Source organism: Eubalaena glacialis, chromosome 1 (assembly GCF_028564815.1).
Source record: "Eubalaena glacialis isolate mEubGla1 chromosome 1, mEubGla1.1.hap2.+ XY, whole genome shotgun sequence".
Classification (NCBI taxonomy): domain Eukaryota; kingdom Metazoa; phylum Chordata; class Mammalia; order Artiodactyla; family Balaenidae; genus Eubalaena; species Eubalaena glacialis.
In genome coordinates this window covers 126,918,906-126,985,427 of record NC_083716.1, presented here as the reverse complement: position 1 = coordinate 126,985,427, position 66,522 = coordinate 126,918,906, and the positions used below count along the sequence as shown (strand labels likewise).

Genomic DNA, 66,522 nt, shown 5'->3' with positions numbered 1-66,522 from the left:
TGTCTCTCTATCAAATTTCTCTAGACTATTATGCCCCTTGGACCTCAGTGATCTCCTTTGTCTCTCTTCTCCATCCACCAAGATGCCCAATTTATCTTCCTTCCTTTCCTTTACCAACCCCCCAACCCTCCACTCCCTCCACCACCTTTTAAGTGGAAAAGAAGAGATTTGGGAGAAAGTGTTCTTAGGAAAAGTGTGTTCCTTAGAAGCAGCAGCCCCCTTCATGGGCTTCCTGAAGAGGCTTCCACCTATTTCTACAACTGTGCTGCAGGGGACAAAGAGGTCGTGCTTAACATGCAGAAGAGGTAGCTCACATCCAAACCACTGCTGCCTCAGCAGAAAAGCTCTTTTTAGAACTTTAAAATCCTTTAATCCTTTCCTACTCAATACATTGGGGTTGCCCAGATTTTTTAAATTATTCATTAATGTATTCTTATAGGTAACATTGGATTCAGAACTTTAACTGTTGTCCTTTTCAAGTCCCCCCCACCTTACAGCATCTCATTTGCTATGATTGCTCACTGAGATTCTTTCTCCTCCTCTCTACCTAGCCAGAATGTAATAAAAACAAGCAAACAAACAAACAAAAAACATAGCTCCACTGAGAACTTGAGTTCTTCCTATAGTAAGCAAAGTGCCACTGCATAAAATTCTTCAGTTCTTTCGCTCTCCTGGGCATATATTCAGTTCGAGAAATAGTCACCAAGAACTTGCTATGGGTAAAACACATAAACACAACAGGAGAGGGCTTCCCTGGTGGCGCAGTGGTTAAGAATCCGCCTGCCAGTGCAGGGGACATGGGTTCGAGCCCTGGTCTGGGAAGATCCCACATGCCGCGGAGCAGCTGGGCCCGTGAGCCACAACTACTGAGCCTGCGCGTCTGGAGCCTGTGCTCCGCAACAAGAGAGGCCGCGACAGTGAGAGGCCCGCGCACCGCGATGAAGAGTGGCCCCCGCTTGCCACAACTAGAGAAAGCCCTCGCACAAAAAAAAAAAAACGAAATCCCAACACAGCCAAAAATAAATAAATATATAAATTAATTAATAAAAATAAATTAATTAATTAATTTAAAAAAAAACAAAGATAATTAAAACACATTCCTTGTCCTATAGAAACTAGAATCTAATGGAGAGATAAAAATAACTCTAAAACAAGGCTGCCTCTGTCATAATAGAAGTACAAAATGACAGGAGAATAAAGTGGATTGGAGGGGTACATATTGGATCTGAGAGGCAAGGAGAACCTGGGAATACAAAGGCCCTGAGGATATGGCTGAATGAGGGTAGGCTTTTGAACACGGTGACCACCAGAGGGACGCTTGATCCCAGTGTTATTTCTCATTTCTTGGTTGTTTTTTGTTTTTATTAATTAATTAATTTATTTATTTATTTTTGGCTGCGTTGGGTCTTCGTTGCTGTGCATGGGCTTTCTCTAGTTGCGGCGAGCGGGGGTTACTCTTCATTGCAGTACACGGGCTTCTCATTGCAGTGGCTTCTCTTGCTGTGGAGCACAGGCCCTAGGGGCGTGGGCTTCAGTAGTTGTGGCTCGCAGGCTCAGTAGTTGTGGCTTGCAGACTCAGTAGTTGTGGCACAGGGGCTTAGTTGCTCCACAGCATGTGGGATCTTCCCAGACCAGGGCTCAAACCCCAGTCCCCTGCATTGGCAGACGGATTCTTAACCACTGAGCCACCAGGGAAGTCCCTCATCTCTTGGTTTTTCTCATACAATGAAATTGTTTTTCTTACTTTCTGTTTTGGATTCCCAAATTTTTAGAACCAGAGGTGGTTTCTGAAATCATATTATACAACCCTTTCAATTTATAAATAGGAAAACAAAGCCCAAGTCACACAGCTAGATAACATTAAAGATGAGAGCTCAGTAATCCTGACGCCTCTTCTAGGGCTCCTTGCTGCCCCCAGAATCTTTGCTTATTGTTTTAACTTTTCTGCTCTTCTGTCTCAAAATATCAGTGTTTGATGTCACCTACAGGTGGGAGCTCAAAAGGCATGTTTCAAAGATAACTGCATCCAGTAGCTGAATATGTGTGTGTGTGTGTGTGTGTGTGTGTAACACAAAGGATCATATTGTCAAATCAGACTCATGCAAATCTAAGATCTCATCCAGTATCAAGCTTTATGAATAATTTCAGGAATATAATCAATCAACAGGAACAGGCAAAGCAGGGGGAGGTCTGAGAAACTGAGGGGAGCTCCCAGGTCCTTTCTTCCCATGTAAGACATAAGGTCTCTGTAATGAAACATTTCCATTTTATGGGCATATAGCTGAATGGTTTTGTAACATTTTTCAGGAAGCCATGTTCCTTAAATTCATAGATTCACCATAAGCAATCTTAAAGTAGTAGGGATATTGTGCAAAGAACATTCCATGAACATGGACGCTCCTCTTAGCAAATAACCATGTATCTTCCAAGAGGTTCAGTTATTGTCATGTTTACAATACTGGGTCATCTACTTTCTTTCTTTGTCTGAGAGTATGTTGATCTCTCCACGCCCAGCAATAGGAGAGAAATTGATGACAGGCCAGGTGTCTTAACTTCTTCCTGCTTAATACTTAAATATTCAATAAATAGTAAATAGGCCTGGACTTACCTGGCAGTGCAGTGGTTGAGAATCCACCTGCCAATGCAGGGGACACGGGTTTGAGCCCTGGTCCGGGAAGATCCCACATGTTGCAGAGCAACTAAGCCCGTGCGCTACAACTACTGAGTCTGTGCTCTAGAGCCACAACTACCGAGCCCACATGCCACAGCTCCTGAAGCCCACGCGCCTAGAGCCCATGCTCCGCAACAGAGAAGCCACCGCAGTGAGAAGCCCGCGCACGACAATGAAGAGTAGCCCCCACTCACCGCAACTAGAGAAAGACCCTGCACAGCAACAAAGACCCAACACAGCCAAAAATAAATAAATTTATTTATTAAAAAAGTAAATAGGCCCCATACGTGTACATCTTCCCAAACACTACCAGATTCTCCATAGTGGGAAAGAGAAAAAAATGAGCCTGTAGTTTTTCCATATTTAACTATGATCAGAGGTGGCCAGTGGTGAGGAAATAGAAGTATTAGAAGTTTGGTTCTGAGCATCTTTAATCATAGCCTATAAAAATGTTATTCCAAATTGGTTTCTTTGTGCCAAAGAAGTAATAGAAACCTCAGGTAAGCAGTCATTTCCCAAGGCCTTTTATTTCACTCTGCCTTAGTTTTTACAAAAATATACTCATAAGAATGTCCTTCAACCAAGATCACTCTTATATTTTTTGCCTTCAAAGCTTCCACTCCCTGGGTTTACTTGTGGTAAACCAAGCACCAGCTGTTTTTACATTCACCTCTGACTTCCACTGCTGCACCCTACAATCTTTTCTCTGTAGAACTATTGATACGATTTTTTAAAAAACCAAATCAGACCTTGTCACTCCCTTGAGGAAAATGCTCTGATGGTTTTATATTTCACTTGGAATAAATCAAACTCCTTACTATGCCTATGAGGTCCTTCAAGATCTGGCCCCTACATACCTCTCCAATCTCAATTCTAATACCTTCACCATCTTCCTTCTTTCTGTAACTTTAACATGTTGTATTTATATATACATTAGGACCTTTGTACCAGCTATTCGCACTGCCTAGAATGCTCTGCCACCCACTCTACAATGGGCTGGCTGCTTCTTTTCATTCAGGTAATAGATCAAATGTTTACCTGTAAGGGAGACCTTCCATGAGCATACAATCTAATAAAACACTCTCTTATCCACAACTATCAGTCTCTATCACTTTAATTTTCTTCATGGCATTTATAACCATTTGATGGTATAATACCTTGATTATTTATTTATTTATCCTACTATCTTGTTTATCTGGTATTTCTCCAGTGCTTAGAATAAAGCTTTGCACAAAAAAAGACATTCAAGATATGATGTTGAATGAATGAATGAGTGGGCCCTCCTTTTCTTTCAGGTACACTTTCAGGTAATTTAACCTTACATCCATGTGTAGATGACTCTCAACTATTTGGAAATTATACAACACACTTATAAGAAAGCCAGGTATCAAAGAAGAAATCATCATCAGAGAAATTTAAACATATTTTGAAGTGAATGACAATAAAAATACAGCATATCAAAATTTGTGGGATACAGCAAAAGCAGTGTCTAGAGGGAAATGTATAGCCTTTTTTTTTTCTTTTTTTTGTGAAAGCACCAAGTCCTAACCACTAGACCACTAGGGAGTTCCCAAAATGTACAGCCTTTATGATTACATTAGAAAAGAATAAAGGGTCCAAACCATTGACCTTCAAAGGTGATCTTATGTCATCTATATGTAGATGACCCTGAAATTTTTATCTCCTACCCAAAAAGCAGCCCCTGAACTGCAGACTTCTGCATCCAGCTGCCTTACTTATATCAATTTTTGGAAGATTAACAAACATCTCAAACTTAAGTAGGTCTAAAAAATAATTCTTGATTTTTTTGCCCCAAATGTTCCTCTCCCACTATCTGCATCTTGATAAATGAGATCCCATTTTTACATCTGCTTAAGCCCCAAATTTAAGAGTCTTTCTTGATCCCTTCCTATCCCAACAGGAGCTATTTTACCATTTCTAGAAGTGGATCCATCCTCCAATTCGTTTTCCATACGTCAACCAGAATGACCTTCTGAAAAAAAGGAAAGCAGACCATGTCAATTTCCTGTTTAAAACCCATCAATGGGAGCTTCCCTGGTGGCACAGTGGTTAAGAATCCACCTGCCAATGCAGGGGACACGGATTCAAGCCCTGGTTCGGGAAGATCCCACATGCCTCAGAGCAACTAAGCCCGGGCACCACAACTACTGAGCCTGCGCTCTAGAGCCTGTGAGCCACAACTACTGAAGCCCGCACACCTAGAGCCCATGCTCCACAACAAGAGAAGCCACCGCAATGAGAAGCCTGCGCACCACAACGAAGAGTAGCCCCCCGCTTGCTGCAACTAGAGAAAGCCCGCACACAGCAACAAAGACCCAACACAGCCAAAAATAAAAATAAATTAATTAATTAATTTAAAAAAAATCAATGGCTTTATATTGCCCTTGGAATAAAATTCAGACTCCTCACTGTGACCTGCATGGTCCGGCATCACCCTGCTATGCAATCCTTGTACACTACCACTTTCTGCTTTGATCAATGTGCTTGAGTCACAACCTCCATTTAGTTTTTTGAACAGAGCTTCAAGTTCTTCCCTTTCCCTAGCCTTCTGCACTGGCAACACCCTCTCTGTGGAATGCTCTTCCACAGGCTCTTGTATGACCTGTTCTTTCTCATCTGCCAGGTCTCAGCTCCTGTGTATCTTCTGTAATTGTAAGAAAAATTTCATTCGTTTTCTTACTATTTCATAAATCAAACATCCACATATCAACCAGATGAAATAGAAATAGAATATTTCCAGCATTCAAGTGCCCCCTATCAATTATAGACCCTCCTCACTATAGACACAAGTACCATCCTGACTTTTGTGGGGTGATTTCCCTGTTAATCTTTGTGGTTTTATTACCTGTAATAAAATTCTATCCATAAACAATATATTTTAGTGTTGCCTGCCTTAAATAGAATCATTCTATTTTTCTGCGTGTATTTTACTTCTTTTGTTCAACATCGTGCTTTCGAGATTCATCTACACTGCTATGCATAGTAGTAATTCATTTATTCTATTGCTATGCGGTATTCCTTCATATGAATATAAGACAATTTTTTTAATCTCTTCAACTACTTATGGGCATTTAGATTGTTTTCAGGTTTTGGTGAGTAATACTGCTGTAAATATTCCTGTACCTGTGCCCTGGTATATATTTGTGAGAGATACTAGGAGTGGATTTGCTAGGTTATGCGATAAGAGTGTTATCAACATTACTGGATAATGCTGGTGTTTCAAAGTGGTTTAGCAAATTATATTCCCACCAGCAGTTTATGAGAATCCTCATTGCTCTTTATCCACACCAACACTTGGAATTTTCAGATTTACAACATTTTTGCAATTCCAATGGTTGTACAGAGTATTCCACTGTGATCTTAATTGGCAGTTCCCTATTGCTGTTGAGGATGAGCACTTTTTTGTTTGCGTATTGGCCATTTGGATATCCTTTATGTGTGTGTGAAAGTGGAAAACTGAGTTTTAAAATTATTTTTTATAGGGCTGTCATTTATTGACATCTAGAAGTTATTTATATATTCTATGCATGACCCCAATATTGTTTATATAGGCAGCAAATATCTTCTCCCACTCTGTGACTTGCCTGTTAACTTTGGCAAATTGGTGCTCTGAAAAGCAGACACTGAGTTGGAATTGAAAGTGAAAATGATTTTACCAAGGAGTAACACCTGTGAAGGACGAGGGAGGAGGTAAGGTTGGGCAGAGATTGCCATCAGACAAAAATTCCAACCTGAAAGAGTCTCTGCCAGCCCACGGGGAACACCAGGACAAAAATATACCATCATATGAGGACTCCATTGGGCAGAAACGACGAGCCCCTTGTACCACCGCCGTGTTCAGTTAGTCGTTGGCCAGGGACCTCCCCGAGAGGAGAGCGACCTTGACTATCACTGGTCAGTTTTTGCCTAGGGACCACCTCAAGAATAGCATGACCTTGGCTCAACAGCTAGGCAAACTTGACGAAGCTAATAGCTGGAGGCGGTCATCAAACCACACTCCTTGCAGCTGGGCAGCAAGTCATTTCTTGAAGGGGGCTCTGAGTGGCACATCTGTGCCTGTCACACTCGTTTAATGGTATCTTTTTATGAACAGAAGTTCTTAATTTTAATGTAGTCAAAATTTCAATACTTTACTTTATGGTTACTGTACTTTGTGTCTTGTTTAAGAAATCTTCTCCCCCCATCCCAAAAAAGAAATCTTTCCCTAGTTTGAGCTCATGAAGATATTCTACTATAATCTATTCTGGAAGTATTTTTTTTAATTTAATTTTATTTTATTTTATTTTGGCCATGCCACGGGACATGTAGGATGTTAGCTCTCCGACCAGGGACCAAGCCCACACTCCCTGCAGTGGAAGTGTGGAGCCTTAACCACTGGACCACTAGGGAAGTCCCTTTAAAAGCATTTTAGTATTACCTTTCACCTATAGGTCTTGAAGTAATGGAATTTATTTCTGCATATAGTATGAGGAGAAGATCTATTTTTCCCATATGGATACCTCATTGGCTCCACATTATTGAAAAGACCATGTTTTTCCCACTATTTGCAATGCTACCCCGGTTGCATACCAAGTGTGTATACCATGTATGTATGGGTGTGTTTATGGGATCTCTCTGCTATTCCATTCAAATAGCACCTTATTCCCCTTTATGAGTATCTTCATTATTTAGGGCCCTTTAAATTTTCATGTAAATTTTAAAATCAGCTTGTTAATGCTCCCCAAATAACTTTTATGATTTTGATTGTGACACTTCTAGAAGAATTTATGTCTTTACAACATCAAGCCTCCTAATTACGAACATGGTATATCTCCAAAAGTTAGACACTCCCCTCCCGTGCTTCCTTAGAGCATTTTACACAGCTCTCTAGTGGCCTTATCACCTAATACTGCCCTAGTTTTGCATGCTTGTCTCATCACTTTTCTGAAAAACTGAGTTTCTTGAAAAAACATGATTTGAATGAATGACTACTTCTCAAAACGAGACACAGGAGGAGGATTACTCTTTGGGGAACCAAGTGAAAGATTCATGGATTGCAGACCATCCTGAACCCAAGGGTAACCCTGCAGAAGTGCTAAACATCAGAAACTACAGTACTTGTAACTTTCTCTTGACATAAAAGCTAAGAGAGAGTACTATTCCTCCTGGGAGTAGAAACAAGGTAGGATGTAGGAAGTAAAACAGTAACAAACTGCTTTGTACTTGGATTCGTGTCAGTCTGCGTCAGGCTGAATTGGTTGATGAAAGAGCATACAGAAACCGAGCAATCTTTGAGTGGTTTTTACCCTGTCGTGTTCACTCACTGGAGAAGTGTGTGTGAGCGAGTGTGTGAGTACCTGAGTATGTAAATGTGTATGTGTGTGTGTGTGTGTTGCATGTTAGCTTAGTAAAAGTGGTGAATATTTCAACATGGTGGTCAGGCTGTTTAGATTTAATCCGAGGCTCTACCATTTGTTAGCTTAAAATGTCTGAGCCTCATTGTCTTCATCTGTAACATGGGAAAGATGGTGATTATAGTATCTATTCCATAGAGTTGTTGTGAGGGTTCAATGACATCATTCATGTAAAGGACGAACCCAGGAAGCCTTTAATAAATGTTAGTTGTTGTTATGATGAAATATTTAAACCCTTTTCAGTTGAGTATATATAGTGTTAAGTACATCTTTAGAAGAGAAACCCCTGCATCCTTCAGTAAGTGGTGGAAAAGAATTGGCGGCACAGGGATGCCAGGTGACCTTATGTTTTGGAGTGCCCTGAGTCTGCTTCCTCGTGAGTATGTTTTTGTAGACCACAATTTAAAGTCTCTTTCAGCTGGATTTATTACCATTTATGACTGAAACAAAAATCCAGTCCATTTACTGAAGCTTTTGCTCCGGAATAGCACAAGTCTAGACAAGAAATATGTTCTCACATAAGAATTTCCATTCACTAGTGCTTTCTCAAGCATGTCTCTAAGAATACAATGAGTTTGGGGGTAATCTATGGGATTCTCACTCTGTAACCCATATTCAGATTTGGAAAGGGGTCCTTTTGGCACATTACAGCAATTATAAAGGTACAGCTTTCCTGGAAAAAATCTCAGTGGATAAGGTGATAATGGCAATTGTGCCAACCGTGAAAGTCCATAGGGGTTGAACTCTTTTAAGCATCTAAACAGCAACTTCGAAGAGTGTACACACTTGTTTTCCTTCTTGAATGAAATTGTACTGCTTTCAAGTCTCCAAGCTAAATGCACAGTGGATGGTTGCCCAGGTGACAGGCCGTAAACTAAGCAGTCTCTGCAGCTAACTGAAGGGTTTGTGCACGCAGAACCAGCTTTAAATATCTTTTTTTTCAAGTACTGTGAGCTGTGAACCACTGGAAAATAATCAAAGAAAAAAATCTATATCTGTGCTGCTTTTAAATGGATCCCTTGTTGAAGTGTGGGTTGACAGCTGTCCCAGAAATCAGTGCCAAGATGAATTAGGATGATGTTGACTGCTGTTTGGCTTGGTGTTTCTTCAACAGTGTACTAACTTCCTCTGCAAAACATACCACAGGTAAGCCAAATCTCCACTTTTCATCACATTTTTGATAATACCAAATGTTGCAACTGTTTTTTTCTCCCCAAGGATGTCCCAAAGGAGGAACATCAGGTAAACTGATAGAGGAAACTGTGTCCTAATCTCAAATAATTATATCCTTAGAGTTGTTGTAATAAGCTATTGTTGACTTTTCAAATATTGAAACAATCCCATCCAATACTTTATATAAATGCCTCTAAACCAGTAGGCTAAACTGGTAAGGACAAGAAAAGTATATAAAAATACTTATGTCCAGGGGCTTCCCTGGTGGCGCAGTGGTTGAGAATCTGCCTGCCAATGCAGGGGACACGGGTTCGAGCCCTGGTCTGGGAATATCCCACATGCCGCGGAGCAGCTAGGCCCCTGAGCCACAATTACTGCGCGTCTGGAGCCTGTGCTCCGCAACAAGAGAGGCCGCGATAGTGAGAGGCCCGCGCACCGCGATGAAGAGTGGCCCCCGCTTGCCACAACTAGAGAAAGCCCTCGCACAGAAACGAAGACCCAACACAGCCATAAATAAATAAATAAATAAATAAAATTAAAAAAAAAAAAAAACTTATGTCCATTGAATTATACCCAGCAACAATCTTGTATTTTAGTTTAATCACCTATATATGTGTTAACTTCACATGGTATAAACCTTCTTGTGCCACTCAGTATTGTATGCGTTCTTGGCTATATTTTCTTAACATGAAAGGAGATTCCCATTGCTTTAAGTCTTAATTACATAAGATTCCAAATCATATGTAAAGTATAATAAAAAGATTTTGTTTTACAAGTATTGTAGATTAATCATACATACGATGAAAGATACAAGAATGGGGTTTCAATAGATGCTAAACCAGCAATCGCTGTGGAATGAAATGTTATTGCTTAAAAAAATCGTTGATCAAAACAATCCTAAAAGAAAAATTGAGAAAAGCTTTTTCATGAAAAAACTTAAGATGGAAATGTACAGGTTGAAGATCAGAAGAGGAAATGGAGCTCACTAATAAAAAGCAGGGTGGGTCCGTCCACTTTCATTGAAAGAGCTACCTATGTATAGGGATACTGCTGTATGTCAATTCAATCATTTTGTCCTCCTCCAGTCACTGCTGAGTGTATGAGACAGTAGATTACCAAATAAACGACCACATTGCCCAGTACTGTAGTGATTTGATTTAATAACTTCTGGGTTGCAGTTGGTTTAAATATTAATTTTATTTTGTATTTTTGAGGTAGATACTACTTTTGAAATGCTCTCACTTAAGAGTTAAGCCACAATTCCATAACATGCATTGTCATTTCATTGCTAGGGGTAATAAGCTTGGGAAAAAATACCTTTGGGGTTTTATTTCCACTTTATAGATGAGCTGGTGATATAAATATGTATTTCTAGTCTAGTTGTTATTTGATTATCCAGTTTTCATCTTTATTGAAGGACAGGTTTTAATTATCCTTTGTTTCTGAAAGCATTTCTTTTAACTGAAATGATACTGCAAATATTGTTTTCAAAAATAAGTATATAAATCCAAGTTGCAAAGCAGTTTGCTGGAATAGACATGTATATTGGTTTTAAATTTTTCTGCGGCCTGATTCTGAGTGTATCATTTGCTCCTCAGCTTTTTTTTAAAGTTCCAAATACCCTGCTTACTCAATGTTAATGATTAAGATAATGATGATTAAGTGACAGCGATCAACCAAATGTCTGCTTCATTTAGAAGAGCTTAAAGGAAAGAGACAGGCACTAGTGGTGGAAATGTAAAATGGTGCAGTCATTCTGGAGAGCAATCCCAGCAGTATTTAGTGAAATTAAATGCATTCAAACCATTCACTCCGTGAAACTTTTGCACAGTGCATAACAAGGCCTGAACAAGGATATTTATCACAGTGTTGTTTGTGGAGTGGGAAGCTGGAGGCAACTTAGATGTCCATCACCAAGGGAAGAGACATTGAATATGGCGGATACATACTATTCAGCCATTAGAAGCAAACGACCAGAGGTACATATAAGTATAAGGCTAAATCTTAAAAACAACATGTCACGTTAAAAAGTAACGAGATCTTTAGTACAATATCATTTGTGCAAACTTAAAACATGCACACACATATAACAGCACAATATGCCTTATAAAGATACATACATGTCTGAGGATACCTCTTAGGCACATTAGATGGGGTTCCTGTGAGGCAAATCCAAACTAATGGGAGGAGTGGGAGGAGGGAGAGGAGGGAGCAGAGCTGAAGGGCGAGAAACATAAAATGAAACAAGAGAAAAGTCAGACATGGTCCAATACTGCTAATGAGGAGTATGATTGACCCAACCACCTTTAAGGTCCAAACAAGGAAATGAAAATAGGCCTATTTTACAAATATTCCTTTATGTATTAGTTGCATGAAGTCTTTTGGGTCACTTGCACCTGCATCTTTCCAGCATAAGATCCCCTTTTGCCAATGCCTATGCCTCGTTTTCCTCGTCTGTAAAATATGGGTAATAATACTACTGTTCTGATGGTGTTGTTTGAAATTAAAAAATAAAATATATGTAAAGCCTTTAGAATAGTGTATGGCATATAGTGAGCATTCAATAAGTGTTGGATATTATTGCTGTTATTATATTATTGCTATTATTATGTAACATCATTTTGAGCAAAGGTAGAGAAAAACTTGAGGAATTGCTTCTCTATTTCAGTTTACTATTTATTAGAAATTTGGAGGAAAAACTAATATTTATCCTAGGAACTTTAAATCAAAAGGAATAAATGGTAATGATAAATGTCAATTAGAAATAAAGTGAATTGTTGGGACTTCCCTGGAGGTCCAGTGGTTGAGACTTCGTCTTCCAATGCAGGGGGTGCAGGTTTGATCCCTGGTCGGGGAGCTAAGATCCCACATGCCTGGGGCCAAAAAACCAAAACATAAAACAGAAGCAGTATTGTAACCAATTCAATAAAGATGTTAAAAATCGTCCATATCAAAAAAAAAAAAAAAAACTAAAAAAAAAAGGAAAGACAGTGAATTGCAAGAAAGACTGTGGACTGGATTCTAATCACTAGGTCAGTGTTTCTAGAAGTTGTCTAATGATAGGAATCACCTGAAAACTGAGCAAAAAAACAAAGTACGTCCTAGAGACAGTAAAAAGATCAGTGGTTCCCAGGGATTAGGGAGAAGTGGGGCTTGAATAGGTGAAGCACAAAGGGCAGTGAAACTACTCTATACTATAATGGTGGATACATGTCATTGTACATTCGTCCAAACTCCTAGAATGTACAACACCAAGACTGAACCCTCATGTAAATTCTGGACTTTGGATAGTAAGTGTCAATGCAGGTTCATCAGCTGTAATGAATGTAACACTCGGGTGCTGTAAGTTCATGATGGGGACACTGTGGGGAGGTGAGGGTGGAGAAGGGGTTGGGGGGTATATGGGAGCTCACTGTGCTTTCCACTCAATTTGGTTGTGACCCTAAAACTGCTTTAAAAAATAAAGTCTACTTTAAAAGAATCTATTAAAATGGTTTTTTTTGTTTTAATTTATTTTTGGCTGCGTTGGGTCTTCGTTGCTGCGCGCGGGCTTTCTCTAGTTGTGGCGAGCGGGGGTTACTCTTCGTTGCGATGCACGGGCTTCACATTGCGGTGGCTTCTCGTTGCGGAGCACGGGCTCTAGGCGCGCGGGCTTCAGTAGTTGTGGCGCACGGGCTTCAGGAGTTGTGGCTCGTGGGCTCTAGAGCACAGGCTCAGTAGTTGGGGCCCATGGGTTTAATTGCTCTGCGGCATGTGGGATCTTCCCGGACCAGGGATCGAACCCATGTCCTGTGCATTGGCAGGCGGGTTCTTAACCACTGCACCACCAAGGAAGCCCAAAATGTTTTAATTAAAAAAAATATGAAGTGAGTCCCCAGCTGCATCCCAGACCTACCAAGTCAAAAGGAACCTGGGAATGTATTTATAACAAGGGGACAGCATAATGCTCAAGCTAGTTTAGGGAACTGCACTAAGCTAAGGCCACATTTCTTTGAAATCCAAGGAGACAAGACACTCTACTTATATGCTGTCTCTGTTGCTGGCCTCATCTCTTACCATTCTGTAAAAGCAAATGCCTGCCTCCACCCTCATCAGGTCTTCCCCGGTTGCCCAACCATATCCTCTTGGACCCATCTTTCATTTTCTATGGCCAATCAGTCACAAGTCCTGTTAAGCTTTACTTTCAAAATTTTGTTTCTACCTTTCTATTCTCTGTCATAGGAATCTTACTAAAGTACCTAAAAGGCACTACCCAAAACACTCCATGGGCTTCCCAGCCCATTCAGAAGTAAAAGAGTAAATTCCCATTCCCACCTGGACCACGCTCTCCTCATTGATCCTAGGTATAGACTTTTGTTCATACCCTTCTCCCAAGTCAAAACTACCCTCTTGCTTTCGCTCTGGTTTTCCAACTATTATCAATACCTTTCTTCCCACATCGTGTTCCAGCTCACATGGCCATTCTATTTCTCTGACATCTTTAAGATTCATTATTTGTTGTTTGACACTTTTTTGTATTTTATCTTAACTATTTTATGCTATGTTCTATTGTGCAGGTCAATGAAAGTTCCTGGAGGACATATAGTATCCTGTTAAATGAATGGATGAATTTATCAAACAGTACTATTTCTGGGGTGAAGTACATATTCTCTTTAAGAAAGAAGGCTTAAGTAGTCTGGCCCATGAATGCTGAAGGCAGTTGTATATTTATTTATTTTTAAAATATTTATTTTTGGCTGCATCGGGTCTTAGTTGAGGGACGCAGGATCTTTCATGGCGGCATCTTTCGTTGCAGCGCACGGGCTTAGTTGCCCCGTGGCATGTGGAATCCTAGTTCCCTGACCAGGGATTGAACCCTCATCCCCTGCATTGGAAGGCGGATTCTTAACCACTGGACCATCAGGGAAGTCCCCAATTGTATATTTAGAACATTGAAGACCAATTCTAGACATTTTCTTGTTTGTTTTTCTTAGCTTTTCTCCATAAAGTTGTACTATGAAATGGCCTTTTGTTCTTTTGCTTTCAACCAAATGCCACTTCATTGTAAATAAATTACCCATTCAATGAAATAGCATGTGCCTACAGACAGTGACTATGGTGTCAGAAGCTGAAGCTGGAACATAGATGCTGACAAAGGATTTTGTGCTGTTTTCAACAGCAAGCAGCTCCATGGGGAGGTAGTTTGGTGACTTTAAAATTTTCAATTTAAGAGATATTTCAATGATTTGGAAAACCGAGATGGGCTACATTTTTTTAAAAATTAGGACTTTCCTGGAAAATCTAGAATGGTATCCACCATGCTCTTTGATGACTCACACTGTGCTAGAATTATGGAGGACACAAAAGTATAAGGCATGAAATGTCCCTGCTATTGAGGAGTTTACAGTATTATTGGGAAGATAGGGCTTTTATAAAGAAAATAATTATAGGGATTTTGATAAACAACACTAAAGAAAATAAAATCCTACAATAATTTTCACCAGTAGAATGTGCCAGTGCTTTGTATATAGTATTTCAGATCCTCACCAACCATATGAAGGACGATTATCATTTCCAGGATGGAGATGAGAAAATGAAGGTCAGAGAAGTTGAGTGACATGCCCAAGGTCACACAGCTGGTCACCTGAGTAGGGGGAATTTGAACCCAGGTCCTGTCAGGCTCCAAAGCCTGTAGTCTTTCCATTCTGGTGTTGAGCCATTCTTTCTTCTTCTATACCACATCAAACCTGCAAAGTGATGGTAAAATTATTATTGTTCCTAATTTAAAATGTATGCAAAGAACCAAGACTGATGGGATTATAAGGTTTTCCCCTTTTTCAAAATTGTCTTTAAATCTGTTACAATATTTTACCCATAAAAGAAGGAAACAGGTGACACTAAAGATAGAATATGTTACATTTGAACTACCCACTACTTTGTTGGGTCTCCTTTAATTAAATTGTTTCTTTCCTCTTGCAGACAATTACATGGAACTAGAAAGATGAATAAAGATAAACTGGTTCATGATTTCCTGGAAGTAGTTTCAAGAGGTGATGTGGAACTCATTTGTGACCATATTACTATTACATCCAAAGACTGGAAATACACCTCTCATTACTGCAGCAGAAGAAAATCTAATAGAGGTAGCATGTGGTGTCCTGGGGCCCATGGATAGTCTTATAAGCCAAGGATTCCACAAATGAGATGGTTAGGAATAGCATAATCACCTACCTCCATGAAAGAATTTTTGAAGGCGCAAAGGAGGGGTGGCGGGGTGGCTACTGGAGGGAGGACTGGGAGACCCTAAGTAATCTAGACATCACCATCTTTACTCATTCCTTCACTCAGTCAACAGATATTCCTGATATACCCAAGGCAATATACTAGACTTCATGATGGATACAACGGTGAGTGAATCAAACACAGATGTCACCCTTGAGGAGCTTATGGTCTAGTGGGACCACAAAATGGAGCCTGAGTTTTTTCTTCCTTTCCCACTCCCCACCTCCAGCCCCCTCAGTACCTGGAAATTTGCTCCCTGGTCTAAGAGATGCACAAAATCCTGATAGTAGGGAAAGAGGAGTAAATAAATAATAACAAGACCTAAAAGAGCAGGAGATTGTCCTCTTTGTTCTAGTTATCTATCCAGCTAGAGGGCCTGACACATCTAAGTGCTTAATAAATATTTATTAAATGGACAAACTAATGAATAAGTAATCCATTTGGGTCTTGCTGATCATTTAAACCATTGTCTATGGGAACTTAAAAGATCCTTTTAAAGTATGCAGGTGAAAAAAAAGAATGCAGGTAAAAGTGGCAGCAATATGAGACTTGGAATTGGGGAGGGGCAGCAAGGAGGAAGCGTCAAGGGGAATAGAAAAGGGCTTAAAATGGGGAAACTGGGTGAAAAAGACAAATTTCACCCAACTGCCTACCTCAGTGCCTCTACAAGTTCTTGGGAGGCTAAATGCAAGTGGACCCTCAACCCTGCTGGGCCACCTTTGCTTCCTCAATTACCCTCTCTCGACTATATTCTTAGCTCTGTTTCTATTTTGACTCCTTTCTATTAACACCTTTTAAACAAATTATAAAATATAGCATATATGCTTTTTTAAAAATATTTATTTATTTATTTATCTGGTTGCACCGGGTTTTAGTTGCAGCAGGCAGGCTCCTTAGTTGCGGCATGCATGTGGGATCTAGTTCCCTGACCAGGGATCGAACCTGGGCCCCCTGCCTTGGGAGCTTGGAGTCTTAACCACTGCGCCACCAGGGAAGTTCCAGCATATATGCTTTTTTTTAAAAAAGGATCATGTATGTACAACCTGAAGGAAAATAATGACACTTGCACCCTCATATCTACTATCCAAGCCAAAAAATTAGGACATTGCAGTGCCTCAGAAGTCCTCTAAATGCTCATCCTGAATTGTGTTCCCCACCCTTTGTAATCATTATCTTGAATTTTGGGTATACACAAAAATTACATTAATTCCCATTATACATTTAGAGATAGAAGCCACAACAATCATAGTACACTGAATGGCCCAAAGGACCAATCCCGTTAGCTTTCCTTCCTCACTGTGAATCTTACCCAAACCCCATTAGCTGAATTCAGATGACCCACTTCCCCCTGGGGACTGGGCAGAATGGTGACTGGGGAATCTGAATCCAAGTGAGCCATAAAAGTTTGAGTCTCTCCCTTCCCCAAAGTTCACCAACATACTCATGTGGGTGGCTACAAACTTCAGTCCCCTTTGAAGATAGGGCAACTGAGGTTGAGGTACAGGGGGAGAGAGGAGTTAAGAACGTGGTAAAAGAGAATGGCTCCAGGCCAATAAAAAAGATACATATACTTTTGGTTTCCAGAAGCATGTTGCTCAAGCAAATGAACTCCCAGTGTTTTTGGTTCATAACAAAGCCCTAGATCAGGGGGCAGCGTCATTATTACTGACAACCATCTATTGCACCTTTAGGATCCCTCAGTGGCTGCACCCACATTGCTTTCTGACTGAAGCTGGGGTCTGTAGCCTTTGGTTGACTCAGGCTTAACTTTCACAGCAGGACGGTTTTTTAAAGGATTCGACCTTAATCTGAATAATTTGCTGAGCCGTTGTCATGATAACATTTTGTAAATTTTCACCTGTTTTTAACATAAAGGCCAAGGGAGTTTTCTGGGGCAATGGGGCTAATCACAAGAATTTGTCTGAATTTCTCTGTGTCTGTTTCTCTTTCGTAAGGGGTGACTTTCATCAGCATTGTAACCCAATTCCTGCCAGGAAGAAACTGAACACTAGTTCATGCCTCATTTGTGGTTCACCACGAGAATTTGTCTGTCTCAAATCCCCCCAAAAGGGCCAGAGCTCCCTTTTAGTAGCTAAAACCCACTGAAAAAAATTCTGAGACTGGTTATCTGTTTTGTTCATTGTTGGAGTCTCAGTGCCAAGGTCAGTTCTTGACACACACTTGTCACTCAATCCATATTTGTTGAATAAATTATCCCTTTACCATTTTGAATAGAGTTTATTCTCTCCCTAAAAATACTTGTGGAAATACTTGCAACAGTCAAGAATCTATAAGCCTGAATTTGGGGGTTTTATGTTCTAAATTATAGATAATATTAATAGGAGGACTTCCATGTTTTATGTGGGTTTGAAATAAAATATTCACAGACCTTTAGTTAAAAAAATGGTATCTCCAAACTACCCATATCATGGAGGTTTTTTGTTTCCCAAATTAAAAAAAGGCAATAACAGTCACCTGCATCCAAATCAATCCTTCATTTTTATGCCTCTCTTATGCTCCTTTCTTATATCATGAATCAGAGCTGTGCCCCACTAAATAAGTTTTCTACCCAACCCAGAAGACACTATTGGTACTCAAAAAGGCTAAATTAGAATGCTGTGGTGTTGCAGGTTGTTGGATTTCTTCTGGAAAACGGAGTAGATATCACCCTTTGCAATTACAGAAATCAAACCGCGGTCCATGTGGCTAATTGTGATGTCCAAAGGCAACTCTTGGCCATCAATGGAATCCAGGCTCCCCAAATGCAACTTCTACAAAGTTCATGGCAAGGTGACCTTGAACAACTTCAACACTTGCTGGTCAGTTAATCTGATGTTTGCTTCTGTCTTTGGGTAGGTGGGTGGGTGAGGGGTGAGAAGGGAACAGACTACGTATGACTCCTCTTAAAGAATAATAAGTTCTTTTCAAATGCAGTCCCAGAAAGTTTCAGGCAGGAAATATGAGAAAGAAACAGAATTAAATTGGACACTTGGGGTGGAAAACAAAATAATAAAAGAACACAGCAGCAGCCTATTTACACCTTCTGCCAGCTGGAGGCGAGGAGAAGTCACGTAGCACCCCTGGGAAATGATGTGCTGCCAAGGATGCCCCTGCAGAACCACTGTCAACTTGCTCACAGGCGTTCCCTTGACATCATTGCCATTTGTACGATTGCTGTTTAGATCCCTTCGGACCATTTGCAGTTATTATCTTTATCTTGAAAAGGGAATCAGAGAGCCTATGCTTTGCATAATATTTAGTTGTGACTAAAGTGAAGAGAATACATTTTTAAATGCTGTCTTTTTAGGGTATTGATCTTCTTATTTAGATTTTCTGGCCATAGAGACTCTTTCCCAAAGTAACTTGCAAAACCACATGCATAATCAAGGACATTAATTACTGGTGAATGGCAACTGCGTACTCTTGGCATTTACCTTCAGAGGTACTGTCAGATCACATGACTTTCCAATTGAAAGAAAATCAATTGCTGCTAGGAAAGTTTCTTCTATTCCCTTATGGTAGAGACACAAACAGATAAAGAAAAAGTGAAAGATATTCTGGTCACCTAGAGTTCAAGGAAACAGACAACAAAATCCAAAGGACTCTAAATTATTCTGTTGTACTAAACGATAGTGTAAAATTGCCATACATCATAAACTGAGGTTTAGAAATATTTTTGGAAGACACTAAATTTTATTTTAATGGTATTTTCTACAGTTGTTGCTGTCATTCAATGTCTGTTTTCTTTTTTTTTAATCTGTTAGCTCCATCACCATATATATATATATATTTTAACATCTTTATTAGAGTATAATTGCTTTACAATGGTGTGTCAGTTGCTGCTTTATAACAAAGTGAATCAGTTATACATACACATATGTACCCGTATCTCTTCCCTCTTGCATCTCCCTCCCTCCCACCCTCCCTATCCCACCTCTCTAGGTGGTCACAAAGCACCGAGCTGATCTCCCTGTGCTATGCGGCTGCTTCCCACTAGCTATCTATTTTACGTTTGGTAGTGTATATATGTCCATGCCACTCTCTCACTTTGTCCCAGCTTACCCATCCCCCTCCCCGTATCCTCAAGTCCATTCTCTAGTAGGTCTGCATCTTTATTCCCGTCTTGCCCCTAGGTTCTTCTGACCTTTTTTTTTTTTTTTTTTAGATTCCATATATATGTGTTAGCATACGGTATTTGTTTTTCTCTTTCTGACTTACTTCACTCTGTATGACAGTGTCTAGGTCCATCCACCTCACTACGAATAACTCAGTTTCGTTCCTTTTTATGGCTGAGTAATATTTCATTGTATATATGTGCCACATCTTCTTTATCCATTCATCTGTTGATGGACACTTAGGTTGCTTCCATGTCCTGGCTATTGTAAATAGAGCTGCAATGAACATTTTGGTACATGACTCTTTTTGAATTATAGTTTTCTCAGGGTATATGCCCAGTAGTGGGACAATGTCTGTTTTCATAACCACATTTTTCACTCCTCAAGATAAGCCTCTAAGTTTTAAAAAACTGGTACCTGTAACTGGATCCAGAGCTTAATCAACAGGTGCTCAATTACTGTGCTATTGGAAAACTATTCTCAGCTCAAAACTTTCATGTTAGTTCTAACTAATAATAAACATTGATATAAAAAGTGGTTTCTTTTCAGAGACTAAAAAAATAATAACTGATTAATTCCCACAGCACCCCTCTGAGGTAGTATCATTATCTCCAGTCTGTTTCTGGAGAAACTGGGGTAGAGACAAAGACTGTATTGACATGGCATAAAGTGAAATAGAGATGGAAATTCATGAGTTACTTTGGTCTAGAAAATAAACAATTTGGATAATTTGGCCTTCCAGTAGCTTCTCAGTTCTGAATTATCCAAATTAAATTTTACTTTCATTAAAAAAAAATATAACATCTATATATCCACATCCATTTGACTATATAAATACTGTTAAATAAGCTACCTTGTAATTGTAAATCATTCATTCATTCCACAAGTGTTTACTGTGCATGTATCAAACACCCTGCTCAGTGCTTTTCATATTCTATGTATCTCCAATCATCAAAACAACCCTGCAGGGAAAACACTATTATTCCCACTTTGCAGCTGAAGCCCCTGAAGTTCACTGTATAGGGTTGCCAGATTTTGCAAATAAAAATACAGAACACTCAAAAAAACAACAACAAAAAAAAATACAGAACACTCATTTAAATTTGAATTTCAGATAAATACCAAATAATTTTTTAGTATGATTATGTCCCAGATGAAAAGTATTCATTATTTAACTAAGGGTCCCTTCTTTCATCAGGGTGATTTGATCAACTTTTAACAGACTGTCCTTGATATAACCCTGTCAGGGAGGTTAAATAACCAATTTAAGGAGTTCAAATTCAAACACAGATCTGTCTGTCTCTCAGGCCTGTGTTCTTTCAGTTAATCAGCTCCCTCTCAAGATACTGAGGAAGAATGTCTTAAAGTTGAGAATTTGGCCAAACAAGGAAAATGCAAAGATTAGTATTAATAGACATTCAGTAAAGACATAACAGAAATAAAGTTTCATGTTTTTAAAGGCATCTGAAGAGTTCCTGGATATAAATTTCCCAAACCAACATGGCTGGACCCCTCTGATGCTGGCTGTGAGAGATGTGGACCTGTTTGAGAGTCTTGATATGTTAACCCTCTATAGACCTGCGGAGGTTCTGTCTGAGCTCCTCAGGCATCACGCGTGAGTATAAGTGGTCAGTCAGCACCCAAGGAAGGGTGTCTCTGCCATTGTTACTTACAAAGTCATTTGCAAACCTAGACGTATAGATTGCTATATATATATAATTCTTTATATATATATAAATATACAGTGAATATATATTAAATGCTTTATATATATAAGATATATATATATAATGTATATATATATGGAACGCACATGCATGGTCACAAAAGGGACTTCGAAGTTGCAAAGTGATGTACAGATGTTAGAGGTTGCTATCTATTATTCTTATGGTATTGGCCCTTTGTTTTACTTGTTTAAATACTTACTCTTTTGGTAGTTCCTGGGAATGTCAAATAATTCTTGAGTATGCAGCTCCCTAACCCCCAAATGTTACTAATTATTGCAGAAAGCATTGTCAATTATCAAAAACAATTTATAGCAATAATTTACAGTTATCTAAAGATTACATGTCCGCCTGCTCTTTTAGGATAGGAGACATAAACAATTTCTTTTAAAAATTAGAGGGTTAATAAACAGTCTTTCATGTCAGAATTGCAGTTTCCTAATTCTGTTTGCTATCTATTTATCTTGTCATCAAATAAGAAAAGATGGCCAAAGCTCTTTCTCAGTATTTCACATGAATTTTGTTTTGGGAATAAAAAAGGAAGATGAAACTTCCAGAACAAAAGTATAGTCAAGAACATGATCTATTGTAAAAGGATCAATTAGTATAATAGGATGAAGATGGAAGTCTGAAGCTACATCAAACTTTAGCGTTAAACAACAGCTGAAGAGATTGTTAAAAATGGAGATTACTGGACATCACCCCGGAGATGGTGTTTAGTAGGCCTGGAGTGGGGTCCAGAATACTGGAGATCAAAGGACACCACATGAAGAAACACTAATCAAGGCAGATGAGCAAAACAAGGTCCTAATAAGATAAATGACTTGCTTAAGGCCACATATCAAGGTAATGGCAGTCCATGGATTCTTGGTCCCATGCTAACTCTTTTGAATCATGACTTTTGATGGAGAAAAGGTCATAAGAATATTGTTGCAGATCATAAAACATTACCCTGTCCCATAGCAATAAAGAGATTCAAATTCAAAGGTGTTAGGTTGGAAACCATGATCAATTTGCTCCTGGTCCCAGAATGTGACTAGTGAAGCAAGTTTAGTCATTGTTTCCCTCACCATAATCTATTGATAAGAGTTCCCATCATTTACCCTCTGGACCTCTCTGAGCTCATGTCTAATTCTAGGATCCAGTACAGCAGAGAGAGGAGATATGTGCCGATGCAAGGAGCCCTAAGATCAGCCAGTTGGGCTTAACAGTCACAGGGCAAGGCAAAGAGGAATGAAAAAGTCACGCAGAGAGAGATTTTATGATACGATCACTCCACTCAACCAAAAGCCTGTGAAATAAGCATAGCAGTTTAATTTCAAAGTGAGATGCTAGGCCATTCTACTATTTTGAATGATAAAAGAGCTAGCTGTTAGCATTAGGAAAGAGAAATATCGAGACTAAGCAATTAACTAAACCATTGGAAAGAAAAAAAACAATCAAGTCAGCTATGTGGCAGTGATAAGACAACAGTTAGGGCTTCCCTGGTGGCACAGTGGTTAAGAATCTGCCTGCCAACGCAGGGGACACAGGTTCGAGCCCTGGTGCGGGAAGATCCCACATGCCGCACAGCAACTAAGCCCGTGCGCCACAACTACTGAGCCTGCGCTCTAGAACCTGCGAGCCACAACTACTGAAGCCTGTGCACCTAGAGCCCATGCTCTGCAACAAGAGAAGCCACTGCAATGAGAAGCCCGCGCACTGCAACTAGAGAAAGCCTGCGCGCAGCAACGAAGACCCAACGCAGCCAAAAATAAAATAAATAAAATAAATAAATTAAAAAAAAAGACAACAGTTAATCAAGATGTTTTTTATCTTTACTTGATTTATGCATTATTAAAGAACTATGAAACTTCTTGTCCAAAGTTGGAAATTTTCTGCCTTAGAATTTTTTTTTTTTTTTTTTTTTTTTTTATTTATTTATGGCTGTGGTGGGTCTTCGTTTCTGTGTGAGGGCTTTCTCTAGTTGCGGCAAGTGGGGGCCACTCTTCATCGCGGTGCGCGGGCCTCTCATTATCGCAGCCGCTCGTTGCGGAGCACAGGCTCCAGACGCGCAGGCTCAGTAATTGTGGCTCACGGGCCTAGTTGCTCCGCGGCATGTGGGATCTTCCCAGCCCAGGGCTCGAACCCGTGTCCCCTGCATTGGCAGGCGGACTCTCAACCACTGCGCCACCAGGGAAGCCCTAGAATGTTTTTAGAATGGGAGAGGCATAAGATATACAGCATATTCTTCTCATTTAAAAATCTTGAAAATTTGTCACTCTCTCTCATACATTTTGAAGTCATTATTGTTATCCCCAAACTATATAAAATTACTTCTATTTATTTGATGTCAATGGTTTTCTTTTTCAATAGATTGAACTAAATAACCTTTGATGTTGATTCTATTCTTCCTAGAGATCCTAAACTCTGTGATTTTAGTGGAAAATCAGCAATACATTATGTGTCACAAATAGAAAGTTTCAGGAAACAGCAGTTATTGGACATTCTAATGAATTCTATGCCCAAACCAGGTAAATATTTCTATTCCACTTTCAAAATTCTCTAACTATAAAAGCCCTATTAGAAATCTTTCTTTTTCTACATGGATTTGATGGATCCGTTTAAAGAAATCAAACTAAATGTGTATGTATGTATAAATGAATCACGTTGCTGTACAGTAGAAATTAACACAACATTGTAAATCAATGATACTTCGATAAAATTTTTTAAAAAGAAATCAAGTGAACAACTATTTATTGAACAGGGACTTTGTACAAGACCCAAAACTAGATACTCTGAGGCAGGCAAAGAAGTCTAAGACATGGTCCAAACTTTTGAAAGTGTTCAGTACAGTCAGGGACACATCATGTAAGTCAGAGGAGAAAGAGCTTGTTGTAAACTTGAAAGGAGAAGAAGAACTTACAGTGGTTCTCAAATGCTGGATAAGATAGGAAGGAAGAGAAAAAGAGAGAAGGTGTGATATAGGCAGGGAGAAAGAGTCTGAGCAGGACAAAAAAACCAGCCACAGAGAAAAGTGTAATAGAAAAAGTGCCACTGAGCCACATGTGACTGTGAAAGCTGCTTGACTTTATTGTTTGATTGGCTTTTTTGAGAAGCTTCTTGGCAGGGGACAAGGTTATCCCCAGAAAGGTTTCATGGAAGAGGTGAGACTCAATCTGGTCCTTAAAAAATGATGAGATTTGATTTTGTGGAGCAGAGGCATCATGCTGTAAGCGAGCATGGCTTATCCCAGGAGCAAATGGGAGACTAGAAACAACAGTTCATGTCAGGGAAAAGGAATACAGAAGATTAGACACATAAAGAAACTGGGTCCAGGGACTTCCCTGGTGGTGCAGTGGTTAAGAATCCGCCTGCCAATGCAGGGGACACGGGTTCAAGCCCTGGTCCAGGAAGAGCCCACATGTCGCAGAGCAACTAAGCCCGTGAGCCACAACTACTGAGCCTGTGCTCTAGAGCCCACGAGCCACAGCTACGGAAGCCCGCGTGCCTAGAGCCTGTGTTCCGCAACAAGAGAAGCCACTGCAATGAGAAGTCCGCGGGCCACAACGAAGAGTATCCCCCGCTCGCTGCAACTAGAGAAAGCCCACACACAGCAGCGAAGACCCAAAGCAGCCAAAAATAAATAAATAAAAAAAATAAATTTATTTTAAAAAAAAAGAAAGAAAGAAACTGGGTCCATTGAGGACTCATTAAATGTCAGCCTGAAGGACATATTTTTTTTTCCCAATAAAATAGAGTCACTAAAGAATTTTAAGCCAGGTAATGATGAAAACCATGTTTTAGGAAAATTAACCTGTCATTGTGTTGGATGAATTTGAAGGAAGAGACTCATACCAAGGAAGCTCTCTTAAGAAACTACAGAAGTACCCGTGTGTGGTTATAAGGACCAGAAAAAGAGTCTTTGGGCATGGTGTGTAGTGGGCCTGAGAAGTGCTGGGTATGGTGAGTCTAAGAGATTGTGAAAGAATTCACAGAATTTAGTGCTGTAACATTGATAGAGGAGACACAGAGACGAGGGTTGAGGGAGTTGAGTTAAACATGATTCCTAAGTTTCAGCCCTAGGAAGTGGGGAGATAGAAATACAATCAACAAAATAGGAGAACACTTTGGTTTGGTGAGGATGTTGAAGGTAATGAGTTTTAAAACACTACATATGATGGAAACTTAGGACGTTCAAAGTAGCAATTTTCTGTAGGACAGGGCTTGTGGGAAAGGATGGGTTGATATGTTCTTTTGGGAGTTCTCTACTAGGAGATTGTGAGGACCTGAGAGTACGTAAGATCGCTAAAGTATTGATGATGGTGAGAAAATTTCAGGGGCTGAACAGAGGAGGTGCGCCCACAGTTAGAGAGTGCTGTGCACATAGAGACTCAGGGGAATGAGAAAGGGAGGAGAACTGGGAGAGAGTTACAAGAAAGAAGGAGTGGGAAACAACGTCAAATTGGAAAAGAGTTTACAAAACAGATGTGATAAGGAAGTGAGAGTTTCAATGGCAGGATAGAGGCAGAAGACAGGTTGCAAAGAGTACAGAAAGAGGATATGGTGAAGAAATGGAGGATATGAGTATAGATCACTCGTTCAAATTTGTTTCAGTTATTAGGATAAATGGAAGAACGATTGCAAGAGGAAGTTTTCATGGACGAGCCTGTGCTTATTTGAAGAAGTCAGGATAGCAGGAGAGGGATGAATATGAGAGCAGTGTCCCCCAGGAACTAACTGGAAATTCACTGTTTGGTGTTTAGAACTCTATCAGTTTAATGTGGCTTCAAGTGCTGGACAGAGGTGTGCTCGAAGCAGCTGAACGCTTTTGTCTTTGGCAACTATAGAGCAAATGTATTTTCCAGCCTATTGTTAATAAAGGGTTTCCCTTAGCAACTTTGGCCCCTTTTTAAAAATAAACAGACAAAACCCCATTCATTCTGTGGACTCTTGTTGTGAAAACTATGGCCCGAAGCTTCATCAGGATCCCAGTCTACTATTTCAAGAAAATCTTAGACAAAGTGGAACTGATTTTAGAACCTAGAGCTAGATCTTGCTGTGAAACTGCTGGAGATGCATCTCATCAAAACACATTATTATGTTTCTTTTGGCAGAAAGACATGCTGAATCATTGCTTGACATTTGTCATGATACAAACTCTTCTCCAACTGATATGATGACAGTTACTAAAAACCAAAATATAATCTTGCAAAGCATCAGCAGCAGGGAGGTAAGAAACTCTCTTTAAAAAAACAAAGTAACAGAAAAATGGATAAGCTACTCCATCTACACTTATGGTATTTACATCTACTTCATTTGTGTTGCTTGAATATTTATAACAATCATATATTACAATTATAGATTTAAATGTGATTATAAAGAAACTTAAAGTACAATTAATGACAGTCTTTCATGAGTTTAATCTCAGGGCAGTAATGAGCTAGTCAACTCTGAGTCTCATGCATTGTGTGTGTGTGTGTGTGTGTGTGTGTGTGTGTGTATGGAATACCACAGAATATTATTGCAGTTGAATCCATACTAAATAGTAAAATGTAGCTTGTCTTTATGTGTGTTAATGTGGAAAAGGAGAAAATCATTATTCTGATCACGTCAAATCCATCACAGGGTATGACAAAGGAGGTACCTCCTCTTGGCCCTGGTCATCACCCCCTGCCCATGATGAATGACTCCACAAAGTATAGTAGCAGTAGTAGTAACAAACATTGTGACCCATGGAAAACTATGGAATGATTCCCAAGATGTACAGTAAACTGGTAAAGTGGTTGCCTAAAGGAACAGAATTGGAGAAGAACTTTGCACTGTATACTCATGTGTACCTTTTGAATTTTTATAAAAATTAACATAGCCCTAACTGTTAAAAATATTACTACTCTGTGGGAATTCCCTGGCCGTCCAGTGGTTAGGATTTGGTGCTTTCACTGTGGGGACATGGGTTCGATCCCCACCAAAAAAAAGAGAAATTACTACTCTATACTTTATTGGTAATAAAGAATATGACCTCAGAATTGTTTATTTCTAAAAGGTAATGAGGTATGGACTATAATATGCATAAACAATACGAAGAGGTTTGGAGATGGTGGAGTAAGATCTTTCAGTCCCTTTCTCCTTCCAGAAATCATCCCAAAATAACAAGAAAACAAAAAACAAAAATTTGAGTAAAAAATTAGTTTGAAATAAGTATAGATTCACAAGAACTTGTAAAAATAGTACAGAGAGGTGCTGTATAACCTTCACCAGCTACCACCAATTGGAATTATCATCATAACTATAGCTGATTGTCAAAACTAGGAAGCTGATATTGACACAATACAAGGAACTAGACTACAGACCTTACTTGGATTTCACTAGTCTTTGAATGCATTCCTTTTTCTTCTTCTCTTTGTGTGTGCCTGTGTCTACAGTTCTATGACATTTTATCCCCTGTATTATCATGATCAAGATACAAAACTGGTCTGTCTCCACAAAGGAACGCCCTCTTACTCCTCTCTTTACTGCCACATCCTCCCTGTTAACTCCTGGCAACCACTGATCTGTTCTCCAACTCTATAATTTTGTAATTTCACATATGTCATATAAATGAAATTATCATACATGTGAACTTTTAAGATTGCTTTTTCTACTCAGCATAATGCTCTTGAGATAGATCCAAGCTGTCGTGTGTACCAATAGTTTCTTTCTATTGCTAAGTAGTATTCTATTACAATTATATTTTGTTTCACAGTTTATTTAGCCATTCACTTGTTGAAAGACATTTGGGTTGTTTCCAGTTTGGGGCTATTACAAATAAAGCTACTATGAACATTCATGTATAAATTTTTGCGTGACTTATGTTTTCATTTCTCTAGGATACATGCCCAGGAGTCCAGTTAGTGGGTCATTTGGTAAATGTATGTTTAGTGTTTTTAAAAGCTGCCAAACAATTTTCCAGAGTGGCTCTACCATTTTATATTCCCACCAGCAATAAATGAGACGTCCAGTTTCTCTACACCCTTGTCAGCATTTGGTACTATCAGTATTTCATACACCTTTTAAGGAAGCTACTATGTGCTCTGTTAAATTAACGAAATAAGATAAAAATAGAGGGGAAAATTGGATCCATGATTCAGGGGATCTGGAACTTAACACAAGAGAGGAGGGTATCCTTGGTATAAAGCAGAAAGCAAGTCCCAGGGCTTCAGCCACGTATGAAGTCTAGAGAGCAAAGAGCTCTGATCATTGGGGGATGGGAGGAGTGAGGGAGAACAGGATAATGGAGATTTCCAGGAAGAAGATGGAACTGATATATTATCTGATATATTTAACCAAGTGGAAAGACCACAGGATGTTTGGAAGATTTAAGATTTAAAAAAATATAACAAAAGGAATTAAATATTAAATTAAATTGTGAATGAAATAAAAATAGGGGTTTTGGGTTTTGTGCAGGAAAAAAGTTATTCAGGAAAGTATAAACATACTACACTACTATTGCACTACTACAGTGCAATACATACAGCATAGTACAATACTCAAATAATCATAATTTGAACTTTGCCCATTGATTTAACAAGAAAAAGAGGGTGAATTTACTGGGAAGATAGAGGCAAAGTATAAGAATATTAAATTGTCTGGGGCTTCCCTGGTGGCGCAGTGGTTAAGAGTCCGCCTGCCAATGCAGGGGACATGGGTTCGCGCCCTGGTCTGGGAAGATCCCACATGCCGCGGAGCAGCTGGGCCCGTGAGCCACAATTACTGAGCCTGCGCGTCTGGAGCCTGTGCTCCGCAACAAGAGAGGCCACGATAGTGAGAGGCCCGCGCACCGCGATGAAGGGTGGCCCCCGCTCGCTGCAACTAGAGAAAGCCCTCGTACAGAAAGGAAGACCCAACACAGCCATAAAAATAAAAAAAAATTTAAAAAAATAAGAATATTAAATTGTCAACTGCAATAATAAGAAGACAGTAGGTAATATATCACTTTAGTGACAGCAGGATAAGTACATTATCTAGAGATATGGAAGAAAATACCAAAAGAAACACTTAAAAGGCTGGAACTGGCTGCCTCTGGGGGAAAGAGTGGGGAAGGCAACTGATGACCTTTTTTGTTATAAGTTTTTTTTTTAACCTTTATTTGACTTTTAAAAAATGTATAAGTTAGATAAAAATGAAAACTAATTAAAAATTAAAATACAGAAATGGTTAAATCCTGACTCCTCTGGGGCATGGGTTGGGATGAGGTAGAATGGAAACATTTATTTTTAATACTATTTGAATATTTTACCGTTGTGCATTTGTAACTTTTCTAAAGAGGTTAGCCTGCTTCTCACCAAAGTTGCTTTAGTACAGTGGTCGTCAAAAGGGGGTGATTTCACCCCTCAGGAGGCAGTTAGCAAGGCTTAGAGACATTTTTGGTGTCACAAGCGGGGCAGAAGTGCTGCTGGCATCCAGTGGGTAGAGGTCAGGGATGCTGCTAAACATCCTACAGTGTGCAGGGCAGGCTTTCCACAGCAAAGAATCACCCAGCCCCAAATGTCAAGAGCAGCGAGGCTTAGAAACCTTGCTGTGTAGTAGGCTTTGTCACAACATTGAAGGTTGTATTGTTTTTGATTACTAATATTACATAGTAATTGGAATAAAATACCTAGAGGCCAATCTTTAAAATGAGTGTCATGCATCAGAAATTGATAAACAAAAACTCATTTACTTTTCTTTTTTTTTGTGGTATAGCTAGGAACTTTCTTTCTTAAAAAGACTAAAAATCCCTTCATATTAGTATATTTTTTCGTGCAAAACATTTTCTGAACTTTCACTCTATATTTTTCTTATTATGGTTGAAATAACCTTGAACTCATTTCTGAAGAAGAAATAGACTCTCACTATTGAATTTGCCTCTTCTTCTTAGTACTTTCTCTAGTGCTTAAATTGCAAAACCCAAGGTCATTCTTCACTTCTTTCCTTTGAATGAAAGCCTGCTTTTCTTTTGGGTTGTCTGTAATAGGTTTTTATAGTTTACAAATATAAGCAGCTGCCTGGCTTGTAGGATTGCTCCCGAGAGGCTCTTTATACCCTCTCCCAATCTTTTTTCATCTAAGGAGAATCATCTTTCTAAATTTAATTACGTATGATTTCTATGCCTCTTTTCTGTGTGGTTGGCATTCTGTTGTTTACAGATTAGAATGCTATGCCCTCTATCTAGTCTGTTGTCACCTCCTGCATCACTGTCAATGGTTTATGAACTCCATTTATGTTTGGGATGTGCTATTCTAACATTTTCTCTCCTTCACTCACAACTGAGTGTCATTATTTTAATTTTCCTCCTTGTAGCACCCAAGCACTCCTTAAAGTCATTCAAATTTAGTATTCTAAAAGAAATTAGAAAATTCTGAGCTCTTTCTGCTTTTGTCTTCATTTCCATGATAACCTTCAAAGTAGACATTATTCCCTACATCCTTTTTGTTTGTGATACTTATGGTTTTTCAGTTTATTCTACGGAAGAAATTTTTGTCAGGAGATTGTAGGCATCACACATCTTTTATTTTATCTTTTCCTGTGCAAAACCTATAAATTAGGTTTGAGTATTCTTTCTCTTAATTTTGCTCACTGTTATTGATTCCTTTCTTTCTGGTTCTTGTTGAGACTCTGTTTCAAGTTTTTCACGGTAACAAGAAAGCAGAGTGGTTAAGACCTCTGTAACCAGACTTCAGAGTCTGGGTGTGAATCCTGGCTCTACCATAGGCTAGCTATGTGACCTTGGGTAAGTTACTTAACTTCTCTGGACCTCACATACAAAAGAGAATAATAGTTCCTACCTCTAGAGTTGTTGTGAGGATTAAATTAGTTAATATGTGAAAGGTGCAACAGTGTCTGGCACTTTATGTGTAAATGTTAGTCATCGTTATGGGTTTTGTAGGTAGGTGTGCCCACACTCTGTGTCTTCCACCTTTTCTTAAAGGACCAGCTAATGAATGAACTGAGCAGTTGAGAGGGGTGGGATAGGGAGGGTGGGAGGGAGGCTCAAGAGGGAGGGGATATGGGGATATATGTATACATATAACCTATTCACTTTGTTGTACAGCAGAAATTAACACATTATAAAGCAATTATACTCTAATAAAGATAAAAAAATAGAAAAAAATTCAATAAAGACTTTAAAAATGGTCCACATCAAAAAAAAATCTTAAAAATCATGTACTGCTAAGTTATTACAATTGAACACCTAAAATATTTTCATGGCAGTGTAAATGCAGGGTTTTATTTTTATTTTTTTCTGTGAAAATTAAAATGAACAAAGCAAAAAGAAAAGATTCCCAAGCTCTCTTGGGAATTAGTGAATGAAATATCAGATGATGTTTGGTGACAAAGGCTACCTGCTTGTCCAACAGGCATCTGCATTTAGGGCAAAGGCTTTTTATCCAACAGTCTCCTTAAATACGTGGTTCAACCAGATCACAGAAGCCAGAGACCCAGTTGTAACATCCAGGTTGTGACGGGATATTTTAACTACTACTTGCATCTATCACTGTTCTAGACATTAAGAAGGGCAAAATCACCAGCAACAACTTCTAATGAAGGAAACTATCAACAACAATGAATTCTAATAGAAAACATTTCTTCTTTAGAGAGTTAGGAGTTCTTTTTATAAATCAAGCTGTTTCTCAACCATGTTTTTCAGCATAATGATTATTTTCTAGAGGGTAAAAGGAAAACTTTAGAGGTTGCATACCACGATTAGATCAAAAAGCTGTCATAGTGAAAACTTTAATCAGCTTTGCTGCCTCCTTTCAGTCTAAGGTTATATCTGCAGCTTCCATATGGGGCAGGGATTTCTGCCCTCACCATTTACAAATGATGCCCCAGGGAGGCATTATGGAAAAGATCATGTTCCTTTGGGGTTGTTCACTGACTGTGGCCAAAGGATTCTTTCCAGTTACCCACCCAGATGGAATTTGTGGCAGTTTAACAGCCTGGACACGGACATGATAAAGTATAAAATATTGAATTTCTATGTGTCTCGGTGATTTCAGCTTTGATCTTCATTTTTGATTATGCAGTTAATCACATCCGCGTCTGTCTGAGCGTGGTGCTCTGGAGGCGAATACTTTCCCATTTTTTTAGTCCTAAATACTTTATCCGATTTAAAAGGAATCCACAGTGTGAAACTTTAGCCTAGAAAAAAATCAACATTCGCTCTGCCAACCAAGTACTACATTGAACAACTGAGTTTCTATTTTATGATATTTCAGGAGTTTGACCAAGATGATGTCTGCACTCATTCCATACTGATTAGTGAAAGAGGAGATCCAAGTGGTGATGGACAAGACTGGCAACCCAGGACAGAAGGTATCTGTCTTCTGTCCTTGATATGGTTACAAAGATAACATGGATTATTTGGATTTTCCCCCTAATTTTGGTAGTGCTCAGTGCAGGAACGTTGAAATCACAGACAAGCACAAAGGAAAAGAAAAATCATTCATAATCCTATCCTTTGGTCCATACCTGAATCAGTGAGTCTTGTCAATCTGCTCAGCCAAAATGGGCATCCCTCTTCTGTCTCTCCTCTTCGTTCTATCCCACTCCAGCTCAGCCTACTGTTCTCATCTCCTATCTTTTCTGTCTAATAACATCTTTTCCCTCATTTCTTTCCTCTCAGAATCTTCCATCAGCTCCAGGGATCTGTTCTCTTCCAGGACCAAGCATTTCTCCACTATCTGTCATCCTAGAGCTCCTCCCTTGAGGGGGAGTTGGGGGCCTGAACAAAGAACTAAAGCCCCAAGTTGCACTCTTGTATTCTAGGAGGTCATAAGTCTGGAATTTTCCAGAACAATGCCCATTCCAAATATGTCATCCTGTCTTACCCATAAGTGCCCTTGCATTGAACAGATCACAAAGTATTTGCAGATTCTCACTGCAGAAAATAGTCATCACAGAGATCACATTTGTCTGTCATCTATTCGCCTATAAACTTCTTTTTTTTAATATAAATTTATTTGTTTATTTTTGGCTGCATTGAGTCTTTGTTGCTACGTGCAGGCTTTCTCTAGTTGCGGCGAGCGGGGACTACTCTTTGTTGCGGTGTATGGGTTTCTCACTGTGGTGGCTTCTCTTGTTGTGGAGCACAGGCTCTAGGCGCATGGGCTTCAGTAGTTGTGGCACGTGGGCTCAGTAGTTGTGGCTCGCGGGCTCTAGAGCACAGGCTCAGTAGTTGTGGCACGGGCTTAGCTGCTCCGCAGCATGTGGGATCTTCCTGGACCAGGGCTCGAACCCGTGTCCCCTGCATTGGCAGGCAGATTCTTAACCACTGTGCCACCAGGGAAGTCCCCCTACAAACTTCTTAAATGAAATGTTTATTTGAACTGCTCCAATCTCTCTCTGGTAATTTTCCTACTTGCATTTCTAACACTCCAGGGAAGCTGCTCTCTGGATGTTTTTTTTCTCATCCCTGTCAACCACCCTGAATGCCACAGTGCTGTCCTAGCTGCTGTCTCCTTTGGCCCCTTATGTGATGCTGCCCTCTTCTGGGGAGCCTTCAGTCTTTCTCAAACTCACTCGGTATCTCCTCTCCCCTGGCAGAGGGCGGGGAATAATTTAATAACATTTGAAATGATTAACTCCATGAACCCTGAAAGACCTAATTAAAATAAACAAGTTCTGATCCCCTTCCAAACAGTCTATGTGATCTGCCTTTGACTTTCAAAGGTTTCAAAGCTGAGTTCTCAGAAGCCTGATTGTGGTCCCCATCATCTTCCAAGAGGTTAAAGTAATGTGTTTATTCTGCTCCATTTGGAGATGACTTGCCATTTGAGGTGCTTATAATTCTTTTAAAATCGATTTGTAAGATTTTAGGTTTTCATATAGGAACCATAACACTTATGCAGCATCTCGACTAAGCCCTTGCAGTTTTAAGCTTTCATTACTTGGGTTACACATTTGAAAGAAGCAATTATGTTTCTAAATTTTCTTCTCATAGTTGATAAGAGTCTTCACTAGAACTAGTTACTCTTTTAAGTCACAAAGCCTGAAATAAAACTGTTTGGGGGTATTACTGTGCGTTGTATACATCTTAAATAGCAATAAATCTCTTTAAACCCCATTTACATGTTTCTACCAATAACACATTCCAGGTTGTTAATGTTAAAGTGCTTGCACATGTTATGAAGACTTTATGCACATACCATGTGACTATTCTGTTGTAGATATGAACATTTTACATTATTTATTTATTTATTTATTTTTGGCTGCGTTGGGTCTTCGTTGCTGCGTGTGGGCTTTCCTTAGTTGCGGCCAACGGGGGCTACTCTTCGTTGCGGTGCGCGGGCTTCTCATTGCAGTGGCTTCTCGTGCTGTGGAGCACGGGCTCTAGGCACGTGGGCTTCAACAGTTGTGGCGCACGGGCTTAGTCGCTCCGCGGCATGTAGGACCTTCCTGGACCAGAGCTCGAACCCATGTCCCCTGCATTGGCAGGCAGATTCTTAACCACTGTGCCACCAGGGAAGCTCTAGATATGCGCATTTAATCATTTAGTTTATATCTGTTCATTGTATTATTCTCTTAAAAAGGGAGCACCACTGACTAAAGTATGTATAAACTTTATATAATGTTTAGATAACTCCCCTGGTCTTTTAACAACTAAGTATTCCTGCAGCATACATTTGCTTTATTATGGGCTTTTACAGATGGTAACTTGTAAAATAAAATGCCCCCGCAAAATCCCTCATCTTTTTCCGTAGTATAAAAATCTTCTTGCATTCCTCAATCAGCTATTTTCCCAGAACATATCAGATGCAAACCTCATAGACTGGAAATTGAGCGTGTAAAATTACCCTTTTCATGAGTGAATAAGAATCTATTTTCTGAAATTACTGGGCTTAATTTATTTTTAATAGTGTATCATCAGAATTCTTAAGTGTAGATAACAGAATCTACTCTACTTGAGTGAAAAAGGAAGGAAGTTTTCAAAGATACCAGAAAGTTCATAGACCATTGAAAAACCAAAGGAGAAGAACAGACCCCAGGTTGGATTGTCAGAAAGAATTCTTGTAGCTACATCTCAAAACTGGCTACTGACCCCCAGATCATGCTGCTTCAGCCACAACCAGGAGCTGCTCCCACACTGACCTCAGAACCTCCCTCCTCTGTTGACACCCACATCAGCAAATGATGCCTGTGCCTTATCTTTTCTCATGTAACCCATGTGAATCCATGTCTCAAGTTAGCTTTCTGAACTCTAGTGGCAAAAAAGGCTGGAAAATGTAGTTTTAAAAAATTCTTTGAAAATCATGATTTAGGAAACTATCAAAACGTGGAGGGCTTCCCTGGTGGCACAGTGGTTGAGAATCTGCCTGCCAATGCAGGGGACCCGGGTTCGAGCCCTGGTCTGGGAGGATCCCACATGCCGCGGAGCAGCTGGGCCCGTGAGCCACAATTACTGAGCCTGTGCGTCTGGAGCCTGTGCTCCGCAACAAGAGAGGCCGCGATAGTGACAGGCCCGCGCACCGTGGTGAAGAGTGGCCCCCGCTTGCCACAACTAGAGAAAGCCCTCGCACAGAAGCAAAGACCCAACACGGCCATAAATAAATATAAATAAATAAAAAATTAAAAAACAAAACGAAGAAATGTGGAGAGGTTATCAAAATGTTTTGAACCTCTATTCCCATCAATTTAAACAGAACAAGTGGAAAACACAGAAAAGTAAGACTTTTCTGGAGAAAATAATTTTTCTTCATTGAATGAATTAGGTTAGGCCAATTTTAAATTTTCATTTTAATGATTTAGCACTTACATTAACAAATTAATCATCATTTCCCGACTTTTATGAATGTCATTTGCACCTCTTCTGCAAGGAAATTATGTTTCTGGTTGTGTTTAAATGTTGCTTTTAGTTTCTCTCCACTGTAACATTTTCTGGTGGGGTTAATTAATTAATTAATTAATTTTAAAGATTTTTTTGATGTGGACCATTTTTTTTAAAGTCTTTATTGAATTTGTTACAATATTGTTTCTGTTTTATGTTTTTTGGGTTTTTGGCCGCGAGGCACGTGGGATCTTATCTTCTCGACCAGGGATCAAACCTGCACCCCCTGCGTTGGAAGGCGAAGTCTTAACCACTGGACCACCAAGGAAGTCCCAGGGTTAATTTATTAATACATCTTCTTACTGGAAAGATTCACTCAGATGGGAGCAAGTGTTTTATTTTTACATGTAACAGTACATCCTCTTTCCTGGACCACTGGATATGTTTAGAGGCTCCTGTGACTACTCACAGTATTCAAAAGACAAAAACAGAACACACCTGTTCCAAGATGATTTCAGAGCCAGAATGTTGTATAATCTTTCCCCCTCCCCTCCGCCATTTAGGACCAAATTTTTTTTTTTCCCATTTAGGAACCATTAACTTTTCACAATGTCTAAAAAGGCAGGTATTTCTCATACTCGCTTATTGTATCTTTGTTTCTTGTTTTTTAAAAAAAGAAGAAATCAACCAATTAACAGATTTTGAACACATTAAATTTGCTTAAAAACATTCTGGGTAAAAAAAAAATAACCTGGGTTTATTAGTCCTCAATGATTGTAAAAGTACAGTCATTCTTAACAACGTGTTCACATGAATACACTGCCCAATTTTCTAATTTCCACAGCAAAATACTAACTGTACCTAGCCTTTACTAGAACATCCTTTTCACTGACAGTTTAGTTATTAGGAAAGTATGCTGTATGTTTTTCTTACTCCAACTTGTCAGCTAGGTGTTTGCCCTCAAGGATGACTATAAAACTGGTATGAAAGACACCCATCTCCCTGTGCTATGTGGCTGCTTCCCACTAGCTATCTATTTTACGTTTGGTAGTGTATATATGTTCATGCCACTCTCTCACTTTGTCCCAGCTTACCCTTCCCCCTCCCCATATCCTCAAGTCCATTCTCTAGTAGGTCTGCATCTTTATTCTCATCTTGCCCCTAGGTTCTTCATGACCAGTTTTTTATTTTTGTTTTGTTTTGTTTTGTTTTTTAGATTCCATATATATGTGTCAGCATACAGTATTTATTTTTCTCTTTCTGACTCACTTCACTCTGTATGACAGACTCTAGGTCCATCCACCTCACTACAAATAACTCAATTTCTTTTCTTTTTACGGCTGAGTAATATTCCACTGTATATATATGTGCCACATCTTCTTTATCCATTCGTCTGTCGATGGACACTTAAGTTGCTTCCACATCCTGGCTATTGTAAATAGAGTTGCAATGAACATTGGGGTACATGACTCTTTTTGAATTATGGTTTTCTCAGGGTATATGCCCAGTAGTGGGATTGCTGGGTTGTATGGTAGTTCTATTTTTAGTTTTTTAAGGAATCTCCATACTGTTCTCCATAGTGGCTGTATCAATTTACATTCCCACCAACAGTGCAAGAGGGGTCCCTTTTCTCCACACCCTCTCCAGCATTTATTGTTTGTAGACTTTTTGTTGATGGCCATTCTGACTGGTGCGAGATAATATCTCATTGTAGTTTTGATTCGCCTTTCACTAATGATTAATGATGTTGAGCATTCTTTCATATGTTTGTTGGCAATCTGTATATCTTCTTTGGAGAAATGTCTGTTTAGGTCTTCTGCCCATTTTTGGATTGGGTTGTTTGTTTTTTTGATATTGAGCTGCATGAGCTGTTTGTAAATTTTGGAGATTAATCCTTTGTCAGTTGCTTCATTTGCAAATATTTTCTCCCATTCTGAGGATTGTCTTTTGGTCTTGTTTATGGTTTCCTTTGCTGTGCAAAAGATTTTAAGTTTCATTAGGTCCCATTTGTTTATTTTTGTTTTTATTTCCATTTCTCTAGGACCTGGGTCAAAAAGGATCTTGCTGTGATTGATGTCATAGAGTGTTCTGCCTATGTTTTCCTCTAAGAGTTTGATAGTGTCTGGCCTTACATTTAGCTCTTTAATCCATTTTGAGTTTATTTTTGTGTATGATGTTAGGGAATGTTCTAATTTCATTCTTTTACATGTAGCTGTCCAGTTTTCCCAGCACCACTTATTGAAGAGGCTGTCTTTTCTCCATTGTATATTCTTGCCTCCTTTATCAAAGATAAGGTGACCATATGTGCATGGGTTTATCTCTGGGCTTTCTATCCTGTTCCATTGATCTATATTTCTGTTTTTGTGCCAGTACCATACTGCCTTGATTACTGTAGCTTTATAGTATAGTCTGAAGTCAGGGAGACTGATTCCTCCAGCTCCGCTTTTCTTTCTCAAGATTGCTTTGGCTACGGGGTCTTTTGTGTTTCCATACAAATTGTGAAATTGTTTGTTCTAGTTCTGTGAAAAATGCCAGTGGTCGTTTGATAGGGATTGCAATGAATCTGTAGATTGCTTTGGGTAGTATAGTCATTTTCACAATGTTGATTCTTCCAATCCAAGAACATGGTATATCTCTCCGTCTATTTGTATCATCTTTAATTTCTTTCATCAGTGTCTTATAATTTATTTACATGTTTTTGATTTTCTTTTCATTTTTCATATGTTCATTTCATATAGTCATTCACTTTGATTACATATTACAAAAGTTTCAGCCCACAATGCAATGGAAAATTTTAAATGGATTCTTCACCAAAGATAGTTTGAGAAGCACTGGGCCTTTGGAGAATGGTCAAAGGCCTTTGGTCAACACCTTTGGAGAAGTACAAGGATGCACCCCCTGCATCTCCCCTTTGATCCTCTGATTTCTCTGCTTGAGGAAACAGGGAATGGGAAAACTAAAGTGCGAGGGGCAGAGGGCAGTTGAGGTGGGGAGCAACTCAGAGGACAGGGAGGTCTTGTGCTTTCAGGAATACAGCCATTCCACACAGCAGCACCATTTGGAAGTAGTCCTCCAAACTTTCTAGTGATGTCGGGCTGGGCTGAGAACTGGAGACCCAGAAGACATGGGGAATGACTTTTAAATCAAACTGTTTCCTCCCCCTTTTAGTCAGATAACCTCAGTGCATCAGGAATGGGTAGCAGCACATTCTGTTTCACTTCCAAATGAAATTGAGATGGTAGGCTCCAGGACAAAGATGGTGACCAGGCAGCCTTTACTCCTGAAGAAAGAGGAACATTACCAGGAGCTCTGCAATGTGAACCTGGGCTTTTTCTTGCCAAGACCTTGCTTAGAACCAAACATCTCCAAGTCTGTAGCCAGAGAAGATGTTCCTCACTTTCTGAAGGGGCAGCCGAGAAAATCTGAAGGTGAGTTCATTTAATTACACAGTTATTCCTTTATTCTTTGGTCCATAAATGTTTCTTTACTGATCTTTTTCTTCAGCGTTTGAAAATCTTTACAGGGAACTCATATTTGGTTTATCTTTATCTATGGGAGTTTGGGGGGCCTACACTGAGGATGCTTTCCTCCAAGATTTGAGTTAGCTGTTCTATCTAGCCCAAGACTTATTTACCAGATAGCACACTGATGCCAGCATGTCCCCTTAGGACGTTGCTCTCATTGATATCTGCTTACCACTGTCCTAAACCAATTGGCCTAAACCACCAGGGACAAACCTGTTGTCCAAAATTTTGCATTTATTGGCTTATTGGAATGAGAGATATTGCACAGCGGAGGAAATTTGAAGCATCTCACCAAAAAAAGGGAAAAAAATAGAATTATTATTATAGGATATGGGTGCAAGGGTAGTGCTCAAATGAAATTTAAATGAAGCAGTGGTTTTTAAAAAATTTTTTTAATTTTAAATTTATTGTGGTACAATGTACATCACATTAAATTTACTATTTTAACCATTTTTTTAAAATAAATTTATTTATTTATTTATTTATGGCTGTGTTGGGTCTTCGTTTCTGTGTGAGGGCTTTTTCTAGTTGCGGCAAGTGGGGGCCACTCTTCATCGCGGTGCGTGGGCCTCTCACTGTCGCGGCCTCTCCCGTTGCAGAGCACAGGCTCCAGACGCGCAGGCTCAGTAGTTGTGGCTCACGGGCCTAGCCGCTCCGCGGCATGTGGGATCTTCCCGGACCAGGGCTCGAACCCATGTGGGATCTTCCCAGACCAGGGCTCGAACCCATGTCCCCTGCATTGGCGGGCGGATTCTTAACCACTGCGCCACCAGGGAAGCCCTATTTTAACCATTTTTAAGTGTACAGTTTAGTGGAATTAAATACATTTACATTGTTGCACAACCATTGCCACTATGCATCCCCAGAACTTTTTCATCTTGCAAAACTGAAGATCTATACCCATTCAACTTTAACTCTCCTTTCTACTTTCCCCCCGTACCCCTGGTAGCCACTGTTCTACTTTGTGTCTCTATGAATTTGACTATTCTAGGTCCCTCATATAAGTGAAATCATACAACATTTGTCCTTTTCTGTCTGGCTGATTTCATTTAACATGATGCTGAAGCCGAGTTTCGATAGGCTGTGTATAAAAGTGTTAACATCAGGTCTGGACTGTGACGTAGACCCAGGGTCTTGTTCCTTGAAATCCAGAAATCTCGCTCCCAATTGTCTGCAGCCTCTCTTCGGCCTCCTCTCTTGCCACTCTTCCTCAGCAGATGCTAAACATCAGCATCACCAAATGCCTTCCGTTCCCAGAACAAATATGTGAATATTTGCACATGTTGTTTTTTTCTGCCGGAACATTAAGCCATCCTTCAGCTCTCCCCTTAGAAACCCCCTCCTCTGGGAAGTCTTCCTGAATGTCCCCAAGACTGGGGGAGTCGCCAGGCCTTTGGACTCCCATAGGATCCTGACCTTGTCTGCAACATAACACTCATCGTGCTGAATTGTCACTGTCTTTTTATGTGCTGGTCTTCACCAGATGACAAAGGCAAAAACCATCGCACCTCCGCACACCTCGCTCCAGATCTGGCACATAGCTATTTTAAAATGTATATTGAATTAATAACAATGGCAGTCACCATTTATTGAGTGCCTATTACCGCAAGGCACAAATATTCACTGATATAGGTAATATTAGCATGCTTGTTTTAGAAATGAGGAAAGTGAGCCTCAGAAGGTTAAGTGCATGCCCAGGTCACATAGCTAATGGGCTACAGAGGCTGGGTTCAAACCTGGACCCCCTGTCTCTGAAGCCAACGTGCTTAAGCACCGTGTCATGTGTGTTCAGAGCTCACACCGCCCATTTGAGCCCCACTTTAGTTATGAGGGAAAAAAAGGAGAAACATTTAGTCTTGTGGTGGAGGTGAATTTAGAGAAAAGGGAGGGCAGTTGGTGCAGGTACAAACTGGAGGAAGGATGGATGGAGAGATTGAATTGGACATCATGGAAATATCCTCTTCTCCTGGCCAAACCACAGAAAGTCTTGAAGATATAATAAAAGTAGCACATTCAAACAAGAACAAACTGGGTTAGGTCACTATTCTGTGATGGGATCTGCTCCATCGGTGTTACGATCTTGTCTGAAGAAGTCAGCTGGGTTTACCAGGCTGGTGTTTGTTCCCTTTTTAAAAATATTTTTGTTTAAATGCAATCATAAATTTTAGACAATCAACATATGTCGATTAAGAAAAATTCAGAAAAGACAGGTGAGCAAAAATAAAAAGTAAGAAATAAGAAGTACAAATACTGTTTCAAGACCGTTTCTTCTAGAATGTAATTCCACATTTCTAAATAACATGTTTATAACTACATTGCTTGATTGCTCAATTTAGGCATTATCTATTAGGGTTTAACAATTTTATATTACTCTCTACACACACAGGCAACCTTCGAAATCTTTGTGCTTTAAAAAAATTAATATTCAATGTCTCCCTTATTATGACTAGGTAAAATATTATTCACAGCTGAGCCCCAGAGTGTGCTATGATTACATTGCTTTTCTTTTGAGACATTCTATTTATCCCAGCTTTAATACTCGCCTCATTTCACCATTTGCTTACTTTCTGTATATCTGTCACTAATTCATCCCCATCCTGTCTGATGGACCTGTGAAACGCACCTCAATACAGCAACTGCACACCAGGTAATCCATTGGTTTCTTTTGTTTTTTAAGACCTTGCTCCTGGAATGCTCTGCCCTCCTGTTTCACTCTGTGTTACTTGGTCTTTGGACCTCCTGACCAGCTGTCTCTTTGGGAGTTCCTCATCATTATCCTAGAAATGCCCTTGACTACCCTCTGTGTTGGACCTCTGTGTACTGGGTACACGGCTTCCTCTCTCTTGATTAATACATTCACTTTAGGAAGGTAAATTTTCCCTTAGCTTCCTAAAGAATGTACGTGAATGATATTAACGGTAGTTTTTCATTGTCTCTATTTCCTCTGAGCTCTCTTCTTTCTTTCTGTTTGTTTTGTTCTGTGTATTTTCATGTTAGAGGCTATTCCCATATATCAGTTGATGCTTGGCAATTATTTGTATTTAAGAGGGGGAGACTAAAAAGTGCCAGGAGCTCGAGGGGGCTTGTGGAATGGACAGAGACCTGGATGGTTGGGTGACGGATTCCCCTAGTGTCAGGGTGCGTAGGTAGGCTTTTCTCTCAGCTAGTTTGTCCGAGAGAAGGAGAATCCAAGCTCCTGCTTGTAGGTTATAAGGCTGGAGCTTCACATGTCAATGTGGAGGCTTTCATTTATCCTCACATTTTCACTCCAGCACCCTGTTTCTGCTCTCAGCTGTACCTAGCTCCTTCGCGTCTTTGTTTCAAGCTCTTCAGAGAATAAACTTCCAGCCAGGAATGGAGAATAGCAACCCCTGACAAGTGGGGCAGGACGCAGGACAGGGAATCTGGAACCAACTCCTTGTACAGAGTTTGAAGCAACCCCTTGTTTCAGACTCACCTGCAACCCCACCTTCAGAGGTACCTGGTATCTTTAATTCCTGCTCCTTTCTGGGGTTCTTATTTCTTGTTGAGTTCTACCCTCTGCAGGCAGTGAGCAGAACAGAGAAAGCTGACAACTAAATTGGTTATTATTCATCCATACAGGTTTTTAAAAAAATTAATTAATTAATTAATTTATTTATGGTTGTGCTGGGTCTTCGTTGCTGCGCACGGGCTGTCTCTAGTTGTGGTGAGCAGGGGCTACTCTTCGTTGCGGTGCACGGGCTTCTCCTTGCGTGGCTTCTCTGGTTGTGGAGCATGGGCTCTAGGCGCATGGGCTTCAGTAGTTGTGGCTCGTGGGCTCTAGAGCGCAGGCTCAGTAATTGTGGCGCACAGTAATTAGTTGCTCCACGGCATGTGGGATCTTCCCGGACCAGGGTTCGAATCCGTGTCCCCTACATTGGCAGGTGGATTCTCAACCACTGCGCCACCAGGGAAGCCCATCCATACAGTTTTCACCATCCAAAATTTTGTTGATGTTGTGCATGTGCTGTTTTACCCTCTAGGTTTTTGCTGTTCTTTTTCTTTACCTTTTATTTTTTATTTTTATTTTTTTGTTTGGCTGCATGGCTTGTGGGATCTTAGTTCCCAGACCAGGGATCGAACCTGGGCCCTGGCAGTGAAAGCGCTGAGTCCTAACCACTGGACCGCCAGGGAATTCCCTTCTTTACCTTTTTAAAAAATTAGTCTACCATCATCTTAGTGAGGTTTGTGGAGAGAGTGGAGAAAAGCTTGTACATTCAATCTTTTAACTGGAATTCCATACACATTTAAAAAGGCTTTCAATATATATTACCACATTACCTACTGGAAAGATCTTACCTCTACATTCTCACCAGAAATGTTTAAGAGTGCCTTTATATCTCACGTCATTCCTTATCAATACTGGATATTACTCATCTAAATATTTATAATACCTGAATTTTTTTAACTCAGGGTGTTATACATAAGCACGCAACTATAAATCATATTCAGTTATATTTCTAGGATTAACTTGTAATATCTTTTCAACAGAAAATCTCAACCTCTAGCATACAACCTCAATGAGGGCAAGAATTTTGTCTTTGTTGTTCACAATTATATTGCCATCTTCTGGGACAGTGTTGGCTACTCAGTAGGCACTCAACAAATATTGGTTAAATAAATGGATAAAGAATTGGGGTGGTGCTCTGCCCAGCTGTGGCTAAGGGGAATGCCCGCATCCCCTCCTATTGGAATCCTCTTCTTAGGTGACCATTTTTCACCTGAGAATGGCTTCTACCTGTGGTACATCTCAGAGAGGTCTCACTAAGTGAAATTTCAAAATGGCAACCTGTGGCCAAAAAGGACCTACAGGCATATTTTGTTCGGCCTTCAAAGTATTTTAAAAAGGGAATGGAAGGAGATTTCACATAAGGTCTCCAGCTCTCTGGCTTCTCTTGGCAATTGGAGGATCCAGCAGTGCTGGATTACCCATCTGGAATGGACAACACCAACTAGAACTGGGAAATGGATGTCCCTGTAGTTGGGGCACATAATTTCAGTTCACCACTGTCCCTACTTATCCCACTTCATTCATTTATATGCCTGCTTTGACCCTGAACACTTTGGAGCTTTTGGCTTCAGCTTTAACCCAAAGCTGATGGTGATGGTGAGTGGGGTTTTAGGGACCATTCTGATGTTTTGGTAAGAAGAAAACAACGTCTGGGTTCGACCCTACCTAGTAAATCTCATCTCGCCCTTCCCCGCACTCCTTCAGAATTTATGATCTATCCCATGTTTGAGTTCAAACAACGGATGGGAGACAATTATACATAAATACTTTCACATTTCTGCAAAGTCTGGGTTTTCTGAGCAAAAAGCACTAGGAGACTAGGTTGAAAGATGATTGAATGGCAAACATGCCTTGGAAGTTAGAGATAAGCTATTGCACCAAAAAGACTGAAGCTGGCTTTGCCAAGAGCTGTTTACTTACTTAATAGGGTAAAAAACAAACAAACAAAACCCAGAGACACATTTCCCCCTTCTCCTGGAGACACTTGCTTACATTTCATAGTGAAGGTCTCTCTTTCTCAGAAGGGAAAGATGGGTTGAACTGCCAGCACTCTATACATAAGCTCTGAGTCTCATAATTTCAGGGTCTCCTCCTACGGTGCAGCCTCACTACCGGGACAGGTAAGCACCTGGTTCTCATTTGTGTCAACCTGTGGGGAATCGGGCTGCAGGGAACTGGCACTAGGATGCCCTGTGGGTGATAAGTGCTCTGCTTTCTGATCCAGAGAGCATGTGTTTCCAGAAGGAATATAAATAAAAATAAATAAATATCACTATATATACGCAAATGTTATAAATATAAAACAGAGATATATACACATATATAACATTGATATATATAAAAAACAACACTGTATATAAAACAACAACTCTCTTCAGTGGCAGTAGTTTTGTGTAATCATTCTGTACCCACCTTCATGTGGATTACACCTGGAAAAGCTCTTCATTTTGACAACATTTCCTCAAACCTCAGCACCAAGATCACTCCATCGCTATCGCCTGGCTTAAGGCCGACTGTGTTCACTCTACTACTAAGAATATCTGATAATAATAATAATAATTTTTGGGACTTCCCTGGTGGCGCAGTGGTTAAGAATCACCTGCCAATGCAGCAGACACGGGTTCCAGCCCTGGTCTGGGAAGATACCACATGCCGTGGAGCAACTAAGCCCATACGCCACAACTACTGAGCCCGTGTGTCACAACTACTGAAGCCCGTGCTCCCAGAGCCCGTGCTCCACAACAAGAGAAGCCACTGCAATGAGAAGCCTGAGCACCGCAACGAAGAGCAGCCCCTGCTCGCCACAACTAGAGAAAGGAAGGAAGCAAGGAAGACCCAATGCAGCCAGAAATAAATAAATAAATAAATATATTTTTTAAAAAAACTTATAAAAAGTAATAATTTTTCTCGTTACAGGGTTTTCCTCTTCTAATATGAAGTATAGTAGCCGGAGAATTGAGGTAAGAGTAGTTTGAGCATCTTTGACTTAAGGATTAAAACCAAAGAATCTTGTTAGAGACAAATTCTATCAAAGAACTCAGAGCCCAAATCCTCAGCATATATCTTGGAAAAACCACAACTCACATACAGTTTACAGAGGAGCTAATTTCTGGGACAATTATATCTTGACACGTATATTTCTTTTCTGGGGTGTTTCCCGTTGTCCACATAATGAAGTGAGTAGCTCTTTTGGACATATTTAATTTTTCTTCTTTTAACGTATTGAGAAATGAGGTAATTCTTTTTCCATTGGTAGAAAGATTTTCCTAGTTGTCTCATTTGTAAGTAAAGCATTTGGAAAGAGCCTTGCAATTCTCTCAACTGACTCTTCTGTATTCTATGAGCCTTTGAGAAAATGCATAGGTACTGCTTAGTGTTGAAAAAAGGACTTTATTGGCCTAAAAAATAAATAAATGAAATAACGGCTGCTACTGCAGAGGTGTTTAAGCACTGGGAAAATCTGTATTTTGAGAGATGGAAGAAAGTCATCTAGGTAATGAAACTAGGGGATTATACTGCATCTCACCTGTTTCTAATGCCTGTTTCTAGTGTCAGTTTCCTTTTCCTGTCTTCTTACACACAGGTGGCAACAGAATGAAAATTAAACATAGAGCTCTCCATTACCACTCGTGATCTATGCCTATAAATATTCTGATATAATTAGTTATCGAATCTCTATACCCGGAGGGTGGGGTGGTGGAGGGGGAAGGCCACCGTGAAAACTGTCAAGTGAGAGCTTATAGCTTAACCAACCGGAAAGCTGAATATTATATATTGGGTTACACTGACCTCTAGAGGTTGATAATAGTATAAACTTGCTTAATTTGAAAATAGTTGGAGGGCCAAGGAGAATTAAATACCATTTAGGGAGCTAACTCTCAAGTGTATAGTGCGGCACATTTATAAGCCACTCTCAACAGAACAATTCAGCCAACAATGAGGAGCCCTTGTGTTCTGCATACAAATTCTGAGTTGGTTTGCAACCTAACGATCACTATTACAGTAAATGTAACAGCAATTTTAAGCTGTTCTAAGTGGGAATTTTAAAAATCTTAGATCAATTCTATGGAAAGTAAATAGAAAAGAGAATAGAAATAAAACAGAAAGTAAACAGAAAAGAGAATAGAAATTTTAAAAAACTTAAAAGTTTTATCGTTTACAATGTAGGGCCTTTATTTTAAACATATAACCATGAATCTTTACATATGTTAACATTGGTTTTTAAAAGTATTGTCTTGCCTTGGTTCTTAAAAAAACACCAGGAATAAGATTTTAGTTTTTAAAACTGTGATCTCCAGGATAACTTTGTACTTTAAAGGACTTCCTAAAGAGAATCTTAAAATGTCTTCAGATTACTTTATTAATATGAAACGCATATGTGTTTCTGCATTCATTCGTTTTCTCTTTCCTTTTAGTTCCCTCAGCCACCATTGTCACCCTTGCCTGTGAGATCTGGTCTCCTTACTATACCCCCAAATCATAAGGATCAAAAGGAGAGAGAAAGAAATATTCCAAGCTTCATATCTTTCATACCTATGCTCTCAGAGCCTGTTAGTCGATCTGATGAGTTTAGACCATCAAACAAGCAAAAGGAAGCACCGTTCAAGGTCTAGAGGGTCAGACTCTCAGGTCATTTGATAGCTCTATCTGGTCCAGAAACATGTGCTCTTTTTGGAAGGCTCACCATCACAGACAACACCTGGAGACAGAGGAGAGTAGGAAATCCAAGGAAAGAGAGGGACGTGTCAACATTGAAATCTCTCACTTTGAAAAAGGACAGTCTTTGGCGTCCTTTGAGAATTTCAAGGAAGGCAATTTTCCTACAGATAGGGAAGTGGATATTGACTGCCTTGGTGCTGAACTGAGAAGAGCAGAAGAGAACACTCAATCTCTTTCATCAGGAAAGAAAGAGGGTTCAGTAGCCAGAAACTATGAACAAGATTCAGAAGCTGGATATAGCAAACCAGTCAAGTTCCAAGAAGCCCTGCGTTCAGAAATAACTCTAAGCCAGGATGAAGGGATTAGAAATGATAAAGCTGATTCAAAAACTGCTTCAGCACATAAAGGGGAAGTAATTGAGCCAAATCATATTTCAGAAGACTATACTGTTCTTAAAAGTTTGTCCAATATAGTTCCTCATGACCCCATTGAAAAGCTCCCAGAAGATCACAGAAGCATGGAGACAAACATAAAAATATCAGTAGCAGAGGCAGCCAAACCAGAAACGAATGGGATGGTGCCTCTTATCCACATCACTTTCTCCGGAGATGAAACTCCCAAGGAACCAGAAATAACTAAACCAAGTCTCCAGAAAAGAAAGGGCATCCTTCATAACAACAGTAGCTTCAACATACTTGCAGACCAAGAAATGACAGGCATAAAATGAAAACCCATAGAAATAAGTTGGATTCAAAGACCAAGGCCAGTAACAGGACACCTCAGAATTTCATGGTTTCCACTGAAAGTTCCATGAAGACTACCATGCACAAAACCAGCATAAAAACTCAAGTTTTTCCTGCTCTGGGGCTTGTGGACCCCAGACCTCGGCAATCACCCAAGTTTCAAAAGAGAATGCCACAGATAGAAAAGAAGCAATCCACTTACCGAGCTTTGAAACCTAAAAAGCAGTCATTGCCTTGCATCTGTAAAAATCCAGGAATAAAAAAGTCTTCTGTTCCTCTCTGTGCTCAACCAACAGAGCCAAGACTAAATTACTGAGATCTGAAGTACAGCGACAGGTTCAAAGAAATCAGTCCAACTGCAAATGGACCTGGAATCTACGAAACGTTCAGGACCCCTGTTTATCGTCAGATGCGAGAGGCTGAACAGCATGAAAACAAATATTTCCGAGAGGTATGCTCAGCTCCATCGGGCAGATGTATCACCAATAAATGTCGATCTTCACACAGTGAGAGGACCAGCAAAAGCCGAACCAGACTTTCTCAGAAAAGACCACATATTAAACCCCCAAAGTCTTCTCTTGGCATTAAACGAAAGCACAAAAGTTTAATTTCTAAAGAAAAGCGTTGCCAGGCTGTAAGTAGCAGCGACACTGAACATGGTATTTCAGAACCAGAATAGCAGATAAAGTCTTCAGGAAATGACTTTCTATCTTCCAAAGATGAAGTTCAGCCCATGAACATGGTTCAGACTCATGAGCAGTCCATCGAACAGAACGAATTTCTTCCTGTCTCAGATTTGTCCATTGTTGAGGAAGTCTCCATGGAAGAGTCTGGTGACGAAGGAGACATTTCTAGCAATCAGATACTTGCCACGAGCCTCAGAGATCTGCGTGAACTCGAAGAGCAAGTTCACCAAACCCCATTTGTCCTTTCAGAAGACAGCTGGGCACTGCCCAGTGAGATGAGTTCCAGCAAGCATGTACTGCAAGAGAAGCAGCCTATAGCATCTCCTGGTGAAACTAATGCCAATCAAATTCTAACTAACGATGTAGAGTTTGAGAGTGTTTCAGATAAGTCTAAAACACTTACGAGTTTCTCTTTCCAAGAGAAACAAGAAAGTGCATCTTCTCAAGCCTGTCAACTTTGGGCACATTCTTTGGATCATGATAGTTTGGCTAATAAGTCAATTCCATGTCAAACATTTGGAAAAACTTTAAATGATGCAGATTCAATTTCCCAAGAAATTCCAGACCCTGTAAAGAATGAAGAATCGACAGATGAACTGTTAGGTTGTCTAGCTGCAGAACTACTAGCTCTTGAGGAGAAAGATAACCACTCTTGCCAAATAATGGCAGATGAAACAGATCCTGAAAGCCGAAATCTTGTCCTCAGTAAGAGAGGAAATACCATGCAAGAATTAGGCGGAGAGACAACAACTGTCAAAACACAGGTTGGTATAATTAGAATCAGAGATTCATTGGGGCGGGAAGGGATCTCAGAGACAATCCGTTTCAAACCCCTTATTTTCAAATGAGGAATCAGTAACCCTAAACAATTAAATAGTTTCATCAAGATCTCATTATTTGGTTGCAAGTTTGGAATCCAGGTCCCCTGACTCTCACGCTAAGACGTTTTCATTATGTTGCCTTACTTCTAGAATTTAGCTAGCCTGACACTGTAATGGAATCACTTTGATTACATTAATATAGCAAAGCTACTTATTGAAATAGGTAGATATTATATTCAGTGATGAAGTTTTCAATCAACAAGTAACAGCAGGGAGATAATTATGGGTAAAGCATTACTCTAAGTGGTGTGTGAGATAGAAAGATATTAACACAGCCCCTGAAGTAGCTCACCATCTAGTTCCAAAAGACATATGAAAACATGAAAAGCTCATTACTCAAGGATTCCCTGCACCTGAGCATTTGTTCCCAAATGGTTTACTTTAACACAAAAATATTATTGATGCCTCCTGTGTTTTTGGTATTGGGATAAGAGCTGAAGACATGGTGGGGTACAAGACTTAGCCATTGCTCTCAAGGAAGCATAAACAACAATCCTGAACACATTTTTAAAAAATTTGTTTGGCACTGGAGTGGGGCGGCGAGAAGACTATCAGCAGGTAGTAAGGTTACGTTTGTTTTAGTTCTCACTGAAGTATATGAGCCTCCTGTTCTACTAAATTTTGAAGACAAACAGTAGGTTTAGCTGAAACATTATTTACTGTACACTAACTCAGGTTATATCACACTCTTTCAGGATCAGGAATCATTTTTTTAAATGATTGATCTGAAGAATACACAAGGTAAATAATTATACCATAGCTAAGTTTATTGAGAACTTACCACATATGAGTGAGACACATCATACTGTCTCCTTTCTATACTTCATAACAGCTCCATGAGATCAATGCTAAAGGTAATAACAAGTCCCCATTTTGCAGATGAGGAAACTGAGGTTTAGGAAGTCACGCAGGTAGTGAGTGGTGGGGACAGGAATTCTGATTCCAGCCCCACACTCTTAATCACTACACAGTGGGAATATTCCTGGTTGTAAAAGGCCAGCTTCACCCTCATGGTGAACCTGGTCTTGGCTGGGACGTGGACAGGATTCACAGAGGCTGCAGGCTTGGGTGGGAGTTGGGGGTACGTGTGTGCATGCCTGTGTGTCTGAGATGTGTCCACCAGCCTGCCATTTCACATTCAAGAAAAGCTAACAAGCTAGTGAATACAATCAGCCCATAACCCTACCCTGCAATCACAGAGTCAAAAACTGACCTTTTGTGATCTTTTCATTTCTAAACAATCCTTAAATTTCAGTTTGGATAGAAACATGAGAGGCTGGGGAGGAGAAACCCAAATGGCCCTCTGGAGGCACCCGTGCTCATTCCCGAGGGAGGAGATCTTGTGCGATGTCTTATTCTTAAGGACCACCACCGTGCCTCAACATCACCATCATCATTTATTTTTAAGAACTCATAGAGGAGATCAAGACAAAGTATTTTTGGTCCCGATCAAACAATTGGTAAACATGGTCTAAGCTCTACAAAAAGATAATTGTTTCCCGACTTCCAGGGGAAGGACTTTCAAAGTTTACTGTGGATGCACATCTCTTGAGGGTCATGCTGAAATGTAGACACTGATTTTGTATGTCTGAGCCTGAGATTCTGAAAGTCTAACAAGCTCTCATGGGATATTGATACAGCTGGTCTGTAGGTTCTCCTTTGAGTAGCAAGGGTCTAGAGGACCATGGATCTTTAGTCTATTGCAGCTGGTCTTGACCATTAGACTTGCTTGTATGGCTGTGCATGGGTGAATGTATGCGTGTTTATGTGTAAGAGAGAGAGTATCTATCTGTATGTATATTTGTGTGTAAATGTGTATGTGTATGGAAGTGTAGGCATATATGCTTACATATGTGTACATTTGAGTGTATGTGTATGTTGTGGAAATAGAACAAAGGTTGTTTATTCAGAGCTCACTATAGCAAAGGAGTCAACCACCATCACTTGTGTTTGGCCGAGACTCAAAAGCAGGCAAGGAGTAGGAAAGCTTTTTAGTGGAAAAAAGGCTTCAGGTGTGCCCTGATTGGAGGCTGTTGTCCTGGGGAAGCTGTAGGTGGGCTAACTAGAAGGGGCCTCCCACGTGATTGGTTAGGGGTGCATATTTGGCCTTTTCTGGTTGGTCCTAAGTTAGAAGAAAGGAAGACCTTACTCTCCACTCTTTCTCTCCGTCCCAAGGACTCAGAATGTAATGATGACTTTTCTTTTTGTCTCATTCTTCCAGAGATACAGTAATGGTTTTGGGATATATGACAAAGAGGAGAGATTTTTCAACTCACATGAAAAGAAGACATTTTCTGAAAACAGTTTAAAGTATGAAGAACCTATCCTGTGGACCAAGGGTGAGATCCTTGGGAAGGGAGCCTACGGCACAGTAAGTGAAACAGGAAACATGTTGAAATAAAAAGTCTCCACTCCTCCACCCCTCCCTCTTCCCTAATCTTCCTGAGTGCCCTCCCCACCCTGCATACTCTTTTACTTAGAACTCTTTCAATTGGAAGTAATAGGAAACCCAGCCTAAAGTGGCTTGAGGAAAAGGATGTCCACAGCTTTATGTAACTGAAGGATTTGGAGTAGGACTGGCTCTGGGCACAGCTGGTTTCAGGGGTCAAACAATGTCACTGGGGATCTGGCCTCTCTGTGTCTCCTTCTGACTCTGGTTCTCAGGCTCCACGGGGTAGTACAATGGCCATTGTATTTCAAGCCTCTAATTCTCTGAGGTCCAAGTCCTGGGGGAAAGAAGTCTCTTTGTTCAACGGTTCAAGTTATGTTACCAGAAGTTGGGAGAATCATTGCTGAGTGGCAAAAACAAAAGATGTTCCTTACATTTTGTGAATTGCATAAAAGACCATCTAAAGTCCCAGCACTTTAGATAGTATTTACACAGATTGGTAAAGAGAAGACTGAACCCAAGCCATTATGATATACATTCACTATGCTACTTATCCCCATCTTGGCTCCACTGAAACATTCAATTTGCTTAAGTACTTTGCATTTAGGTAGGGATGTTTCAGCTTAGAGAAAGACAAGTGTTTGGGAGGCATTTTGTGAACAAGTGTCATCATTTACATTTAATAATAAGGCATTGGTTTGCTTCTAGGTATATTGTGGTCTTACTTGCCAAGGACAGCTAATAGCTGTAAAACAGGTGGCTTTGGATACCTCTGATAAATTAACTACTGAAAAAGAATACAGGAAACTGCAGGAAGAAGTAGATTTGCTCAAAGCACTGAAACATGTCAACACTGTGGCCTATTTGGGGACATGCTTGGAGGAGAACATTGTAAGCATTTTCATGGAGTTTGAGCCACCAGGAACAATCTCTAGTATTATAAACCGTTTTGGGCCATTGCCTGAGATGGTGTTCTGTAAATATACAAAACAAATTCTGCAAGGTGTTGCTTATCTCCATGAGAACTGTGTGGTGCATCGAGATATCAAAGGAAATAATATTATGCTTATGCCAACTGGAATAATAAAGCTGATTGACTTTGGCTGTGTCAAGCGTTTGGCCTGGGCTGGCTTAAATGGTACCCACAGTGACATGCCGAAGTCCATGCATGGGACTCCGTATTGGATGGCTCTGGAAGTCATCAATGAGTCTGGCTATGGATGGAAGTCAGACATCTGGAGCATTGGCTGCTCTGTGTTTGAGATGGCCACAGGGAAGCCCCCACTAGCTTCCATGGATAGGATGGCAGCCATGTTTTACATTGGCGCACACCGAGGGCTGATGCCTCCTTTACCAGAACACTTCTCAGAAAACGCAGCAGACTTCGTGCACGTGTGCCTCACCAGGTAAGAAACTGAAAGCAGCAGGAGAATAAATCCCCAGAGATTCCAAGCAGCTGATGTTTCCCCTGCAATTTATGGCCCATTATAAGCTCTGCTTGGGTTATGAAATCAAGTAGGGAGTGATTTTGTGCTGAAAAGAATCATGATTGGCCATATTGGGTGATTGTGTTCCTTGTTGTACCAGGGTATGGGGGTAATGCTTCAAGTGGGAAGCGCCTCAATGAGATGTCTTATCAGGTCCAGACAATACTTCCTCAAATCAATGGGTGTGCAAAAATTGCTAAGGATCTACTTATTTACCAATGGGACATCTTCCCAGGGACTAGCCATGGTGAAATGACATCACCTATGCTTTAGTCTCCTTTCCCTCTCGGGGAACCAGTGTTCTCATTCCTTCCTAAAACCAGCTCTCAGGAGAGTATGTGAGAAATTCATTCGTATCAAGGGAATGATATGAACTGATTGATTGATGACTGACAGAGTTAATGTATTGTTTCCCCAGAAACACTTGCAGTTAAAGTGAGAGGAAGCATTTTGAGCCAAAGGAACAAATCTCTAATTGGAGTGTTTCAAGCATCAAATGGGTAGTGTTTGGGGAAGCAGAAAAGCCCCAGAAGGTTGCCTGTTTTCTCCTGTCCTGAGGCTTCCTGGTACTTATGGAATAAAGTTCTGTGTAAAATGTTAGAACTGTAAGGGAGCTTAGAGATTACTCATTTGTGTGGTTTTCAAACTTTTCTTACCCAGGCACTCTCTGCTCATATGAAATCTTAATTCAAAGAAGAAAACAGAAAGGCAGAGAGATGGCTCTGGTTAAAGTGTGTATATGTATATGCATGTAGGCGTACGGTGGAGGAGACCTAAAGAGTAGGGTAGGGGTGCTCAAGCCTACCTACCTGGCCTCTAGGATGATGTAGAACAGCCTAAAATCCACCCACCTAGTGAGGCTCAACACTTAGTTGCATGTGCAGAATGAGGAAGGCCTGAAACCCAAATGAAATTTCTTGCCTTTCAAGGAAGTATGCTTTCTCATTGCTAGATGAAAAATTCTAGTGCCGCAGCTTTCAGCAAACATATATGGCAACCTCCAGCTCCCTGAATGGGTTCATTTTACCTTTCTCAGTTAACCTCCAGAACCCACAGGCCTCCCTGTCTGCCGATGGGTGTGTCTCTTTTAGACTCTCTGTCCCCCTCTCCCAGCACGTGTGTATACCAATCAGCATGTCCTGGTTGATTTCAGGGGATCACGTAGGCCAGGGCAGCAACGCATACTCCAGGGGTGCAGTTCTGGGCATCCCTACATGCAGAGATGCCGTAACTGTTCCAGCATGGATTTTGCGGACAGAGCTCCAGGCACAGAGCTGCCCCCCAGCACCCCGCCCCCCCAAAAAAACGCCTCACAGAAGGGACATAAAGGTATTAGGAATATCATATAGACCAGTACTAGTCTTGGAGATTGGTCTTAGCTCTTAAAAATACTGCAGTTGCTTTGTTCTGAATTGAACAATTATCTATTATTGATCCACAGAAAGTGCTTGCTATTCTCATTTTCTTTCTAGTTCTCATTACACACACACACACACACACACACACACACACACACACACACACACACGGCTTTAAAGAGAAAGGGTGGAATATTTTTTCCTGGCTCTCCTTTTGAACCATTGCTTCATAAACTAAGCAATACACAACTCACACCACTAATAATCAATTAACAGGGTTGTTGTGAAGGGTAAGGGAAATGGTGTATGTAAATTGCTTAGCACAGCTTGGGGTATGTAATTAGGGCTCAACAGTTAATAACCCTTTGGGAGAATACTAATACATCTTACCTAATGAGCGTCGTATTGCAAGCCTGCAATTCTATGCCAGAGACCCTAAGGACTCTAGAATCTTGCCTGTTGTCTATGACAATAACTTCTTGGAGGTGTGGATAGTCATAAATAAAGGAGTAAGGCACTCTTAAAGATTCAAAAGTAGATATGATCAGGTAAAAACCAGGAACAAGGACTGAACAGAAATCAATCTGGGGAAGCAGTAAGAAGCATGGCTGGCGGTACTCCTATGGGCAGGTCTCAGAAGTTCTGGGAAGTCAGGCCAAGGAGTTTAACTTTGTTGAGATAGGCAGTGACGAGCAGAGGACGGCAAAGGATTTGGGGTAGAGAATGCCATGAAGGGAAAGGTCTTTTGGGAGGCAGGTCAGACAGCAGATTCAGTAGAGGGACCTTGAATGGAGGCCATCCTGGAATCCAGAGTTTGGGTTTTGATGGTGATGGAAGCAGTGGGAGTGTAAAGAAGATTCCAAAATATCAATATTTTAGGGACTTCCCTGGTGGTCCAGTGGGTAAGACTCCACGCTCCCAATGCAGGGGGCCCGGGTTCGATCCCTCATCAGGGAACTAGATCCCACATGCATGCCGCAACTAAGAGTCCACATGCTGCAACTAAGACCTGGTGCATATATTTTAAAAAATATATCAGTATTTCAGAGGAAGGTGAATCAGGACTTGGTGATAGAGGATGATAGGATCTCATGGTTTTGAACGTGGATAATGGAAGAAGTAATAGAAAGTTGTGAAAGAGGAACAGGGGAGGAAGTTGAAGGAAACATTTGAAGCTGTGGAATTGTTGCTCAGGAAAGCAGTGAACATTGGAAGTGCATATTTGAAAATCATAAGGTTGGTAGCTATAATCATGAAAAAATTAGAGGGTTGAGGAAAATGTTTTTGAAAATGCTTATGGGAGAAGATAACAAAATATGCATAGAATTAAGTCCAGTACACAAGTGGAAGAAAGGGAAGGAGGGGAGTTGCCGCAGTGTGGGAGAAGAACGAAGAGGACAGTTTCTCTTAAGACTAAGTAGAGACTGTTTCAGAGAGAAGGGGGTAGTGAATACTTCAAATGCTACAGAGATGACAAGGAGGATGAGCTCATTAAATTTGGTAAGGAGAAGGTCATGGTTAGTTTTAAAAGAGCAATTTCTATAGAGAAGAGTAGGCCAAATGGTAAGGATTTAGGTTAGTGAATGTTGAAAAAGAAATCTTTGGGTTTGGCCAACTTAGAGAAATTTGGCAGGAATAGAAGAAATAGGATGGCAGCTAGAAATGGTAGTCATTTAAGGATTTTTTGAAGAGAAAAGAGATTTCTGCATATTTTGAAGGCAGGAGAAAGAGCCTCCAGAAGGGGAGAGGTTTTTTACTTTAGAATGATTTTTGGTCACTTGCTTTTTAACATATTTTATTTTTATTTCCATTTTTACCTGGGATGTTCTTGGTGGTCATCTGCTTCCAAAATGATCAAGATAGCCAGTTTAACGAAAAGAATGCCTTTGGAATAGGTCACTCCAGATAACCAGTGACTGGTTCATTAGTTCACTGACTAGTTCATTGGCAAAAGCTTTCTGATTTCTTGAGGGGGAATAAACCTAAGCCACAATAGTACTAATTAAGTAACTGTCTCCCTTCACGTTCATCCAAGAGTGCCCCAAATGGGATTATTCAAATTAATCACCAAAGCATATTTAAATGTCTACTTCTTAAAGGTTTTTCAATCCTGGATACCTCTAAATTTAAAAAATAAATTTCATGCTAACTAAAAGTGCATTAAACTGTACATCTAAAAGCGTGAATTTTGCTGTGTATAAATTATACCCCAAACAAATTGAGTGAAAGTACAATGGAAAAGGAGGGACTGGTTTTGAATCATAATAGGTACTAATTTTTGAATTATTAGTGTGTGACACTGTTTCAAAGTTGTATATGCATTTTTAAAAATTTTCCCAATGGGGACTTCCCTGGTGGTCCAGTGGCTAAGACTCCCTGCTCCCAATGCAGGGGGCCCGGGTTCGATCCCTGGTCAGGGAACTAGATCCCACATGCTGCAACTAAAAAAGATCCCTCGTGCCGCAACTAAGACCCGGTGCAGCCAAAAAATAAATAAATAACTATTTTAAAAAATTCATTATTAAAAAAAATTCCCTGTATGAATTGGGATCGACATATACACACTACTATATATAAAATAGATAACTAATAAGGACCTTCTGTATAGTACAGGGAACTCTTCTCAATACTCTGTAATGACCCACATGGGAAAAGAATTTTAAAAAGAGTGGATATATGAATATGTATAATTGATTCACTTTGCTGTACAGCAGAAACACAACATTGTAAATCAACTATACTCCAATAAAAATTTAAAAAAACACTCTCCCAGTGAGTTAGGTGTTATTGTTATCCCCATTTTACCGATGAGGAAAGAGTTGGAGTCCTTCACCTAAGATCACACAGTTAAAAATCTGGAGTCTGGGGCTTCCCTGGTGGCGCAGTGGTTGAGAATCTGCCTGCCAATGCAGGGGACACGGGTTCGAGCCCTGGTCTGGGAAGATCCCACGTGCCGCGGAGCAGCTGGGCCCGTGAGCCACAACTACTGAGCCTGCGCGTCTGGAGCCTGTGCTCCGTCCGAAACAAGAGAGGCCGTGAGAGTGAGAGGCCCGCGCACCGCGGTGAAGAGTGGCCCGCACTTGCCACAACTAGAGAAAGCCCTCTCACAGAAACGAAGACCCAACACAGCCATAAATAAATAAAAATTAAAAAACAAAACCAAAACACTTCGGCAGGATGTCACTCCATTTCTGACCTCTTCCGATGTCATTTAAAAAAAAAAAAAAAATCTGGAGTCTGGACTCAATCCAATTCTGTTTGACTGGCAAAGGTTATACTTCCATTGTTAAAGTTGGCATTTTGAGTCAACTGAAGCAGGCACGTTACTGGGTGCTGCTTACTCTAATGTGTTTTTTCCCTTCTCAGGGACCAGCATGAACAACCCTCTGCTGTCCGGCTCCTGAAGTACTCCTTCTTGAAGAGAAGTCATTGAACATACATCAGGACTTCCCAGCTCCACTACAGATTACTCCGTTACTGCTTCATTGCGGAAATGATGGTTAAGGGACCCTTGTTTTCCTACTGGAAAGTCAATCTAACCCAGTTTAACCAGATCCCGCAGTGGTACTAACTGAAAAGTTTCAGTTACAGGTTAGCCTTCTCAAGCTTCAGGCACAATTACCCATATATATAAGAAAATTGTCTTAAAAGAGTAACAACAGAAAACCTATTTCAGTGTTTACAGTTCTGATTATCCAGGAACTACAATCTCTCTTGCTTTATACGATATTTCCTTTTATTTTTGGCCTGTCAATTTTAATGTCATTACATTGTAGAAACAAGAATAAAATGTATTTTCTTGCTTGATGGGTAAAGACACTTATTTAATTCTTACAAAGGAGAGTAGAGGAAGGTGAGAAGGTAAAAGGAGTAGAAAGACACTAGATTCAGTTTACTTAGGCAGCAACCTTAACGCTGCAGACTATAGGGGCCTCAAAGTTAACAGGAAGAGCTAAGGGCCATGGCCTTTCATTACCAGAGGGTCCCCTAACTCCTCAGAAGTCTCCACCTACAAGAAGTTGGGCTTTTCAAGGTGTTTCCATAAACCTCAGGCTGCCTTCTCTGTGACTGGTCGTATGTTTTGAGGTCTTCACGTATTTACAGAGTGAATTAGAAAATTACTGCATTGAGAACCAGCTAAACCTAAGCCAGCTGGTGGGATAAAAGCTCATTGATCTGTTAAGGGCAGAGTGGGTGAGCATATAAACTTTTCCAGGGCACTTTTGCTCACTTCACCTGAAGGAAGGACACCCCTGCTAAGGTCACTCTTCACTTTCACTCCCAGAACATTGGAAAACCTTGCAAAAATGAACAGGGACAAGTTGTCAGAATTATTACAAGGTCCTAAGTTGGTGGACTGAGCATTTTTGGTAAGGTTTTGGTTGCTGTGACTCCATTCATCTACTAAATTTCACTGGCACCTGTTGTCTTAAGCTAGGTCTACAGATTTTTTTTTTACTAGCTACTATCATTTGAAGATGACACAACTACAAACTAACTTCAGGTGAATTCCAGCACCAGTTGTCTGTCAGACTTTGTCAAAATCAAGCTGCTACTTCAGAAGTTTTTGGAATAAATATGAAATGCAGTCCAGTTGAGATAAAAGCTTTTACTTTGGCCGACATGTTTAGACGGGTCTTTGTGGGTGTACCTTCCTTCTCTCTCTCCAGTTTGCAGAGTTCTTCCCCTATATTTGATAAAAATTTAAGGGATATGTCCCTTATTTTACTTACTTGTGTATCAACATAACACCATTTTAAGTAGGGTTTTTTAATCTTAGTAGGGATTTCAGCGTTCTTTAAAATCTGAATGATTATATCTGATTTCGGAGCAATTACCTATTTACATTCAACCCTATTAAACCCTATGAGGCAAGGGCAGGGACTAAGACATGTTTATACTGTGTATACAGATCACAGTAATGGACACATGAAGTTGCTGTTAACAAACCTACCCCTCTTCTACTGATATAGAAAAATACTGAACACTAACTTCACAGAACCTTCAAAACCTGTGTTTTTAATAGGCAAGCCTTGATATTAAGAGCTTTCTGTTGTTCTGTCATTCACTGTGTTTATCATTGCCCAGGTTGCTCTCTTTATGTCTTCCTTTAGGAGGTAGAGGTCCTAAAAGGAGACTGAGAGGGAAGAAAGGTGTGGGCTGGGAGGGCTAGCATTCGTTGAGCTCTTAATGGAGAAAGGCACATCATTTAATTCTGCCTGTTGCTGGGGTCGGTAGTGGTCTCATTCTACTAATGAACAATAAGGCTCAGAGCTACTTAACTTTCTCAAGGTCAAGTTGGGATGGCCACCCAGATTTGTCTGACTTTAGACCCTTCTCCCTGCTGCCTCCCAGATTTGTAGTTTATAAATGAAATCAGTTACAGTTTTTTAAGTTTTACGCAAACAAAACTCCATAGCTGCTGATAAACAAATTCACCAGTCCAGTGATTTTGATGACTTTAATGGTGTCAAAGCTTTTCCTTTTTCACTTAGCAGCAACACTGCCTTCCCTTCTATGACTATCTTCCCTTCTCACCATGAACACCACCCCAGTTTTCAATCACATTCAGAAGCGCATTTCATTACATACTGAATGGGTCTCAAGCTCAACCAAAGTAAATTTAACTCCCCAAGTAAAATCCTGAAAGTAATTCCAGCTCTATAGCATCTCCTTAACTTTAACCTACTTTAGCCCACTGGACGTTTCTCAGTGTCTGAATGAGAGTCGCCGTTGTGGAAAAGAGCGAGCTCCGGATTACGGGGTTGGGGAGTGTACAGGATTCCACTTAACTTGCTTTACCCACTCTCTCCTGCTTGACGACAGCAGTCCTGGGCCTTTAGTGTACTGAGTAGCTCCAAGATAAAAACTCACTTAATCTGCTCAATGAGCATCAACAGCCTCCGTTATGTACCAGGCCATCTTTATTCCTCACACTTGCTGTACTTGCAAGTATTCAGTTTAAGGCAGCTATATAATAAAGCAACGTGCATTTAAAAAAAGCCTTCGACTTGAAAGTACTGGCTGTAGGCAGTCTGCATTTTCATGGAACAACGTTAACAACAAGAGTTGTTGTGTATGGCACTGTGCTGTGAAAAGCTGAGATAGCAAACAGTCCTGAGGAAAAGCTGTAGCACTTTGTCTCACTGCTATGACTTCTCAGAGACTTGTGAAAAATCATGGCTGAATTTGTCTCTAAAGCACTTGCTCCTATGGATTATGACTTGAAAGACCAAAGAAAACTGATCTTGGGTATCTGCCTGGACATTTGTAAGGTCTCAATAAGCCGGTTAATTTCATGGCACTATGATTAAAAACCCTCATTTAGTGAAGCCCTATATTGCTTTGGGAGGGGGTGTTGGGGGGAGGGAACAGGCAGGTCATATACTAGAGCTAAAACAAAAACGTACAATTTTTTCCATTATATTAAATACAGCAGGGGGTGAAAGAGTGAAGAAACAATGAAGTAGGGTGAATTAGTAAATGGGATTACTAACTTTGGTTAAAGGGAATTACCAACTTTGTGATGTTCCTAAATAAAGCTCATGTAATTTATTATATGAAAAAAAAAAAAAAAAATAGGACGCCCTTACTGCTGCTATCAACATAAAATGAAGACAAACCTTTTAATGTGATTTCAAAACATTTATTTTATATTTAGGCTTAAAATTCATGTTAGAGGAAGTAACTTGTCTATCTTAGTTCTATTTTATGAAAGCCATTGCAAGGCTTCCATTTTCTTTCTCAAGTGTGAGGTGCAGGAAAATCGGTGAGGGAGGGAAGGGGGTTGGAAAGAGCAGCAATATTAAAGCAGTTTATGATTAAATTTCTCATGGAAAATTCCCCTTGCAGATAATTGCAATTACTCTCTGCTTTTTGTGAAGGTGATGCAAGAGGGTACACAAGAAAATCCCAAAGTATGAATCAGAATGAACAACTTAAATTCTGGAAACGCTCCGCATGCAGTGTTTAATGCACACTCAAGTCTACTGCACCTGGATTGGGCCTTCACCACTCTCCCCAATACCCAAAACACGCTTCTATTAGGATTCTTTTCAATGCCATCTATTCCATTTATTCCCTGATCACCCAAGCCTTAAACCTCACAACCCAATGAATAGGTACTATTACTGACGTTTTGTAGATTAGGAAATCAAGGCACAAAGTAATTTACCCAAGGACATCAGCTACTAAGTGATGGGGCTGAGAACGGAGTATGGACAATCTGATCTCAGTGGTCACACTCCTTGATGATATACGAAGTCACTCAAATAAAGAGTAACTTTTATATTAGGGACCTTATTTCCCACATCTCCCAGGGACTGTAAGTTATTTCTGATTCACATTAACAAGACATGTTAGAGCCTTGGATTTATGTAGTCAATAAACAAACTTTATTAATTATTCCTTGTAATAGATACTGAGCTGAAACACAAACTCCTGTTTTAGATTTTCTATCAGCAAACATCCTGTTCAATAGTCCTTGGGGGTTTTGAGTACATTCACAAAATGAAATCCCAATTATTGCTGACAACAAATGAGCACATGTGAAGTTTTTCAAAGTAAGGAAGCTGCTTGAAAAATACAACTTAAAAAAAAAAAGAATGTACTCATTACTTAACAATAGGCAAATAAAGTTAAACCAACCACTAAACAGGTTTTAAGTGAGGCTTCTTCCCAGAACTTGGAAATAAAGGAAATTAGCCCTCAGAATTTACTTTGGAGATTAATGGATCACAGCGAACAGGTTAAGTCACTTTTACGACACCAGAATTACTCCTAGCCACACAGCCTTCAACGTATCTTGCTTATCTAGCTACCTTAAGGAACTTCAGGCAGAATACATACCAGTAAGTTAACAGAAACAGAGGAGTCACAGAAGCAAAAGCTGGCTGTGCCCAAATTAACATTGTGGAATAAAAAATGGATGCATAGTATCAGACCTAAAACCCTCAGAGCATCCCAGATCCACTGGCAAGATCATCTCTACTGTAATGACAGATGTTTCAGAGGCAAACTTCTCTTACAAAACAAGCAAACTTCTGATTATTTGGCTTACATTTGTCCGCTTACAGCAATCAAATTTCAGATATTAATACAGCTGTGAATTCTCAAATTAACACAATAGTACCATAACTTGGGATCCTAGAAGGGTAGGAACAGAATGTGCTACTTTTCCAATGCAAAAACCCCTAAATCAGCCTATCATAAACAAACTGGTACATGAGATTAGCATGTGTCACCAAGTTTCTCTCATGTGTGGGGTTTATTAATCCTTCATCTGGGTAAATGTGGTTAATGAATCCTACTGCATCCCAAGAAAGCACAGACTGCTGAATCAAGAATTCTCCATAACCAAAGCTCTCATTTTTCTTAGCAAAGACATCTTAAAAATCACCTAGCTATTTAAGCACAGTAGTAAGTGAGAAACAACTGCTTTTTTGTTTAGATAAAATTTGGGAACGGTGAAATATCTTGACAGTAGAACTGTCTCCCTTTAGAGATATTACCATGTTTTTAAAAATCCTTATGTATTTCCATAGTAAACGCAAACCCTAAAATATCTAATCAACCAAGGGTACTTTGAGAGTACATAATAGTCATGCATATGTAAGCAGTGGTTTATTTCTAAGATTAGTTAAGGAATAAAAATCAGTGACTTAAATTCTCAAATATAACCAAAAAATGTGCTTAAAATGTTTTAAGGCAAGACATTTGGTAACTAACAAACACATTTCAAATTTGGTTATCTGAAATAGTCATTTCCTTTAAACTATCTGAAACTAGTCACTTCTTTAGTTCAAAGAGGATAGGCCAGAAAAGTAATGTATCCTACATAATTATAATCTGTTCGCACAAAGTAGTGTAAGCACCCCTTATGACATTCTGCATGAAACCATGTATCATGGTAGAAATTTTCTCTTGACGCTTAAGAACTCTAACAAGATCGAATCTGCATACACAGAGGAAGATCAAGATGCACTTGTAACTGTTTTCAAAGATAAACCTTGGGGTGACTACACAACTTTTCAGTATTTAAATACCTGCAACAAGAAATGAACCTCAGGGTTAAACAAGAAAAAGGAACTAGGACATTTTGCAAGGTCTCACCACTCAAGGATATTACCATCAGTTTATTTGGTAAAGTAAGCCTCTGAGAATGTTTCTGTGAAAAAACCACTCCTTTGCTTTGGTTCTGAAAATATTGTATTTTAAAATAGCTAAGGCAAATATTTAGGGGGCACAGCTCAATATTGAAAAATTAGTTGAAAGAGGTAGAAGTAAAGCCTTTCTATGTAATGTACTTCTGCATAAAGGTAACAAATCTATGATCTTTGATCTAGGGAAAACACAACTAAAAAATGAGTCACTCTTTTATAGGACATTTAAAGATAATGCTTTTTAATAGTTCAAATATTTTTAAAAATCTCATCAAAAATGTATCACCTTAACAGTACTTTGCACATGTGGAATTTCACACCTAAATTTGATACTATTTTGGTTTATTTATGGCTACTTACAAGAAGACTCAGTAATAATGTCCATTCATTGGAGTCTTTTTCTTTGGTTGAGCCTATTGGGACCAGGCTGATGAACTACTTTATGCAAATGAGATGGTTAAATTCATGGCAATATGAATTATAAGGGTTCTCATTTAATGGAAACGAAACTTAAAAGAAATTCCATATTTTATCCCCATTGTGGTTTACGGAAGCTAATATCCTGTTCAGAGGTTGAAGAGTTTGAATAGCTCACACAATCCTGTAAAAATTACAACTGGCTGCCCTTTAATAAATAAAGTCATTGTAAAGAATTACATTTACAGAGTGAAAAGTGAATACATAGCATTTCAAATTCAATTTTGGAAGTACTAATAAGTACTGACCCATAACAATATACACTAGCTACCTTTTTAACTGTCCATCATTAGCACCAATAAAGATTCAACAAAATTACCTTTATTCTCACATCTCAAAACAATTCTGCAAATTCTTAGTGAAGTATAGTCACAGACCTTAAATATTCACATTGTTTTCTATGTCATACTGAAAATAAGTTCACTACTTTTCTGCATATTCTTTACAAAATCTTATTAAAATTCCTGGTATTATCAACCCAATTATACAGTAGCACAACCACCCTACGTCGTTTCACATGATAGCTCCTTAGAGGTTTCACATCTAAATTACCAAGAACAAAACCCTTCCCTCCCTCATCTTGCACTCATCTTAATTCTATACTAGTCCTTGGATTATGTACCACTGTAAAAGTATAACTGTATCAAAATTACCATGTTTATGGATACAATAATATGCCATACAGAGTAACAAAGTTACATGTAATGACAAAGATTACTAAAGTTATGCCAGACAAGAACAAAGTTAGGACATGCTAGCTAGGCAAAGTCCCTAGAAAGAGGATCCTAGTATCCTAAGTTCAAATAACATTGACAAAATAATGAACAATTATCTTAAAAAAAAAAATTATAAAGCTACTGGCAAATCAGGTAATTGCTAAATAAGAGTAGAGCACGAGATTAAACTCTCTAATATTTACAACTGCAACATACTTGAGTAAAATTACAATTGTGCACATATCAGTGGCTTTGTAACAAAAATAATTCATATACATAGAGGAAAAATTAAGACAGTTTTCAATTCAACAGAAGTTGAATTCAACCTATCTCAAAGATACTCAACAGCCCAAAGATTTACCACAGAATTGAAGATTAGCTGATAAACCAGAGCCATGTTACCGGCATTTAAGACAAATTTTAAACAAGTTAAAGTCTATCATTTGTTCCGAAGTCAGAAGACTGTGCAAACTTGACTTCAACAGGAATATACTGAGATGTGCAAACAAATGTAAAACCTCCACTAGCTGTTTATTTACCTGGAGGCTTACCTTTTTTTTTTCTCAGTGAGCTTCCTGTTAACAACCATAAGCTATAAATACAGGTACAATGCACAGTCAATGATCTTTTTGTTTTATTTATTGTTAGAATATAAAAGAACTGAAGAGCAATAAGTTTAATTTTATTTTTATACGGAAGACTGCATTTACCTGAAAAAGAAATACGGCATCACACACAAACGCGCTTCAGGGGAGAAGTATGTTTCCGAACACGGTGTCCTTCT

At 39.7% G+C, this 66,522-nt stretch overlaps 2 protein-coding genes across 5 annotated transcripts in view; one reads left to right on the top strand and one right to left on the bottom strand.

Moving 5' to 3' along the window:
- Nucleotides 1-23,849: 23,849 nt before the first annotated feature.
- MAP3K19 (mitogen-activated protein kinase kinase kinase 19) lies at nt 23,850-58,817 on the top strand. Its single transcript, XM_061199487.1, is given in 10 exon segments — nt 23,850-23,871; nt 26,455-26,570; nt 32,578-32,674; nt 46,098-46,141; nt 47,597-47,765; nt 47,768-48,544; nt 48,547-50,033; nt 52,372-52,521; nt 53,248-53,945; nt 58,751-58,817. Coding segments are annotated over 10 exon segments (3,627 nt in total).
- A 7,295-nt stretch (nt 58,818-66,112) lies between these two features.
- The window catches only part of CCNT2 (cyclin T2), a 45,842-nt gene continuing 45,432 nt past the window's right edge, over nt 66,113-66,522 (bottom strand). For all 4 annotated transcript variants that reach the window (XM_061183395.1, XM_061183414.1, XM_061183438.1 and 1 more), the window contains one exon: nt 66,113-66,522. This exon is cut by the window's right edge and continues 2,459 nt beyond it. The gene's annotated coding sequence lies outside the window, so the exon portion shown is untranslated.